Source organism: Cervus elaphus, chromosome 2 (assembly GCF_910594005.1).
Source record: "Cervus elaphus chromosome 2, mCerEla1.1, whole genome shotgun sequence".
NCBI classification, from domain to species: Eukaryota; Metazoa; Chordata; class Mammalia; order Artiodactyla; family Cervidae; genus Cervus; species Cervus elaphus.
Genome location: NC_057816.1, coordinates 12,023,685 through 12,095,773, shown reverse-complemented (window position 1 = coordinate 12,095,773; position 72,089 = coordinate 12,023,685). Strand labels below are relative to the sequence as shown.

The following is a 72,089-nucleotide window of genomic DNA, read 5'->3' as shown; positions in this document are numbered from 1 at the left end:
AGCAGTCCCTTTTGCCCAGGATGAGAAAGAGAGGAGAAGAAAGAGGAGACTGAACCGTGAAAATCAAACTTGTATCCCAAGTCAAGTATGTCTAGTATTGAAGTGACATAAGTCCTGTCAATTTATCTGCTCCCTACTGAGAAGAATTAGAGTAGTAAAAGAGGGAAGGTCCACACTATGCTATCACAAAGTTCTTCTTCTGTCCAGTGAACATTGATTTCTAATGCAATTTCTTTATAAACAAAGCATATACTTTGTATGATGGAAGACTTCTAATTTACTGTCCCATATAAACATTTGGGGTTGTTCTGTGCCCAGGAACATGGGGCCCTGGAGACTGGCAGGCTCTGTTTCATCAACAAAGTGCAGTGTATGGTGATCTGCTGTCATCTGGGCCCTGGGTTATATCTTCATTCTGGGTTCACATCTGAGGGGTTAATTCTAGTTGGCTTTAATTCTATCATCTTGCTCTTTATCTTCAATTTGTCCCATGTTCTTTCTTTCCATTTCTCTTTTTATCCCTGACTTCTTTGTGACTGAGTAGTTTTTGAGATTCCCTTTTATATCCTTTGTCACTTATTAACAATAAATATTTTTTAAATAGTTTTAAGATCCATGGTATGCATCTTTAACTTGCCAGTCTAACATTATTAATTATGATAATTATTAAAATTTATTAAATTATATATTTATTTGTCATTCCTTTGGTTGTGTTGGGTCTTATTCTGGCATGCAGGTCTTCCTTGTGGTAGGGACTCTCTATTTAAGGCGGGGAAGCTCTGTACTTGTAGCATGTAAACTCTATTGAGACATGCAGACTTAGTTACTCAGTGGCATGTGAGATCTCATTTCTCTGGAAAAGGAGCAAACCAGCATCCCCTGCATTGCAAAGCAGTTCCTTAACCAATGGACCACCAAAGAAGTCCCTATATCTACCTTTTAATATATAGTACATGTTTATCATTTTGAGTACTGTTCATTCCCCTGTAGATCCAGATTTCCACTTCCTTTTAAATTCCTTCTGACTAGAGACCTCTTATAAAACATTTATTACATTGGTCTGTTGGTGGTGATGCAGTCTTGTAGTCGTTGTATGTCTGAGAAAGTATTTTATCTTGTTTTGATATGTATTTTTCTTGGGTATAGAATTCTGAGTCAATTATAATTCGCTGAGCACTCTAAGATGTGGTGCCAGTGTCCTCTGGCTAACATTGTTTCCTGTGCCTAATCTGCTATCATTCTCATTTTTCTGTTCTACTGCATCTGTTTTTCCTTCTGGTTACATTTCTTTGGTTGATTGTTTTAAAAACAATGAATTATTATGTGCCTTTGAATGTTTGTCATATTTCTTGTCCTCGAATTAAGTGAGCTTCTGTGTGAATGGGTTTAAAACTTTCATCATATCTGTAAAATTTTCAGCCAGTCATTATGAAGTTCTTTTCTCTATTCTCCTTTCACTTCCTGTGGGATTCCATTTACATATATTTTAGTAATCTTTACATATATTTTACATATATTTAGTTTCAAATCTCTGTGATGGACAATCAATTTGTTCCCACAGTCTTTCCGTTCCTATTTTCCATGTCTTTATTTAACATACTCAATATTCTTCAGCTTCATGAATGTAAGGATTACTGTTCTAGTAAGCATTTTAATGTCTTTCCCTGCTAATGATATAATGTATATTTTAACTGTGTTTTTACTAACTGATTTTCCCCTCATTATGGATATTTTCTTGCTTCTTTGCACATCAGAATTTTTTTTCTTTTTAAATATATTTATTTATCTTAATTAGAGGATAATTACTTTTCAATGTTATGATTGACCTAGGACAAATACTTTCACAATTCATATGGAAATTTTAAATTGGATATTGGATATGGTCATTTCTACCCTTTGCATGCTGAATATTCTTTAATTTTTATAAATTACTCCTGGCACTGTTTGCAAACACTGCTAATTTCTCAGAAACAATTGTACTTTTTTGAAGATTTGCTGTTCAGTTCTTTTTAGCTGAGATGAGACAAGTCTTTAGACCAGGTTTACTATTCCCCACTAGCAAGGCAATGTTGTCGTCAAGACCATACTGGTATCATGGGAATTATGAGTAATTTGCAGGCTGGTGGGTGGGGACACAATTAGACCCAGCTCAATTTGAGACTCAAGGATTGCTCCCTATAATACTGACCAGTACTATCAACTCTCTGCTGAAAACTAGAGGGGTATGCCCTGTACACTGCCACAGATCTCTGTGTGTAGCTCTTTCCTGTGAACTCTAACTATCTAGAGTCTCAAATCTCTCTTCTTGGGGATACCATTTGTCTCTGCTTAGATACCACTTCCACGGATGTGTGGGAAATTATTTCTAGAGTTGGGGCAATTGTGGAACTCACCTTGCTTGCTCCCCAGCTCAGGAATGCATTCTCTGCTGCCTGATGTTTGATGTAAAAAAAAGTGCTCTTTCATTTATCTTGTCTACTTTGGAGTTGTTTGAGACAGGAGGATAAATGTGTCCTTTACTTCTTTATGTTGACAAAATGGAGGTCCCCCTGCAATCAGAACTCACTAAATGCTAGGCACTGACTTCTGTACCTGGGTGCAGACTTGACTGGGGATATGTGTTGGGACCTTGGGGAGACCCAGTCTTGCTGGAGAAACACGCCAATTACAAATAGCATTTTCTATGGGGTGTGTTCAGCTCAGTTCAGTCGCTCAGTCATGTCCGACTCTTTGCAACCCCAGGGACTGCAGCATGCCAGGCCTCCCTGTCCTTCACCAACACCTGGAGCTTGTTCAAACTCATGTGCATTGAGTCGGTGATGCCATCCAACCATCTCATCCTCTGTCGTCCTCTTCTCCTCTGGCCTTCAATCTTTCCCCTTAATAGGGTCTTTCTCAATGAGTAAGTTCTTCACATCAGTTGGCCAAAGTATTTGGGCTTCAACTTCAGCATCAGTCCTTCCAATAAATATTCACGATTGATTTTCTTTAGCATTGACTGGTTGGATCTCCTTGTAGTCCAATGGATTCTCAAGAGTCTTGTCTAACAACAAAGTTCAAAAGTATCAATTCTCCATTGCTCACCATTCTTTATGGTCCAATTGTCAAATCCATAGACGACAACTGGAAAAATCATAGCATTGATTATACAGAAGTTTTCAGCAAAGTAATGTCTCTTCTTTTAAAAATTTTGTCTAGGTTTGTCATAGCTTTTCTTCAAATGAGCAAGCATCTTTTAATTTCATGGCTGCAGGCATCGTCTGCAGTGATTTTGGAGCCCCCCAAAATAAAGTCTCTCACTGTTTCCATTGTTTCCCCATCAATTTGCTATGAAGTGATGTGACCAAATGTGACCAAATCTTCGTTTTCTGAATGTGGAGTTTAAGCCTGATGTTTCACTCTCCTCTTTCACTTTCATCAAGTGACTCTTTAGTTCCTCTTCACTGTGTGCCATTAGGGTCATGTCTTCTGCATATCTGAGGTTATTGATATTTCTCCCAGAAATCATGATTTCAGCTTGTGCTTCATCCACTTGGGCATTTCGCATGATGTATTCAGCATATAATTTAAATAAGCAAAGTGACAATGAAATGCTGTTCCTGAACAATGCAAAAATGTCGGGTTCTTGGCCTCCGGAGGAGAAGAATTCAATTCAGGGCCAGAGATGAGGCTTGTTTGCTTAGAGCTTTTGAGTAATAAAGTTTTGTAAAAATATAAAGGAGATAGAGAAAGCTACAGACATAGGCATCAGAAGGGGGCAGAAAGAGTACCCCTTGCTAGTGTTAGCCTTGGAGTTATATACTCTCTCATTAGTTATTACAGTGAATCAAAAGAATGTCTGAAGGTTGTAAAGACCTCACTAGACCTACTCCCATAAGTTACACCTTAAGATAACAAGATTAACCATAAGGTTTTTTTTTCAGAGACTGTCCTCAAGCAGGATACATTATTGTTACATAATCCTAAGGAATGTAGAAGGACAAAAATGTTTGTCCTTTCTTCCTCTTGAGAATTCCAGACCCCTCTCTCCTTGGGGACCCCTGGACTTCTTATCAATCTGCCTAGGAATTGACTCTCATTTCCCACTTTTCTTTTAGGAGAATTATGTTGCCAAGGGAAAGGGACTTTGTTTTCATTCCATAACTACTTCCTGCTGTTTAGGGGCATGGCCCCTAAATTGTTAAGGCAACATATTCTCCTAACCCTCATATTGATGGTCTCTGATCCAGGAACCCAAATAATAATTGGAGGATTCTGTGGCACTGATAGGAGATTGGACAACCATTTGTAACTTAAAATCCTTCATTCGACTAGAAACAAATACAATTACATAGTTACAGATGCAGGGAACAAGCAGCAAAAATAGAACAACCAGAATTATTGCCATTAAGATAGTTTTCCACCATGGGGAACTAGTTAACATCTCCCAAAGTGAGGCAATTGAGGCTTCAGGAGTCTCCATAGCCCCAATCATCGTGGTCATGCGTTTAGTAAAATGAGTGACATCAGTGCTCATATCAGGTATATAAGTACAGCATTGAGTGTGAATAATGGCACAAGTTCCTCCTTGCACAGCTGGCAGAATAGCTAAAGCTAATCTGTTTTGTAAAACCACCTTTCTAATTTGTGCTTGTTCAGCATTAAGAGCTGAAATAGCTTTTTGAGAATCTTGTAATGCCTGTTGAGTAAAATTAGCCAAAATATCCACTCGTAGCATAACATCTGTAGTTCCCAAAGAGGGAGGAAACATTGCAGCCAAATAATCATACCAGTGAAAGACAGACCTTGCCCACCAGGTGTGGAGTAATTTAGCAGGCTTTTCTGGAAGCTCTGAAAATATAAAGCCATGAGTAAAGGCTAGACTTGGGTGCATCTTCCTATATAACCAGGAGGAAGCCATGCCCATAGGTAAGAGCCACAAATCCAATAAGTTCCGATTGGAGCAAGCCAGCGTGACTGAGATATCCAGTCCCAATCACTGCCTGGACAGACAAAGGTAGGACCTGAATTGGCGTTGGAAAACAAAGGAATGATTATATTGCATATTTCCTGAGGCAAAAATCCCAAGTGTTTCCAATAACTATATTTAATTTGCTGACTAACTTCTGGGGATGGCTCTATTTGTTCCCAGAATATAGGGGCAGTAGATATTAGATGTCCTATTTCAGGAGTTAACCATATAACCTCATTCCACATTTGATAGACATCAGGTAAAAAACCATTAGAGCTAGACCTATTTGCCTTATATGTAGCAAATTCATCATTGAACCGAGACAATATGACAATTAAAACTCACATTATACCCATAGTTAAAGTACAACATGTTGCACCTGTCCATTTTAGGGCTGTTAGATGTCTTCAGATGAAGAAGAGGAATCACATATGATTGCTGTTGAAGGTATTCGCAGACTTGAGAAAATATTTCCTTGAAGTGGAGATGTCCACCATGGGAAGCCTTCCACTGATGAGGAGGGGAGTGCTCCACAGACCCAACTGTTAGACTGATTGTGAAATGCTGCATAGGAGTGAGCCCAGGACAGGAAGGCATTGTCTTGAGGATCAAACGGCCAACTCAAGATTTTTGAATCAGCATAAGTAGGCTCACATAGGTTATCAGACCCATCTGAAAAGTACAATGCCAGAGCATATATATTAAAGACATAAAATGAAGTCACTTAGTTCTGGTCAGAGTGCCACATCTTAACTCGAGTGTGATGTACCCACGAATCAATTCCTGGCACTTTGACAGCTGTGGGAGAAGAAAGAATAACCTGGTAAGGGCTTTCCTGGTGGGGCTCCAGGGATGGGCCCCTAGGCCCCAGTTTTTTTTTATGAGGACCTCTGTTCCTGGCTCAAATAGAGGCTTTCTTGACTCAGAAACTGGGTCAGGAGTCTTCTATGGGAGTTCTGTTAATACCTGTTGAAAAACCGAGAGCTGAGTTACATAGTTAATTCCAAGTCTTCAGGGTCTATAACAATGTCTGTGCATAAGAAAGGCCTTCCATAAATACATTCAAAGGGGGACAGTCCCTCCTTTGGGGGCAGTTCGAGCCCTCATTAAAGCTATGGGTAGGACTTTAATCCAATTGTCCTGGGTCTCTTGAGTTAATTTGTGCAGATGTCTTTTGATAATGTCATTAGCTTTTTCAAACTTTCCTGAGGATTGGGGTCTCCAGGAACAGTATAAGTCATACTCTATTCAAAGAGCTTTAGACACTTAGACACCCCCTGAATTACAGCAGTTTTAAAGGTGGAGTCATTGTCAATCTGAAGGCTCCATGGCAGTCCAAACCTGGGGATAATTTCATGGATTAAAATCTTTATAACCTCCTTAGCTTGTTCACTATGACATGGAAAAGCCTCAATCCGTCCAGTAAATGTATCCACCCAAACTTGTAAGCAAGAATATCCCTTAGCTTTTGGCATATGAGTAAAATCAATTTCCCAGTCCTCTCCAGGATACTTTCCACTTCCTTGTAATCCAGATTTTGCTAGCTTTACAGCCTTTGGGTTATTTTTCTGACATACCTCACACCTTTTGATAATGTTCTTTAAAGTGTTCATTACTTTTTTCCCTTCAAACAAACGAGAAGCTATCTGGTAAGTGCTCTCTTCACCCAAATGAAAACTCTGGTGTAAACCATTAAGAATTTTCCACTGAGCATTTTCATGAATTAGTAATCAACCATTCTCAGATAATAACCATCCTTTATCAATAATCTTTGCTCCTCTTTTCTCATATCTTTCTAATTCTTCCTCAGTATATTGTGGTTTTTCCTGTTCCACAGGACCTGTCCGGATCAAAGGCTTCTGTAGTGAGGGGGATTCATTAGTGCTGCTTTTCTGGCTTGACAGTCGGCAAACTGATTACCTTCAGCTACTTTACTCCCATCTCTGTTGTGTCCTTTGCAATGCATAACAGCTACTTCTTTAGGACAATATATAGCAGTTAAAAGTCTCTCGATCTCTCTGGAATGTTTAATAAGTTTTCCTGTTGCTGTTTTAAACTGTCTTTCTTTCCATATTGCAGCATGAGCATGTAAAATCAAATAAGCATACTTAGAATCAGTGTAGATATTTACCCGCTACCCTTTGCTTTACTCTAGTGCTTGGGTCAGAGACACAGGCTCCGCTAACTGAGCACTGATTCCCTGGGGGATAGATTTTGCTTCTAAAACCTGTTCAGCATTCACCACGGTGTAACCTGCTTTACGCTGTCCATCCCAAACAAGAGAAATGCAATCAGTAAATATTTCTATGTCAGGATTGTCTAACGGCATATCCATTAGATCCTCCCAAGCTGCATAGTTTAACGTTAGAAATTGGGAACAATCGTGGTCAGGTGTTTCATTTTCCTTCTCAGGAAGAAAAGTGGCAGGATTTAAATTTTTACAAACTTTAAGCTTAGTTCCTTGTCCTTCTGACAACAATGACTGATATTTAACAAGCCTACAGTCTGTCATCCAAATATTAACCTTAGAATTTAAGATTCCACTCACATCATGAGAAGTCAATACAGTAAGGTTTCATCCATTAATTATTTTTAAACAGGATAATTATCATTATATAATCCTAAGGAATGTAGAGAGACAAAGAAAGTTTGTCCTTTCTTCCTCCTTGAGAATTCCAGACCCGTCTCTCTTTGGGGACCCCTGGGCTTCTTATCAATCTGCCTAGGAATTAACTCTCTCAACAATATACAGGCTTTACGTACTCCTTTCCTGATTTGAAACCAGTCTGTTGTTCCATGTTCAGTTCTATGTGTTGCTTCGTGACCTGCATACAGATTTCTCAGAAGGAAGATAAGGTGGTCTGGTATTCCAATCTCTGTAAGTTTTCCAGAGTTTGTTGTAATCCACAATCAAAGACTTTTGCATGCTCAATAAAGCACAAGTAGGTGTATTTCTGGAATTCTCTTGCTTTTTTTATGATCCAGTGGATGTTGGCAATTTGATCCCTGGTTCCTCTGCCTTTTCTAAATCCAGCTTGAATATATAGAATTTCACAGTTCATGTACTGTTGAAGACTTGCTTGGGGAAATTACTTTGGTAGCATGTGAGATGAGTGCAACTGTGTGGTAGTTGAACATTCTTTGAAATCGCCTTTCTTTGGGATTGCAATCAAAGCGACCTTTCCAGTCCTGTGTCCACTGCTGAGTTTTCGAAATTTGCTCACATTTTGAGTGCAGCACTTTAACCGCATCATTTTTTGTTTGTTTGTTTGTTTAGGATTTCAAATAGCGCAACTGCAATTCCATCACCTCCACTAGCTTTGCTCCTAGTTTTGCTTCTAAAGGCCCCCTTGACTTTGCATTTCAGGATTTCTTGCCCTAGGTGAGTGATCACACCATCGTGGTTATCTGGGTCATTAATACCCTTTTTGTATAGTACTATATATTCTTTCAACCTCTTTGTAATATATTCTGCTTCTGCTAGATTCATGCCATTTCTGGCTTTCATTGTGCCCTCTGGCATGAAATGTTCCTTCCCTACCTCTTAAGCAGATCTCTGATCTTTCAAATTCTATTGTTTTCCTCTATTTCTTTGCACTGATCACTTAGAAAGGCTTTTTTTTTTTTTTTTTAATCTCTTCTTGCTATACTTTGGAATTCTACATTCACAGGGTATGTCTTTCTTTTCTCTTTTGACTTTTGCTTCTCTTCTTTCTTAAGTTATTTGTAAGGTCCCCTCAGACAACCATTTTGCCTTTTTGTATTTCATTTTCTTGCAGATGTCTTTGATGTGGTATATAGAGATCAAAAAACAAGGATAGTTGCATCCAGTTCCATTACTTCATGGCACATACATGGAGAAACAATGAAAACAGTGACAGACTTTATTTTCCTGGGATCCAAAATCACTGCAGATAGTGACTGCAGCTGTGACAAAAAAGACACTTACTCCTTGGGGGGAGAAAAAAAAAAAAAAACCAAAACTATGAAAAACCTTGACAGCATATGAAAAAGCAGAGACATTCCTTTACCAGTACACCTGTGTATAGTCAAAGCTATGGCTTTTTCCATAAGTAGTGGGTGGATGTGAGAGCTGGGCCATAAAGAAAGCTGAGTACCAAAGAACTGATGCTTTTGAACTGTGGTATTGGGCAAGATTCTTGAGAGTCCCATGAACTGTAAGGAGATCCAACCAGTCCATCCTAAAGGAAATCATTCCTGAATATTTTTTGGAAGGACAAATGCTGAAGCTGAATCTCCAATACTTTGGCCACCTGATGGGAAGAACTGACTCCTTAGAAAAGACCCTGAAGCTGGGAAAGATTAAAGGCAGGAGGCAAAGTTGAAGACAGAAAACGAAATTATTGGGTGGCATCACCAACTTGATGAAAATGAGTTTGAGCAAGCTGTGGGAGTTGGTGCTGGACAGGGAACTCTAGCATGCTGCACCCCATGATAAAGCAAAGAGTTGGACATGACTAAGAAACTGAACTGAACTGATGTACAGAGGACATCAGTGAGCAGGCAGAAGTCTTTGGGGAAGGAGGAAGGAACAATTCCTGGATAGCTGACAATGATGTGTTGGCAGGCCGTTTCAAGCTGGAAGAGCTGTAGTGAAGCAACTCTGTGCCAGGTGAAGAGAATGGTAAGAGAAAGGCAGGGTGGAAGTGCTGGGATTTCCCAGATGACAAGATTCCTGTTCTATTAAACTTTCTCAATGCTCAATTTTGTTGGGTGATTGGAAACATGAGTTTTGTTTTGGATTTGGTAGAGCAATATTCAGTGGAAGGACTGATGTTGAAGATGAAGCCCCAACACTTGCACCATCTGATGTGAATAGCCAGTTCATTGGAAGAGACCCTGATGCTGGGAAAGATTGTATACAGAAGGATAGGGAATAAAGGGATGAGACGGTGTGATGGCATCACCGAATCAGTGGACATGAGTTTGAGGAAACTACACAAAATAGTGAAAGACAGGAAAGTCTGTTCTGTTGCCATACATGTAATCCCAAGGAGTCAGACATGACTTAGCAAATGAATAATACTGATGAGAACAGAGGGTCTCATGAAGCCTCTGGCCCTGGTGGGAGTAGAGAAATATTTAGGTGGCAGGGGAGGCTTCCCATTCTCTCATGCAGGTCCTTGAATCCAAGGCAAGGAGCACAAGATATTGAATGTGTTACCAAACATTGTTTTCTGGAAAAACAAACAAACGAACAAACAAAAAAATGTTTTCTGCAGGAGTAAGAACTTTGACTGAGTTTGTTCTATAGATTTTACTGAGGGATGTGGAAGGAAACTGGAGTGGGCTGAGTCTGCAAAGACCAGGTGACCAGCTGTGGGAGGGCAAGGCATGTGGTAAACATTCTGCACTAGGTGGAAAACGAATCCCGAAAAAGTGTCCCTTCTGGAGTGTACATGTCAACATATCCTTTTGTTGCAAAAGATCACTTCAGTGGTGTTTTGGGGCAAGCGAGAAATGCATGATGGGTGGTTTGCTTTTGTCAATTCCTGTGGCTAGTTAGATGACTCAATGTCTAGTTACTTCACTACATGGTTGGAATCATGCTTGGGAAAGAACACTAGATGAGGTCCACACATATTTCATCCTTAAACAGGAAGCATAGGAAGGTTTCTAAGGCAACTGTAGGTAATTTCAACATGAGGGGCCAAATGGGGGTAGTTTCATTTAACAGGCTGAGATTGGACTGTACAGGTTGCAATAGTTGTTGCTATGACAAGTAGCCAAAACAGCTACTTGTTGCTGTGCTGGAGATGTGGGAAACTGACAAGACACCAAAAGCCTTACAACTCTCTGTGCAGTGCTATTTCAGGTTAGAAGTAGTTGGCAAGGAAAGGCTGACAGGTAAGGCAGGGAAAGGAGTAATCTGAGTCAGTAATCATTAGCTCTTGTTGGAGCCAACAAAACAGAAGCATCGACCCAGTCAGACTTCTGTGTCATGGTTCAGAAATAGAGGTCCTTTGGCATGCATCAATATTTAGCCTTGGGGATGGCAGCCATAACCTCTAAACAGAAGATTCCCTTCTCCCCGGGTGGGAGGATAATTCATATTTGTTCCAGACTCAGGAACCCAGAAAGCCCTCTCAGTGCCACTTGTACTTAGCAGGCATGCATGCAATCTAGAAGGTGGAATTATCATCATGGTGCCCGTTTTCCAGATGAGACAACTGAAGTTAAGGGAGTTGATCAAGTTCACACACCTATACACATGAATGGCCAAGCAAAAGCCCAGGGCAATAGTCCTCAATTTGTGTGTTTTTGCTCCACACCCACTGGGAGTGGTGGATGGTGATCTGACACCAATGCTTAGGCAGAAGCAAGCAATATTCAGGCTTAAACTGAAGAAAGTAAGGAAAACCACTAGAACATTCAGGTATGACCTGAATCAAATCCCTTATGATTATATAGTGGAGATGAAAAATAGATTCAAGGGATTAGGTCTTGTAGCCTGCATAACTTTGGAAGGAAGTTTGTAACATTGTATGGGAGGCAGTCACCAAAACCATCCCCAAGAAAACCAAATATGAGAAGGAAAAGTGGTTGCCTGAGGAGGTCTTAAAAACAGCTGAGAAAATAAGAGAAGTGAAAGGCAAAGGAGAAAGGGCAAGATATACCCAATGGAATGCAGACCTCCAGAGAAAAGCAAGGAGGCATAAGAAAGTCTTCGTAAGTGAACAGTGCCAGAATTAGAGGAAAATAATAGAACTGTAAAGAGAGTAGGACTCTTCAGGAAAATTGGAGTTACCAGAGGAACACTTCACGCAAAGATGGGCACAATAAAGGAGAGCAAAGTCAAAGACCTACCAGAAGAAGACGAGATTAAGAGGAGGTGGCAAGAGTGCCCAGATGAACTGTACAAAGATGGTCATAAATTCAGGATAGGGATGATGCCTTGGTGACTCTTGTAAAGCCAGATATACTGGAGTATGAAGTCAAGTAAGTCTTTGGAAGCATCACTACAAACAATGCTAGTAGAGGTGATGGAATTCCAGCTGAGCTGTTTAAAACATCCTAAGGAATGAGGCTATAAAACTGCTGCAATCAATATATCAGCAATTTGGAAAACTCAGCAGTGGCCACAGTGCAGGAAAAGATCAGTTTTTAACCAATCCAAAAGAAAGGCAATTTCAAACAATGTTCAACCTATCATGCAATTGTGCTCATCTCACTTGCTAGCAAGGTAATGCTAGAAATCCTTCAAGGTAAGCTTCAACAGTACTTGAACTGAGAACTTCCAGATCTACAAACTGGTTTGAAGAAGCAGGGATCATATTACCAACATGCATTGCATCACAGAGAAAGCAAGGGAATCCCAGAAAATAATTTCCCTGTGTTTCACTGACTATGCTAAAGTCTTTCATTGGGTGGACCACAATACACTGTGGAAAATTCCTAAGGAAATATGAGTACCAGATCACCTTACCTGTCTCCTGAAAAGTCTGTATGTAGGTCATAAAGTGGCAGTTAGAATCAGACACAGAACAGCTGAAAGATTTAAAATTGGGAATGGAGCAGGACAAGGTGTACATTGCCACTCTTGTTATTTAACTTCTATGTAGGATACATCATTCGATATGCTGGACTACATAAACCCCAAGCTGGAATCAAATTGCTGGGAGAAGTATTAACATCCACAGATATGAAGATGACACCTCCCTAATGGCAGAAAGAAAAGAACTAAAGAGCCTCTTGATGAGGAGAGGAGATGAAAAAATTGACTTAAAACTCAACATTCAAAAAACTATTCACAAAAAAATACTCAACATTCAAGGCATCCAATCCCACCACTTCAAGGCATATAGATGAGGGAAAGTGGAAACAGTGGCAGAAATTTTTCTTGGGCCCCAAAATCACTATGGACCTTGACTGCAACCACAAAATTAAAAAACATTTGCTCCTTGGAAGGAAGAAAGGCTATGAAACTGGACAGTGTATTAAAAAGCAGAGAGTCACTTTGCTACAGAGGTCTGTAGTGTCAAAGGTATGATTTTTCCACTAATCATGTGTAGATGTGCTATCTGGACCATAAGTAAGGGTGAATGGCAAAAAACTGAGCTTTTGAACTGTGGTGCTTCAGAAGATTCTTGAGAGTCCCTTATACAACAAGGAGATCAAACCAGTCAATCTAAAAGGACATCAACATCTTACCCCTGCTGTCTCAGCTGAGGCATCTACTGAGGGCCTCCAGGTGGAAAGAATGGATGCTTCCACCGCAAAAGTGCCTTACCATGGCAGCTCCAATCAAAGAGTTTGTAGCTCCACCCCTGGAGGAAGCTCAGAAAGGCTGAACACTCTGTGTACACTGGGTCCCCCGGTACATGTGTTACATTCTCCCCAGCAGCATTAGAGGCCAAGGAAGGGGCATTCTGGGCCCTGGAGGAGGGGGATGGCTCAGGGATCCACTGGGGACATCAATTACCAAGTAGGACTGGAAAGAACAGAGCAGGCAAGTGGGACAGAGAGCTGGCGAGTAGAGTGTTGGAACAAGAGGGAACCAGCTCTGCATGAACTAACTCACCAAAACTCCCCTGGAAGAGGAGCCCAGTGATAAGATAATTTGAGATGGGATGAAAAGAGTCTATTTCTTTACCCCTTAGAATTCCTCTGAATGAGGAGGTGGTGGAGTTGGTGGGTCATCACGAACTCTTCCATGACCTAGACCATCCCCCAGTCGCTATCCTTGGGGCTGCCTTTCCCCACCTTCAGTCATGTAGTTCTGGAGGAAACTGAGAATCATGTGTGCTGCTGGGTCAGGGCCAATGACCATGTAAACCCAGTCATAGGACCCCATGGCCCTGCCAGGATGGCTGATGTGGGGCTGTACAGGAGATCTGAGGTGGGTCATTCAGAGAACACCATTGAACTCTGATATCTCGAGCATCTTTCCTTACTAGGTGATGCCCTGGGGATAAAAAACCCTAGGGAAGGTAGCTTGGACTCCCTCACTAGGTGTAGAAGCCTTAAGGAAGAAAGTTGTCAGGCTAAGACCCCCAAAGAAGAGCAAAGGGAAAGAGCGAGGGTGAGAAAGAGAGAACTGATGACTTCTGATTTCTTGTGTCCAGTCACTGAGATCTAAGTATTTGCTATGATTTTTTGTTTCCTGGATTCCCAGAATCAATTCAATGAGTCTCCCATTTCTTTGAAGCCAGTTGGAGTTGGGCTCCTTTCAGTTTCGATTCAGACTTGGTTCTAGATCCTTCACTCCCAGACACAAACAGAGGCACCCATTTATTTCAGCACCATTATGCGTGAAACCCTTTATTCTTTACTGAGAATAGGGTGTGCAGACCACCAAATACAGTTCATCAGCATCCTGGGCAGGAGTGCCCTAAGTGTGAGTGAGTGTGTGTTAGGAGTGGTCTTACTGATTCCTGAATCACTCCCAGCGTTTACACTGCCTGTGCCAGGCCAATCCTGTCATTTCCTCGATCAAAGACCGAGAAATACAGCCTCAGGAAGACGTCACCTAGGACCCAGGTCTCTGTAGACGTACTCTCTTGGTTCTCTCTAAAGCCAATATAGCAGTTGCCACTAGAATCCTGGGGGAGTCAGAGACACACACCAGTCAGCCTGAGCCCTTACATGCAACTCCCACAAATACCCACACCCAGCACACTTCTTCATTTTATTTCCCTCTTCTGGTAAGTATCAAGTAGCTTTATGAGCTTCAGGGCATGTGAGAGTTCATCCAAAGCCAAAAATGGCCCATACATGTGGCTGCCATGAGGAAGGGTGTGGCGAGTGGAGGACTGGGGTTGGGGAAACACTGTAATGATAAAAAGCTAAGTCCTATTGTAGAGAGTAAGGAACTATATTCAATATCCAGTGATAAACTGCATGAAAAAGGATAAGAAAAAGAATATATATTTTTATGTGTATAACTGAGTCACATTGCTGTGCAGCAGAACTTAAGGCGACACTGAAGATCAGCCACACTTCAGTACAATTTTTAGAAAAGAACAAGAGTGTCCCCTGGTTCTCCTCACCACCTGTTTCTTTCCTCCTGACTCCTGCTCCTTGTTTTCTCTACCAAGAGTGCAGGTCCCCCTCTGGCATCACCACAATCCCCACAATCCCTCTGTATTAAAAATCTATTCTTTTATTGCAGTATAGCTGATTAACAATATTCTGGATTTCAGGTGGACAAAAAACTGACTCAATTGTATGTATCTACGTATCCTGGTCCCAAAGTTACCCCTCCCATCCAGGCTGTCATATAACTGAGTGGAGTTCCCTGTGCTACACAGTCACTTGTTGTTGGTTATCCATCTTAAATATAGCAGTGCCCAGAGCACGTTCTTGAAGACTTCACTCAGGAACTGTGGAAAACCTCCTTCGGCCCACACTCACCCTCTTTGGCCACTCCAGGCTTGGTTGGGTAACTTACTCTGGTTCCCCATTCCCACCGGTCAGTCCGTAGCCCTCATCAGCCTTAGTAAGTCCCCAGTGCCCCAGTGCAGAGCACCTCGGGATACCATTTGCATGGAGTCCAGTGCAGCGTTACCTAGAACCAAGCAACCCTCCATACGACTCCATGAGTTTCTGATTTTAGAACTCCTGAGATTCCCTCTGTTCCTCAAAGCCTTCTTTGAGCCCATCAGCCTGCTATGTACTCCCACAGGGGGCTGACATGAAGCCTCCACCCTGTGCCGGGGTGAGCAGTCACTGTGCGCCCTTTATTCACCTTCGTATCCAACCTCTCCAGAGAGGGGTCAGGTGCCCCAGTTCACAAAGGGGACACCTGGCCAGAGCAAGGGGAAGAAGTAACCGAGATCTAGGGTGACCATGTAATTTATCATCCAAACCAGGAAAGCTTTGAAAAGGGATGGGAGACTGTTAATTTATGATGGGACATCACACTGGGATTGTCCCCAGCCATTCACCTCGTAACATGGCCTATTTCAGGGACTGCTAGTGCTGACTTTCATGTTCATGCACCTAAGGGTTCAGATTGAACTGAAGCTCTCTGAGGACTGAGGACCTCAGTGTTCCCCTCGCCTTGTGACTCCCACCATGCCAGCATGGTGTGGCGTGTCCACATTTATTTCAGGATGATCAGTGTCCCAGACGGCCCTTTACTGTCAGGTAGTTGGTTCTGTGGGAGGCACTGGCCCAGCCACAAGGCTCAGAAGCATCTGCAATGGTGTGACACGGCCTGCAGAGGGCGCCCTCCTCCCAGCAGCAGCCCAGGGGATCCTGCAAGCTCCAGTTTGAGAACCAACCCTCAGTATTGTCCCCTCACCTTGATGGTGTAGGCTTGAGCTGGCACTGGGTAGCTGATGCCGTTGATGGTGCAGTTAATAGAGGGCAGGGTGTTGACCGCAGAACATGAAACATAGTGCTATTAGAGAGAGAGGGAGAGAGGTTGGCCCTGGAGATCCTTGATGTGTGTGGAGACTGGGAGTGACCCTGGGGCATGACCTTTCACCTTGGTGGTGCCGAAGAGTCTCAGGATGTTATCGACCAGTCTTCTTGGACCAAGGATCAGTGATGTCCCAGTGTCCACAAAGGCCTCACAGCCACCATTACAAGCAATAACCCGGCTGTTAATGGAGATGCTGAGAGACAGTGGAACAAAGCGAGCATCGAGGTCACTCTGAGTCTCCCCAGAGCTGCCCCCTTCCTGACTGTCTCCTAAACAGCCCTTTGTCTCTTGCCCTGACTCTCTTCATCTGCTCTCGACACGGCACCTCCCTTGACATCCTTGAATGCAGTTCTTGAATACACCAGGATGTTTTGTTCCTTGACACAAGCTGGTCTTCCTTCCTATAAGTCTCCCCTCCCCTTTGACTAGAAAATTTCTTCTCATCTTGCAGATTCCAGCTTAATTGTATTGTTTACAAGGAAGAGTTTCCCCTGGTGTTTATCAGTCTCCTTTCTTGGTCACTCTCTGTAGACCCTTCCGCACATCTTACATGTACCAAAGTCATAATTCACTAAGTGTGTGTGTCATTTCTGTGCATCTGCCTTCTTAAATGTGAAGGCGAGTTTTATTCTCATTGCCTGAGATTCACAGGGGCAGCAGATTCTCATAGTGGAGGGAAAGAGGGGCTCCTCTGGGAGAGGGTGTCTCCCAGCACTGCTCATACAACCAGCTCAGACCCTGAGACCCTGGCCAGGAAATATATGACTAGTCCACGGAAACTCCAAAGGACAGGTCAGCTTTTGTCTGAGCATATCACACAGAATCCTATCAGTTATTGCCTCTTATCCTCAGGTCACTCCTGGATCCCACCTTTCTGATTCTCTCAGTTATAGCCCCTGCCCCACTCTGTGCCCAGGGATGTGAGGAGTCTTTTTTATTTGTTGCTTTAACATCTTAAGACTTCAGCCAACCTCTCTCCACTGCTGGGTAGCTTCTCTACAAGGATACCAGTTTTCCCCATTTGCTCAGGACTTTCCCTGATTTTAAACTGGCATTTATCTGTACTGAGAATTTCCTTGGTACCAGGTAGCCCTGGACATTTGGTCATCATATCATAACTCTGTTCAGGCTGGTAAAACCTTCCCTGTACCTGTCACCACATTATAGAGTCCTTTGACTGTGCTCCCCACCTCACAGGGCAGTGGGTTTAGTGCTCTTCCAGCTGCACAGACCTCTCTGGACCCTGTGAGGACCCTGGTCAGAGCCCTGGTCAGGAGGCCTGGGGATTATGAACCCATGGGCTGTTTGTGTACCTATGTGCTTGTGTGTTTATTTGTATATGTGCTTGTATGTGTCTCTGTGTGTGCTTCTGTGTCTCTGACTAGCTATGCATGTTTATAGGTGTCTATGTGTATGTTTATATGTGTCTGCTTGTTTTTTCCATGTGTCTGTGTGTCTGTCTGTGTCATTGTGGGTGGTGTTTATGTCTCTGTGACTATTTGTCTTAGAATGCATTTGTGTGTGTCTTCCTGTGTCCATGTACAGAATTGGGAGCATCCCTTGGGCTGACTCTCAGAAGGAGAGGCTTACCAGTCCATGTGTACATGCCAGTCGTTCGCTTGAATCAATGGTACCCAGTTGAGCGATCCCTGGTAGTAGGATTTATCCACCCCACCAAACATCACCACACTGCCCTCTGGCTTGCTTCTGTAGAGAGAAGACAACACTGTCTGAGAGATTTGCTTCTCCACCCATCAAGGCCCTAATAAGGTCCTCATTGACAGATGCAGAAATCGAGTCTTGGAGCAATTGAGAACCAGACTGAGGTCAGTTACTGGCTAATGAGTGGCACAGAGGAGGGTAGAACCTGAGTAACCTGGATGGGTTCCACCCACTATATCCTCTGAAGATGCCCTGGACCTCCTGTGACCTGAGTGCTCAGACACCCTCAGAGGACAAAGTGCTGAAGCATTTTGGCTTTCCCCTTGTCCACTTTGTCATTTTTCAGGAGAATCAAGGCCTGGGAGTGCTAAGGGTGTGGGATCAGGTCACCCAGATTTGGCTCCACTGGCCTCTGACCTCTACTGTCCAAAGGGCCCCACACTCAGAAGGGACCCCACCTCTGCTCTCCTGGTCTTGAAATGCCTAATATTTCCTGAACAAGGGGTCTCACACTTTTGTTTTATGTCCCACACTTTCCTTTTTCACTGGCTCTTGCAAATTTGGTAGCTGGTCCTGGGCTCGCAGTGAAATGCTAATGAGGAAGGAAAGATACCCACCATTGTTCTGCTTCCTTATCAAATTCATAAGCAAATCCTAATGCCTTTTCCTTCAACTTGTTTCCTGTTGCCTTCCATTAGTCTCCCTCCTCACTCCTCCCCCTAGACCAAGTTACAGATCTTGAGCATAGGAGCAGGGTTATGTTCCAATAAAACGTTATTTATAAAAGCCAGTGGTGAAGCCAGGTAGAGCCCTGGGGCCATAGTTATCTTGGATTAGATTATCTCTCAGGATACTTTTTATCAAGTGTTCTATAAATTTTCTACAACTGAAAGCAAATTACAGCTAATTTGGAGAAATGGATTGTCCATCTCAGACTTACTTGCTCAGGTAGAAGGCACAAACCGGCTCAGAAGTGGCACCTTGATTCATCAGGTTGTCAAAGATGGGGGTGTCTCCGGTGAAAGATAAGTCGGGGTAGTTCAAGCCCAAGATGCCATCAATAGGCCTTCCCTCAAACCCGGAATGTTCCATGCTTAGACCAAATGCCTGGTCAGTACTTACAAGGTCCCCAATCTGTGTGAGAGAAGAGTGATCCCACTTACAGATACATGAACTGGGGATAGGACTAGGCTGGGGTGCATTGCCATTAGATCCTCAGGGAGGAATTGAGGCTGGGCTGTGTGTTCGGTGGACCTCAGGCAGTTATACCAAGCTGGGAGGGTAATTTGGGTTCCATTTGTGAGAGGCTGTGAATTTTAAAACATCTGCCTCTCTGAAGAACACCACCTGAGTGAGTCAAATTGGCCTCCTCGCTTCTGTACAGGTAGGGCAACCAAAAGCCAGGTCAGGGCCCATCGGTGCCCCCTTGTGGACAAAAGGAGCTGAGAGCAAGTCACCCCTTTCTTTGGCATTACTGTGACCTAATGACAGGAATGGACTGCATTCTTGTAAGGTACTGTGGATTCTGCATCTGTCCAGGAAGACAGAAGCTGAAAACACAATCTTTCTTGCAGGGATCTATGAAATTCCTGCCTGAGTATTCACTTTTGGGTATATGTGTGTCTTTGTGTGAGTGTGTATGAGAGAGAAAGAGAGAGGGGGAAACTACTCAAGTACTTTGGGGGAAGCAGGTCATAAGTTTTGTTGGACTCTCAAAGGCCCCCTAGAGTGAGAACTCATTTATCAGACCCCCTAACTTCTCAGGCCTCCAGTTTCCCAGTCTGGATACCTGAAGCCCTTGACTACCCCAACGGTCCCCAGATCAGTTTTATCCTGTCCCCAAACACCCCACAGCAACTTCAACTTCAGTCCTGAAAAGCCAGTTGAGCTCCACTGTTTACCACATGTGTGTCCTCAGCAAGGCCCTTGCTGTGTGCGCCTCAGTTTTCTCATATGTCTCATTAGCTAATCAGAGTAACTGCTGTGTGGGGTTGTTGCAGGACTAAACCACTTATCACCTGAAAGTGCCTGGAACAGTCTGAAAATATAAAAGTGGGTGCTTGTCTCCCCTCTTCTCACTCCCAGCAAAATGAACCTCGAACTGCTCATGGTCAGGGAAGCTGCAAGTCCCCATCTCAAGCCACTCTCTGGGTTAGCTAACCTGTGTGCTCATGTGTCACCACAGGCACTGCCTCCCCAGGGACAGGATCCTGTGGGTAAGATGGCCAATATCTACAGGAGTTAGGCTAGGATGGGTCCTGCCATAAGGTCCTGCATCTGTTTTGGAAGCAGTGGTCACTCCATGGCCAGTCCTGACTCAGCATTTGTTACAGTCTTACCCGAACGGTGTCATAAACAACAACTCCCCTCATTCTCCCAACACTGTATTCGAGGCTGAATTTCCTGTAGGTAGGGCAGAAGGTGGAAGACTCACGATGTCTGAACAATACCTGTGAAGCTGCAGACAAAAGAGATAAGTGCCATCAGGTGCCAAGTGTGCAAAACAGGGTGGCAGGGCAACGGAATTATGGTCTGGGTATGGGGTGTCTGTACTCACAACAGAATTGGCTGGAGCAAAACATGGAGGGCACCCACAAGTCAGATGAACCTGTGTCAAAGACAACCCGGAATTCCTGAGGGGGTGTTCCAATGGTGATGTTACCCACATACAACATCTGCAGGGAAAAGGAGGTAGTGGGTTAGTGCAGAACTGGCTACCCTCTATTCTCACACTCATGCCTCCCTCTGGAGGTCACATATCTCGTGAGATCACTTTCTAACCACTGTGCAGCTCAGTGGCATTGGTCACAGAGGTGCCTGCATTTGATATATTTTTCCTGTGCTGCATGGTATGCAGGATATTGACTCTATGACCAGGTGTTGAAGTGGTACCTCCTGCTTTGCAAGTGCAGAGGCATAACCACTGGACCTCCAGGACCATTAGACACACAGGGAAGTCCTGGAGCCTTCATCTGAGAAGCTCTGTAGTCTCTTAAACCCAGCCTTAACACCCCCTTCTCCAGGACGCCCTTCTTGATCAACCTCAGCCACTCCCTCTGAACTCAGAACACATCCAATCAACACCACACAGGTGACCCTTACATTTGACATCTATTTACTAATATCCCTATCTCTCAGGCTGGCATGAGCATTCTTGAAGACTAAATAAGCCCTTTTTCTAATCTAAAAACAGTAACCACAGTGTTATATACTTATGGCCTTACACAGAATACGGGTTCAGTAACTTTTTGCAACTGTGGTTCTTGTATCTGTGGAAACTGATTTCCTCTGCCTGGGGATTCACAATTACTTTGCCATTGATTCTACCATTTAATCAGTGACAGTTCCCTCTTCATCTGTAACTGACTGACTCACTTATTTCAGAAGGAACAATCTCCCTCAAACTAATGACACATCTTTGACACAGAAATGGATATTTACCTGCCACCTGGTAATGACCGGGCCCATCACAAAACCAACAGTTGAGGATGAGAGTGCATTTTCCTCTAGGTGGGGTCCCTGTTTTCCAGTGTTTCTGCCTCCTGCAGGAACCCCAACCCCAACCTCCCACCTGGCTCCTCCAGATTAGCCCTGGTGCTAGGCCTAAGCACCAGGGGGCGCTGTGGAGCACTATCCTCTGAAAATACTCACATCCTTGAAGTTTCTCAGGGGGTGAGTAGTTATATTTGAGCCAGAAGAAGAAGTTAGGTACAGTCTGTAAGCATGTTTCTTCAGGAAATTGTTCAGCATGTTTTTTTCACTGCGGGATTTTCTCACGATCTGCACTCTCGTTAGAGGTATTCTTTACGGAGTATTTGACAAAGAAAACAAAGAAGAAGCTACAATTGGCTGTCAGTGTTCAGGTAAAACTGTCGTTGTAATTGCCCTGTGTATTTTCTAATCATTTTTATGAGGCACATTATTATCAAATTTTATGCATATACCATGGCAAGGACATAGGTTTGATTAAAGGTTCTGTCCTACAATCCAGGATAAGCCACATGACCATGTGGTGTCTCAGTTTCCCCCTCGGTAAAATGGTGGAATATAGCAATACAAACCCTCCAAATAGAATATCTTGGGGATAAGTGAAGTGTTGGATATAAGGTACCTGATAAATAGGAAGTCTCAACAATGACAGCCATTAATATTACTGTTGCCATCCCACTGTATCCTTCTCACAGAACCTCAAGGAGGGAGTTAGAAGGGGGACTCTTATGCTCTTTTACAAGGGAGCAATTTGAAATGCAAGAGGTTACTGAGTTGGCTGTGGTCACAATGCTTGTCAGATATAAAACTGTATATCACAGTGTATCTTTCTCCAAGTTGAAAGAGAAGAGGGAGTTGAAAGAAGAATCCAGGAGATAGGGAATAAGTAAGGGAAATTAGGAGGCTCAAGAAGGAAGGATGAGTCACATTAAAAATTGACAGAAAACAACACAGAGAGAAATACACTCACAGAGAATTCCAAAGAGATGGCGAGGAAAATGATAATGATAGAGAGATGCAGACATAGTCATATACACACTGAAGTAGACAGGGAACAAAGAGGACATGTTAAATAAAATGTAGAAAAGTGCTATTCCACAGGACCACACCTACATCTGCATAGACTGTACACTGAACAGTTGTAAGGAGTTGCATTTTCAATAGGTCATGACTGGACCCCAAGAGTTGTGCAACCATGCAAATCTACACCAAAAACCTTGGGCTCCACAGTTCCTAAAGCAAGGTACTTATCAATAAGTAAGGGTTGAACTTGGTAAGACTGTCAGGGAAATAGTCCATTCCCATCTAAACCTGATGGGTGGAAGAATAATCAGATGAAAAGAAAAATCCGACACAGGAAGATGATGCAGCTTATAGTCCCCATACTTACTTGACTATGCACGCTGAGAAGGCCACCAGCCCAAGGAGCACAATCAACTTCATGCTTCTTTCCTGGCTCCAAGTACTCAGGGAAGTTCGGGTTTGTAGCATGTAGTGGTGACCGGGAGCCCCTAGTTATATATGCTCTGACCTACCCTTGTTTTCCCCTTTATGCCACTAATAGATCTGATAAAAACACAAAGCTTTTGATAAAATCTTTACCTTCATCAGTGTCCTTAGCAAGTGGACTTTGAAGCTTCTCAGAACACAAACAATTGAACTGTAATCTCTTACTTGAAACTTGGCTGGAAAATCTAACTGATCCGCATGGATATCTAAGGAGATGGAGAACCTTGCCTACTTCTAGAGAAAACTGATAAGAACATCAGGAAAATGGTAATTAGGGGCCATAATGAACATTCATGGTTTCATATCATCTTCCTAGACACTTCATGAGATGTGCATTGCTGCTTCTTTGGAGAGGAGATTGCTAGGAGGATAAGTGGTCAAATGGCAAAGTGAAGACTTCAAGGACAGCCCAGGGACATACAACTAGCCTTAGGTAGTGGGTCAAATGGCAGAGATCAGGGGCATCTGTGATGTCAGTCTGCATCAAATATTTAGGGCAGAGCAGTACTTCAATTGCGTGGGTTTCAGTATTGGAAAAAATGTCATATTCATCCACAAAATATTTTATATCATCCAACAAACATACAAGGAAGAAATGTGTGCTGGGTTCTGGGTTAAAGGCTTCAAAGTCAAAGTTGATCAAGACAAAAGTAGTCTTTATCTTAAGAGAGCCACAGTCTAGTTCTCACAAACTCATGGACCCAGGAGGCAAGAGAAATGATAATAGGACTAGGTGGCCATGCTGGACCCTGACCCCTGGGAGAAGTCTTTCATCCATTTCAACCATGCTGGAAAGCAGGCCAGTTGGCCATGTTTCAAGTGAATCAGAAATTTGGATATTTGTGTACCATCTACTGATTTTAACGTTAGCAACTAATTTTTTTTCCCAAAAACAAAACAAAACAAACAAACAAACAAAAACAGTGGGAATGAAATCTCCACAACGATGTGCTGGAATCAGCCTTCAGTCTCTGCAGGTTTTTATTTCTAGCCTAGACCTGGAAGTGCAGTGGGGACAGAGAGGAATGTAATTCAAGTTGGTTGATTTAAAAAGAGACTAAATGCATACTGCACAAGTTTGTTTCCTTTCTATTTATAAAGAAAGATCATCGGGGACATGCGAACCAGCAAATTTAACTGCTGAAGATAAATGTATATATTTCTGATATAATTTCCCCCATAAGGCCTATACCATGAAAAATTTTGCCTGCCAAAGCAAACACACAAAAAAATTATTTTGAAAGGTCTTCCCAATCAAAGAAGACAAAACACCCATGGCAGCCAAAGTACAGACAGTGGTGTTTAATGACTCATCCAGGACTCCCAGGGCCTCTTCAGCATGAGATCTATCCAGGTCTGTCCCTTGAATACAACAGGAGCCTCTCCTGTCGCCAGGTGTATGTAGGTGGGGCACTGTGTCTTAATCCTCATTTTTACATATTGTTTAAATTCAGTTTTGGTGGTTAAATCCCAACAGGGGGAATATGACATCACTGACAAATGACACACATATATGCACTTTGAACTATGGCCTTGGAGAAGACTTTTTTTTCCATTTATTTTTATTAGTTGGAGGTTAATTAGTTTACAAGATTGTAGTGGTTTTGCCATACATTGACATGAATCAGCCAGGTATTTACATGTGCTCCCCTTACCGATCCCCCTTCCCGCCTCCCTCTCCATCCCATCTCTCTGGGTCTTCCCAGGGCACCAGCCCTGAGCACTTGTCTCATGTATCCAACCTGGGCTGGTGATCTGTTTCACCCTTGATAATATACTTGTTTCAATGCTATTCTCTCAGAACATCCCACCCTTGCCTTCTCTCACAGAGTCCAAATGTCTGTTCTATACAACTGTGTCTCTTTTTCTGTTTTGCATATAGGGTTATCATTACCATCTTTTTCAATTCCATATATATGTGTTAGTACACTGTATTGGTGTTTATCTTTCTGGCTTACTTCACTCTGTATAATGGGCTCCAGTTGTATCCATCTCATTAGAACTGATTCAAATGAATTAGTTTTAATGGCCCTGTAATATTCCATAGTGTATATGTACCATGGTTTCCTTATCCATTCGTCTGCTGATGGACATCTAGGTTGCTTCCATGTCCTGGCAATTATAAACAGTGCTGCAATGAACATTGGGGTGCACAAGTCTCTTTCAGATCTGGTTTCCTCCGTGTGTATGCCCAGGAGTGGGATTGCTGCATCATATGGCATTTCTATTTCCAGTTTTTAAGGAATTGCCACACTGTTCTCTATAAGGGCTGTACTAGTTTTCATTCCCACCAACAGTGTAAGAGGATTCCCTTTTCTCCACACCCTCTCCAGCATTTATTGCTTGCAGACTTTTGGATAGCAGCCATCCTGACTGGCGTGTAATGGCACCTCATTGTGGTTTTGATTTGCATTTCTCTGATAACAAGTGATGTTGAGCATCTTTTCATGTGTTTGTTAGCAATCGGTATGCCATCTTTGGAGACATGTCTGTTTAGTCCTTTGGCCCATTTTTAGATTAGGTCATTTATTTTTCTGGAATTGAGCTGCAGGAGTTGCTTGTATATTTTTGAGATTAATCCTTTGTTGCTTCGTTTGCTATTATTTTCTCCCAATCTGAAGGCTGTCTTTTCACCTTGCTTATAGTTTCCTTTGTTGTGCAAAAGCTTCTAAGTTTCACTAGGTCCCATTTGTTTATTTTTGCTTTTATTTCCAATATTCTGGGTCATAGAGGATCCTGCTGTGATTTATGTTGGAGAGTGTTTTGCCTATGTTCTCCTCTAGGAGTTTTATAGTTTCTGGTCTGACATTTAGATCTTTAATCCATTTTGAGTTTATTTTTGTGTATGGTGTTAGAAAGTGTTCTAGTTTCATTATTTTACAAGTGGTTGACCAATTCTCCCAGCACCACTTGTTAAAGAGTTTGTCTTTTTTCCGTTGTATATCCTTGCCTCCTTTGTTGAAAATAAGGTGTCCATAGGTATGTGGATTTATCTCTGGGCTTTCTATTCTGTTCCATTGATCTATATTTCTGTCTTTGTGCCAGTACCATACTGTCTTGATGGCTGTTGCTTTGTAGCAGTGCCTGACATCAGGCAGGTTGATTCCTCCAGTTCCATTCTTCTTTCTCAAGATTGCTTGGGCTATTCGAGGTTTTTTGTATTTCCATACAAATTGTATAATTATTTGGTCTAGTTCTGTGAAGAATACCATTGGTAGCTTGATAGGGATTGCATTGAATCTATAGGTTGCTTTGGGTAGTATAGTCATTTTCACAATCTTGATTCTTCCAATCCATGAACACGGTATATTTCTCCATCTGTTTGTGTCCTCTTTGATTTTTTTCATCAGTGTTTTATAGTTTTCTCTGTATAGGTCTTTTGTTTCTTTAGGTAGATATACTCCTAAGTATTTTATTCTTTTAGTTGCAATGGTGAATGGTACTGTATCCTTAATTTCTCTTTCTGTTTTCTCATTGTTTGTGTATAGGAATGCAAAGGATTTCTGTGTGTTAATTTTATATCCTGCAACTTTACTATATTCATTGATTAGCTCTAGTTTTCTGGTAGAGTCTTTAGGGTTTTCTATATAGAGGATCATGTCATCTGCAAACAGTGAGAGTTTTATTTCTTCTTTTCCTATCTGCATTACTTTTACTTCTTTTTCTGCTCTGATTGCTGTGGTCAATACTTCCAAAACTATGTTGAATAGTAGTGGTGAGAGTGGGCACCCGTGTCTTGTTCCTGACTTTAGGGGAAGTGATTTCAGTTTTTCATCATTGAGGATAATGTTTGCTGTGTGTTTTTCATATAGAGCTTTTATTATGTTGAGGTATGTTCTTTCTATTCCTTCTATCTGGAGAGTTTTTTTCATAAATGGATGTTGAATTTTGTCAAAGGTTTTTTCTGCATCTATTGAGATAATCACATGGGTTTTACCTTTCAGTTTGTTAATGTGATTTATTACATTGATTGATTTGCTGATGTTAAAGAATCCTTGCATTCCTTCAATAAAGCCCACTTTGTCATGATGTATGATCTTTTTAATATGCTGTTGGATTCTGTTTGCTAGAATTGTGTTAAGGATTTTTCTTCTATGTTCATCAGTGATATTGGCCTGTAGTTTTCTTTTTTGTGGCATCTTTGTATGGCTTTGGTATTAGTGTGATGGTGGCCTCATAGAATGAGTTTGGAAGTTTGCCTTCTTCTGCAACTTTCTGGAAGAGTTTGAGTAAGATAGGTGTTAGCTCGGTTCTAAATTTTTGGTAGAATTTAGCTGTGAAGCCATCTGGTTCTGGGCTTTTGTTTGCTGGTCGATTTCTGATTACAGTTTCAGTTTCTGTGCTTGTGATGGGTCTGTTAAGATCTTCTATTTCTTCCTCGTTCGGGTTTTGAAAATTATACTTTTCTAAGAATTTGTCCATTTCTTCCAAGTTGTTCATTTTATTGGCATATAGCTGCCGGTAGTATTCTCTTATGACCCTTTGTATTTCAGTGTTGTCTGTTGTGATCTCTCCATTTTCATTTCTAATTTTGTTGAATTGTTTCTTCTCCCTTTGTTTCTTGATGGCTAATGGTTTGTCCATTTTATTTACCTTTTCAAAAAACCAGCTTTTAGCTTTGTTGATTTTTGCTATGGTCCCTTTTATTTCTTTTGCATTTATTTCTGCCATAATTTTCAAGTTTTGTTTCCTTCTACTAACCCTGGGGGGTCTTCATTTCTTCCTTCTCTAATTTCTTTAGGTGTAGAGTTAGGTTATTTATTTGACTTTTTCGTGTTTCTTGAGGTAAGCCTATATTGCTATCACCCTTCCTCTTAGCACTGCTTTTACATTGTCCTGTAGGTTTTGGGTTGTTGTGTTTTCATTTTCATTTGTTTCTATGCATATTTTTATTTCTTTTTTGATTTCTCCTTTGATTTGTTTGTTATTCAGAAGCGTGTTATTTGGCCTCTGTATGTTGGAATTTTTAATAATTTTTTCCCTGTAATTGAGGTCTAATGTTACTGCATTGTTGTCAGAAAAGATGACTGGAATATTTCAATTTTTTTGTATTTACCAAGGTTAGATTTATGGCGCAGGATGTGACGTATTCTGGAGAAGCTTCTGTGTGCACTTGAGAAAAAGGTGAAACTGATCATTTTGGGGTGAATTATCCTATAGATATCAATTAGGTCTAGCTGGACCATTGTGTCATTTAAAGTTTGTGTTCCTTGTTAATTTTCTGTTTAGTTGATCTATCCATAGTTGAGAGTGGAGTATTAAAGTCTCCCCCTAATATTGTACTATTGTTAATTTCCCCTTTCATTCTTGTTAGCATTTGACTTACATATTGTGGTGTTCCTATGTTGGATGCATATTTATTTATAACTGTTATAACTTCTTCTTGGATTGATCCTTTGATCATTATGTAGTGTCCTTCTTTGTCTCTTTTCACAGCCTTTATTTTAATTAAAGTCAATTTTATCTGATATGAGTATTGTCACTCCTGCTTTCTTTTGGTCTCCATTTGTGTGAAATGTTTTTTCCAGCCCTTCAATTTCAGTTTGTATGTGTCCCTTGTTTTGAGGTAGGTCTCTTGTAGACAACATATATAGGGGTCGTGCTTTTGTATCCATCCAGCCAGTCTTTGTCTTTTGGTTGGGGCATTCAACCCATCTACATTTAAGGTAATTGTTGATAAGAATGTCCCATTGCCATTTGCTTTGTTGTTTTGGGTTCACCTTCATACAGCCTTTCTGTGTTTCCTGTCTAGAGAAGATCCTTTAGCATTTGTTGAAGAGCTGGCTTGTTGGTGCTGAATTCTCTCAACTTTTGCTTGCCTGTAAAGCTTTTGAATTCTCCTTCATATCTGAATGAGATCTTGCTGGGTACAGTGATCTGGGTTGTAGGTTATTCTGTTTCATTATTTTAATTATGTCCTGCCTTTTCCTTCTGGCCTGAAGAGTTTCTATTGAAGGTTCAGCTGTTATCCTTATGGGAATCCCCTTGTGTATTATTTGTTGTTTCTCCCTTGCTGCTTTTAATATTTGTTCTTTGTGTTTGATCTTTGTTAATTTGATTAATATGTGTCTTGGGGTGTTTCACCTTGGGTTTATCCTGTTTGGGACTCTCTGGGTTTCTTGGACTTATGTCACTATTTCCTTCCCCATTTTGGGGAAGTTTTCAGCTATTATCTCGAGTATTTTCTCATGGCCTTTCTTTCTGTCTTCTTCTTCTGGGACTCCTATGATTGGAATGTTGGGGGTGTTTCACATTATCCCAGAGGTCCCTGAGGTTGTCTTCATTTTTTTTTTAATTCTTTTTACTTTTTTCCTCTATGCCTCATTTATTTCCACCATTTTAACTTCTGCCTCACTTATCCTATCTTCTGCCTTTGTTATTCTACTTTTGGTTCCCTCCAGAGTGTTTTTGATCTCTTTTATCAGATTATTCATTTTTAATTGATTCTTTTTTATTTGCACTAACTCCTTGTTAAACATTTCTTACATCTCAATCCTTGCCTCCAGGCTATTTATCTATAACTCTATTTTGTTTTCAAGATTTTGAATCATTTTTATTATCATTATCTGAAATGATTTTTCAGGTAGATTCCCCTTCTCCTCTTCTTTTGTTTGGCTTGGTGGGCATTTTTCATGTTCCTTTATCTGCTGGGTATTTCTCTGGCTTTTCATCTTATTTAGATTGCTGTGTTTAGGATGGCCTTTCTGTATTCTGGTAGTCTGTGGTTCCTTTTTATTGTGGAGAGCATGATGAGTGCACTCTCCCCGGGTGCAGTGCCCCTTATTCCCTCCACGGTCCCAGTCTCATTTTCTGGGCCAGCTTGTCAGTTGCACCTTGTGTCTCTTCTGGGGAGCTGATTCTGGCTGTGACCCTCCCAGCGGATGTCAATCATGCAGAATCTCAGGAAGTTTTTGGTTAGAGACCGGAAGCCTGTTTGCAGTTTGGTAGGGCCAAATGGGGCCGAGTTTGCCCCTTCCCCTCCCTCTTGCCTCCTGCCTCCAGTGGGGGATGGGCTGGCCCGCAGCTGGCTAGCTCTTCTCTGGTATTCACACAGTCCTTTGTTCTAGGAATGGGCGGGTAGTGCCTAAGTTTAGGGCTTTTCTCGGGTTAATTCTCTCTCTCTTGCTATCCCACAGTTTAAGTTGCTATCTCTTGTTAGCTCCCTCAGATTGCCCTTAGGGCTTTCAGGCCTGGTCCTTACCCTAGGCAAGGCCGCCACCTGCTCCTCTCCACTCAACCCACACTTGCTGGTGGTGGATGTGAGCATCTGGGCTGCTTTTCTGCTGGGAATTGTTTTTAGTCATGTAATCTGTGGGTTTTATTTATTTTTCCTCCCAGTTAGGTTGCCCTCTGAGATTCGAAAACTTACCCCAGACCCGCCAGTGAGAGGGTTTCCTGGTGTTTGGAAACTACCTCTATTAAGACTCCTGACCCAGGACGGAACTCCGTCCCTACTCTATTGTCTCTCTTTCTACTTTTTCTATTTTGTCCTACTTCCTTTCGAAGACAATGGGCTGCTTTTCTGGGTGTCTGATGTCATCTGCTAGAGATCAGAATTTGTTTTGAGGAGTTTGCTCAGTATTCAAATGATCTTTTGATGAATTTGTGGGGGAGAAAATGGTCTCCCTGTCCTATTCCTGCGCCATCTTAGCTCCTCCCTCTAGAGAAGACTCTTGAGAGTCCCTTAGACTGCAAGGAAATCAAATAAGTTCATCCTAAAGGAAATCAGTCCAGAATATTCACTGGAAGGACTAATGCTGAAGTTGAAGCTCCAATTATTTGCCCACCTGTTGGGAAGAACTGACTCATTGGAAAAGACCCTGATGTAAGGAAAGACTGAAAGCAGGAGGAAAAGGGGAAGACAGAGGATGAGATGCTTGGATGGCATCACCAACTCGATGGACATGAGCTTGAGAAAGCTCCAGAGGTTGGTGATGGATAGGGAAGTCTGGCATGCTGCAGTCCATGGCGTTGCAAACAGACGGACACGACTAAGGACTGAAGTGAACTGAACAAATTGAGAACAAAGTTTAATAAATCTAATTGCATCAAGTTGGTGACTAGCTACATATAACAACACATTACTTAAGTGGCTTTAAAATTCAGGCTTATGACTACATTCAGAATGGAATATCTTCTAAGGAAAAACAAAATACTTCCCATCAAAAACAAAACCAAAGAAAACAAAAAGAAACAAAGGAAAGAAATATGAAACTATATTCAACAACTTCTGTTCAGTTCAGTCGCTCAGTCGCGTCCAACTATTTGTGAGCCTATTAACGGCAGCTCGCCAGAACTCCCTGTCCATCACCAACTTGTGGAGTCCACACAAACTCATGTCCATTGAGTCGGTGATGCCATCCAACCATCTCATCCCTTATCATCCCCTTTTCTTCCTGCCCTCAAACTTTCCCAGCCTCAAGGTCTTTTCAAATGAGTCAGCTCTTTGCATCAGGTGGCCAAAGCATTGGAGTTTCAGCCTCAGCACCAGTCCTTCCAGTGAACATTCAGGACTGACTTCTTTTAGGATCTGGCTGGATCTCCTTGCAGTCCAAGGAACGCTCAAGTGTCTTCTCCAGCACCACGGTTCAAAAGCATCAATTCTTCGGGTCTCAGCTTTCTTTATAGTCCAGCTCTCACATCCATGCATGACCACTGGAAAAACCATAGCCTTGACTAGATGGACGTTTGTTGACATAGAAATTTCTCTGCTTTTCAATATGCTGTCTAGGTTGGTCACAACTTTCCTTCCAAAGTGTAACAATCTTTTAATTTAATGGCTACAATCACTATCTGCACTCAGATTGGAGCCCATGAAAATAAAGTCAACCACTGTCTCCACTGTTTTCCCATCTATTTGCCATGAAGTGATGTGACCAAATCACTTCTAAATATTGAGCTTTAAGCCAACTTTTTCACTCTCCTCTTTCACCTTCATCAAGAGGTTCTATAGTTCTTCCTCACTTTCTGCCAAAAGGTTTGTGTCATCTGCATGTGTGAGGTTATTGATATTTCTCTTGGCAATCTTGATTCCAGCCTGTGCTTCTTCCAGCCTGGCGTTTTCATGATGTACTTTGCATATAAATTAAATAAGCAGGGTGACAATATACAGCCTTGACATACTCCTTTCTTATTTGGAACCAGGCTGTTGTACCATGTCCAGTTCTAACTGTTGCTTCCTGACATGCATACAGGATTCTCAAGAGGCAGGTCAGGTGGTCTGCTATTCCCATCTCTAGAAGAATTTCCCACATTTTATTGTGATCCACATGGTCAAAGACTTTGGCATAGGCAGTAAAGCAGAAGTATGTGGGTTTGTTTTTTTTGTTGTTGTTGTTTGTTTGTTTAATTATCTTGCTTTTTCGATGATCCATTGGATGTTGGCAATATGATCTCTGGTTCCTCTGCCTTTTCTAAAACCAGCTTGAACATCTGGAAGTTCACGGTTCACGTATTGCTGAAGCCTGGCTTAGAGAATTCTAAGGAATATTTTACTGGTGTGTGAGATGAGTGCAATTCTGCAGTAGTTTGAGCATTCTTTGGGATTGTCTTTCTTTGGGATTGGAATGAAACTGGACTTTTTCTAGTCCTGTGGCCACTGCTGAGTTTTCCAAATTTGCTGGCATATTGAGTGCAGCACTATGACAGCATCATTTTTCAGGATTTCAAATAGCTCCACTGGAATTCCATCACCTCCCCTAGTTTTGTTCATAGTGATGCTTCCTAAGGCCCATTTGACTTCATATTCCAGGATGTCTGGCTGTAGGTGAGTGATCACACCATCGTGATTATCTTGGCCATGAAGATCTTTTCTTGTACAGTTCTTCTGTGTATACTTGACACCTCTTCTTAATATCTTCTGCTTCTGTTAGGGTCATATCATTTCTGTCCTTTATTGAGTTCATCTTTCGTGAAATATTCCTTTGGCATCTCTAATTTTCTTGAAAAGATCTCTAGTCTTTCCCATTCTATTGCTTTCCTCTATTGCTTTGCATTGATCACTAAGGAAGGCTTTCTTATCTTTCCTTGTTGTTCTTTGGAACTCTGCATTCAAATGGATATCTCTTTCCTTTTCTCCTTTGCTAATTGCTTCCCTTCCTTTCACAGCTATCTGTGAGGCCTCCTCGGACAGCCATTTTGCTTTTTTGCATTTCTTTTTCTTGGGGGTGATCTTGATTCCTGTCTCCTGTACAATGTCATGAACCTCTGTCTGTAGTTTATCAGGCACTCTATCTGTTAGATATAGTCCCTTAAATCTATTTCTCACTTTCACTGTAAAGTCATAAGGGATTTGATTTAGGTCATACCTGAATGGTCTACTGGATTTGCCACTTTCTTGAATTTTAGTCTGAATTTGGCAATAAGGAGTTCATGATCTGAGCCACAGTCAGCTCCAGGTCTTGTTTTTGCTGACTGCATAGAGCATCTCCATCTTTGGCTGCAAAGAATATAATCCATCTGATTTCGGTGTCAACCATCTGGTGATGTCCATGTGTAGAGTCTTCTGTTGTGTTGCTGGAAGAGGGTATTTGCTATGGCCAGTGTGTTCTCTTGGCAGAACTCTATTAGTTTTTGCCCTGCTTCATTCTGTACTCCAAGGCCAAATTTGTGTGTTACTCCAGGTGTTTCTTCACGTCCTACTTTTGCATTCCAGCCCCCTATAATGAAAAGAAAATCTTTTTTGGTTTTAGTACTACAAGGTCTTCTAGGGCTTCATAGAACTGTTCAGCTTCTTCAACGTTACTGGTCGGGGCGTAGACTTGGATTGCTGTAATATTGAGTGATTTTCCTTAGAAACAAACAGAGATCATTCTGTCACTTTTGAGAATGCATCCAAGTACCGCATTTTGGACTCTTGTTGATTATGATGCCTATTCCATTTCTTCTAAGGGATTCTTGCCCGCAGTAGTAGATATAGTGGTCATCTGAGTGAAATTCACCCATTCCAGTCCATCCTAGTTTGCTGATTTCTAAAATGTCAATGTTCACTCTTGTCATCTCCTATTTCACCGCTTCCAATTTGCCTTTATTCATGGACCTAACATATCCAGTTTCCTATGCAATATTGCTCTCTACAGTATCAAATCTTTCTTCTATCATCAATTCCATCTACAACTGGGTGTTGTCTTTGCTTTGGCTCCATTCCTTCATTCTTTCTGGAGTTATGTCTCCACTGATCTCCAGATGCTTATTGGGCACCAACCAACCTGGGGAGTTCATCTTTCACTATCCTTTCTTTTGCCCTTATCATACTGTTCATGGGGTTCTCAAGGCAAGAATACTGAAGAGGTTTGCCATTCCCTTCTCCAGTGGACCACATTCTGTCAAACCTCTCCACCATGACCCATCTGTCTTGCATGGCCCCAAAAGGCATGGCTTAATTTCATTGAGTTAGACCAGGCTGTGGTAGGTGTGACAGACTGGCTAGTTGTCTGTGATTGTGGTTTCAGTCTGTCTGCCTTCTGATGCCCTCTCTCGGTGCCTACCGTCTTACTTGGGTTTCTCTTACTTGGACATGGGGTCTCTATTCACAGCTGCTCCAGGAAAGTGCAGCCGCTGCCCCTTGTCTTAGAAGTAGGGTAGCTCCTCTCGGCTGCCACTCCTGATCTTGGACATGGTGAAGCTCCTCTCCAACATGCTTCTGCACCGCCATAGCAGCTGTGGCTAGCAATAGTTCAAGAACTTTTTCTTCCTGATATTGTGTCTGTTATTGTGACAGAATCATATGTATGTTAATAGCTAAAAGCAAGACAATAATTAAAACTAATGTTCTGATGTAAGCCTTTCAGTGGCTAAAAAAAGAGGTTCACACATAACAAATAATTTTAATTAAAACCCTGCTGTCTTAAATCTTGAGCTGAAAGCATGAGTTTGTTCCAACTAATTATATTCTGTTTTATTTTATTTTCTAAGGAAAATGTATACTTCCTCCTGTGACCACTGTAAAGCCTAGAAACAAGACAACCTGATAACAGTGACTGTTCTGAGGTCTAACATGTAGCTTCTAAATACATTTCCCATCAGACGATCTTAAAGAGATGGTTGATTTCAGCACTGGCTCAAGAAATGCACAAAACAATCTTGGGAATCTTGAATGACAGGGACCTGAGGGACTTCAAAAACCAGTGGGGACTGGAGAGAAAGTTTAGGAATCCAAATGAAAAGGCCAAACATCTACCAGTTTGTAGGGCAGAATGATATTTCTTTTTCTCAATACACTGTTTATGTTTGCCAAAGCTTTCCTGCCAAGAAGCAAACTTCCGATTTCATGGCTGCAGTCACCATCCACAGTGGTTTTAGAAGATACGATGAAGAAATCTGTCACTGCTTCCATCTTTTCTCCTTCTATTTGCCTTGAAGGATGGGGCTGGATCCCATGATCAGAGTTTTCTAATATTTAATTTTAAGCTGGTCGAATGTGTCCAAATGTTAATAGGCAACATCTTATTTGTCTCTGCGATAGACTGCTAGGGCACCAACTCACCATTCTGAGCACTGAGAAAGGAAATAATCAATACGTATGCCATTTTTGTTTCTATTAAGCATATGTTATGTAACTACAAACAGTTCCAGGAAAACAATCTAGACTGTCCCTTCTGGAGGTAATGGGAGAGTGACAGGGAGCAGCTATAATATAGATGAAGCCTCACTCACTGGTCTGTAGCTCACCTCCTGCTGTGGAGGTCTGGTTCCTAGTAGACCAAGAACTGGTACTGGTCCTGGCCCACTGTGCTGGTATTGTGGACTCCTGCTCTAAACCCAATAGTGGGACATTCTGTAAGACAAACCACCCTGCTTCCTTCCAGTTTCTGAACAATTAAATGGCCTTAAAACTGTGAGAGGAGCAGTTATTTTGTCTTACAGGAGAACAACCAAGTGCAACAAATGAGTACATTCTGTCAATAAACTGTGAAAAGACAGCTGTTTTCTGAGAATCGGGGAAATTTGCGTATGGACTGGAAATAAGATGTTCAAATTATTGGGAACATAAGAGCAATTTTTTTCACATCCTATCATTCTATCCCAAATACTCTTTATGTACATTTTGTGAAATGTTCATCTCATCCCTAAAATACTTCAGAAAAAATGAATACGGAGTAAAGGAGAGAAAGAAATGAGGGCCTGTCTTGACTTAGAAACAGATCTGCATAGCTGCTATGGATTGAATTTTGTCCACCCTTGACTCCCAATGTGATGGAATTAGGAAGTAGGGTCTTTGGGAGATATGAAAGTTGACATGGGGTTTTGATGGTGGTCACTCATGATGGGATTAGCCTCTCCCTCTTTTTCTTTCTTATTTCCCCTCTTCCTCCTAACCTTCCCCCACCACATGTGTGAACATAACAAGAAGAGAAAGACCTGATGCAAGTCAAGAATATCTTTACTGGGAACTCAACTGTCCACCACCTTGATGTTGCATAGTCTCCAGTCTATGACAACCTGTGGGACTAAGAGTTTGTTCTGTTGTTGTAGAATGATGAAAATGATGAAATATAAGGTTCATGACAATCGTCCTACTTATATTTGTTATGTTTGAAATTGTTTAGTAATAAGAAGTTTATAGAAAGTCCACACTGAAGATTCTGTCTTAGTGTACCCTGAGGAGACAAAGATAACAGATCCAGGCAGCTTCCCAATGAATGAGTGATTGGAGGACCAGATGCTCCTTTCTCCAACTCATCTCTTGTCATCGGAAAACTGTCCCCCACACCTGACAAACTTACCGCCCTCCCCCCACCCCCTCCCAACCATCTGCATCTCCATTTCCCTGCTAAGCTGAGTCATCTAGCTGGAGATGTTGATGCAGGACAGGGTCTGGAAGCAGAAGGAATGTGGACATTTTTAGAAAGAATGAACTGGTCAGACCCCTCCTTGGTTTTCCCGTCTTTAGTGCCATCATCAGGTAAGAGATTGGGCCTGGGTAGGGAGTGAGCCACAAGTGGGACTGCATAGACATCTGCAAATGAAGGGAGGAGGAATTCAGAACACAGGAACCAGCAGGTGGGCAGCTTGCACAGGACCCAGGAGGGAAGAAAGAAGCACTGGGAAAAGAATAGTGCCTAACAGAGGGACAGACCTAAGGGGGTCTTCTGGTTAAACTTGGAAGTCACTTCCTTCCTGCTGTAATTCTTACTCCAGATGTGCAGCAGATAGAGCTGTACTCACTGCCAAGGAGTCATGGGGAGACGGACAGCCTCCCCCAGGGGCCCTTTGATTCCACTCTAACTGTGGGTATCCTCCCAAGCCAGAAAGCAAGTGGCAGGTCATCCAAAAGATGACCTACTTGAAATAGTGTTTAAAATACTACAAAATTTGACTAAGAGTCCTGGCATATCTTGTTCCCAGAGTTTTTTAGGACAGAGAATTCTTCACCCTAATTTGGGCTTCCGCTGAAGAATCTACAAGTGTCCGCATTGATAACTTCTGACTTATAACGACCCGATCTCATCCCACAGAACCCAAGTGATGGTATGTTTCAGTGGGCAAGGCCTCTAAGGTCCTCGGTGTCACAGCAGCTGTGTGCCAAGTGGTCTACCACTCCCAGACCTGAGCAAAGGACCCAGGATCATCACCAGTTACAGCCCCTGGCCCACCAGAGGCAGCCTCAGAATCCTCAGCAACACGCACCTCTGAGCCACTTGTGCACTGATTGGCACTGAGCTTCAGTCTGGAACAAGTGTTCTGGAGGAAGTCCAGTCTCTCTCATTCAAGAGATGGGAAACTGAACCCTGGGGAGTATGACTCAGCTTAAGGCTGCAGGTAAGTTAGTGAAGACTTTGGACCCAGGAACTCTGGTTCCCAGGCTAGGAGACTTCCAGGAAGGGCAACATTAGGGAGGCTTAATTGTATCCACTGCTGGGGAGCTCTCAGATGTCTGCAAGCACCAGAGTGGAAGTTCCTTTCCTGTTGCCCCTCAAGTCTGGATCCGACTTTATCAGCAGACCTGCCTCCATGTAGCAGCAGGAAAGCAACATTCAGGGCTGTTTCTTCTGTGTTCAAGGCACAGTGGGGAAACCACAGCTGTAGTGACCCCAGGAGGGAGTCATGCAGGTGGTGACTGACTCACTCCCAACTCAGAATCCAAAGAGCACCTGTTCCTCATTCACAAAACATAGACCCTTGGCTGCTGGGTAACATGAACCTGCATTCACAGCAAGAAGCATTCTCTTCTCAGCCTTCTGGCAATTTAGATAAGTGTCTTATGTTTCCTCAGGGAACCACTGACTGAGTGAATTTGGGGTTTGAGACTAGCCTGGATAAAGGGGATGTGTTCCCTCTTTGATGCTCCAAGAGTCCTTGGAGCTTCAAAGGCCTTGAGGAGGTTACAATCACCTTTATGTTTTTCAGGGATGTTGCTTTATGAATCTGGATGGAGACAAAGGACAGAAACACAGGACAAGGCTGGACATCTCTAGGTCCCAGCTGATTGTGAGTTGAGTTTCAGCCACCAGGCTTCAGAATCAGGGGCTGATGTTATTTTCAAGCCACCTTTGAAGAAGGAATAAAGGAAAGAGTTTTGGGGCAGAGAGCAGAGTGGTCAAAGGGCCGTGGGAATCACAGAGGGCAAGATGAAGCAAGAGTGATTACTTGTCTCTTTGCTCTATCAGTTCCTTGGAGTTTCTACACCTGAGAACAAGTACATGGAGATAGTCAAGGCATTGGTGGTGCCCCTGGCATCTGATGCTCCTGGTGATAATCAGTTTGTGTACACGTCCCTGAGTCCAGAGCCGACTCAGCCTTGTGATAGCGCCAGGTTCTTCCTTCTTGGGAAAGTTGATATGTCTCATTGTTGCTAACTCACAACTGATTTATGGGATGAGGCCATTGTGGTTGGCCTGTAGGCCAAGTTCCAAGCATGGAAGGTTGGTTGACAGTGGAAGGGTAGCCATTTATTAAGCTTGATTACCTTGATTCTTAGCAGTGGCTACTTCCCATATCTAGAATGCTTTTCTCCCAGCTTTTTGCAAGGCCGGGTCCTTCTCAACATTTAACATCATCTCAAATGAGTGCCTCTCAGGTTTGCTTTCCCTGGCCACTGCACTCTCACAAGCATAGACTCTGATCCAAAAATTGCCTAGACAGTTCCCTCGGTCAAAACAATAATTATAGTTACTACATTGGCAAGGTGTTAGAGGGACAAACTGGGAGTTTGAGATAATATATGTATACTACTATATTTACTAGATAATCAGCAAGACCTACTGTACATCACAGAAATTCTGCTCAGTAGTCTGTAATATCCTGTATTGGAAACGAATCTAAGAAAGAATGGATACATGTGTATGTATAAGGGAATTAATTTCCCATACAACTATTATTTATACAATATGGTAAATACACTATACTCCTATATAAATTAAAAGTTGAGTTTAGATAAGAAAGGTTACCTGTAGAAACCCATGGGGTTCTTTAGACACGCAGGATTCCAGATATGATGCTGGAGATGGCAGAGTGTTCTAGACACTAGACACTAGACATGACATCTAGACATGATCTGATGTTTAGACATGATCTGATGTGCAGACATCTAGACATGATCTGATGTTTCATTTTCCGGAGCTTTGGTGTCTTTTGCTTCTAGTGTCACCTTTTATTTGTCTTTGGAGGATCTAATAAAGGGGCTCGGGAACACCAGCTGGGTGTAGTTGCAGCATGAGTGGGAGGTGATAGTAGGAGAGTGAAATCCCCGCTCTCTAGCCTTGGTTTGGGACACATTTGTGGCACAACTTATGTCCCAAGTTCCCTGTGAGACCAGACTGTAGCTTACCTCTCCACGACTTGCATGAAATCAGACCCAGACTGGTTTCAACCTTTGTCATGTCCTGCTTCCCCTGAGACCACACTGGTTTCTCCACGAGAATTTTTTTTTTTTTCTTTAATTTTGGCTGTGCAAGGTCTTCATTGCTGCTCAGGAATTCTCTACCTGCAGCAAGCAGCAGCTACTTTGTGGTTGCAGCACACGGATTTTCAATCCTGTGCTTCTCTTGAGCAGATAAAAGGTCTAGTGTACTCAGGCTCAGTAGCTGTGGCCCACTGGCTTAGTTGCTCTGGGGCATTTGCAGTCTTCCCAAACCAGGTCTCAAACACATATCTTAAACACTGTATCAAAAGGGAAAACACTCTGGAAGGAATTAGAAATGCATCACTTTTACATGAAACTTATCACCATGGCCTGTTCATGAGGAGACTGATAGAGGATTGTCCCCTGCTTCAAACAACCTCCTGAGACCAGGACTGGTTTAGGTTCCCCTCCCAAGTGTTCCTACAGCATCTTGACTGTCCTGCCATCTGGTTTTGTTCTTGCCTGAGTTTCTGAAACCCACACTAGACCGCAGCTTCCAGAGGGCAGGGTTGTCACTTGACTCACTTGTAAGTATACATCAGTAGATTTTGTCACATTCAGACTCTAATGTCAAGACAAGGCCAACACAAAGATCAGTTATTCTAAGTGTTAGGTTACAGGTTCAACTACTGTAATCAAACCCTAAATAACATTGTCTTAAATAGAATACAATTTCAATTCTACTTCATATAATGCTAATACAGGTCTCTCCAGAGAGATGGGGACCCACTTTTTTCTTGTCACATCTTCCACCTGTGCTACTTACCTCTGATCTAAAATGGATACTCCAGCTCCTGTCATTACATCTGCATCCCAGCTCCTGGGACAGAAAATACTACTTCCATTTGGAAGTGACTTATCAATTCTATTCAAATTCCACTGGCCAAAGTATCTTCCATGGTCATGCAAACCTGGGGGTGGTGGGTCCACAGAAGAGCAGGGGAATGTGATCCAACTACAGAACATTCATGATGAGTCACAAGGGCCACCATCCTTCATTCGTGTCCCCGTAATTCATTCTTCTTTGGTTCTCCCCACACAGCTCTCAGTCTGTTTTGGCCTGCAGATATGGATATGGATGAGGTTATACGAGAGAACATGGCCAAGGGTGTACAAATATGGAGGAAATAAGAAAGGAAAGAAGATAAGAAAGTACAAAAATGCAAAATCTATAGGAAAGCATGCTTGTAATCATAATCTTGCATTTATACAATTTAGGTATACCTGGGGTTTATAAATCAATTTATAAAATAAAAAATGAGAGAAATGTAAAATAGAAATATATTCACTAGACCCAACAAAATAATAAGGCTATATCATATTAAACACATAGTAGTAACAAGATTAAGTTTGGATGTACATTGCAAAAAACTAGAACAACCATAACTTTAGCAAGATAAAGTTGATTTTTCTTTCCCACTGAAACAGAGCTGGAGGTGGGCCAGTCAGAGCTTGGGTATAATCCATCTCCAATGTTACATGATTGTCCAATACAACTGCAAGAGTTTCAGCCATCACAGCTAAAATCCAGGCAGCAGTTAGGAAGCAGGTAGGGAAGGGAAGAGACTCATCTCTCAGCTAAATCAGCTAAATCAGCTAAATCAAAAGGGTGTTCAAATATCCCAATTTCTTCATAAGTTCTGCAAAGTTACTTAGGTAGCCAACTAAGAAATTTGCCTATGTATTAGTTTAAAATAGTAGTTTAATAGCTTTATGATATTTTGACACAAATAATACATAACAAACAAACACAAACAATAAAACAAACATTTTTAATCTTGCAGTACCTGGATAGGGCATGGCAACCCACCCCACTATTTTTGTCTGGAGAATACCCATGGCAAGAGGAGCCTGGCGGACTACAGTCTGTATCTTGCCAAAGTTGGACACAGCTGAGCAACTAAGCACACCTTTAAGAGTAGAGTAGTAGTACCATCTACATCACCACTGCATTTATGCTTCCGTTCAGACAGTGTAGGCTTGAAATAAAACACTGCACTATTGTCCTCCATACACTTCTGTACAATAAAGTACACAAAGCACACCCACTTCTCTGGGATGTGCCCACGACAATGTGTGTCAGATCTGTGAATTAACTGATGTGATTGCCCTTGCAAATAGACTTTTACATGTTTGAAAGTTTTCAACTTGAAGGTTTGTATGTAACAGACTTGCCACACAGGCTTTCAGTGAATATATGTAGTTAAGGAACAAAAGAGGAAAGTAAGGAGCTGCCTGTTCTTTCCCTTTTTACACGTATTACAGCCACTCTAAATAGCAATTTCATTGGGTATAATTGAGGCCCAGTGTATGGGAACATGGCTGTAAGTGACAGAGGACAAGGATCCCAGGAGGTAGGACAAGAGCCATGGTAGGTTGAAAAGAGCCAAGAGGCTGAAATAGGAGGAAACAAGTTTTCACTGGTATATGTGAAAGACTTGGCAAATATAATCCAGATTTGTTTGTAGTAATTGAGCAGTGGTTTAGAGGATCAGTCCCTGTCACCCAGAATGTGCAAGAGCGGAGAAGAGAGAGGAGACTGAAAAGTGAAAATCAAACATGTATCCCAGGTCAAGTATGTCTAGTATTGAAGAGACATAAGTCCTGTCAATTTACCTGCTCCCTCCTGAGAAGAATTAGAGTAGTAAAAGAGGGAAGGTCCACACTATGCTATCACCTAGTTCTTCTTCTGTCCAGTGAACATTGATTTCCAATGTAATTTCTTTATAAACAGAGCATATACTTTGTATGATGGAAGACATCTAACTTACTGCCCCATATAAACCTTTGAGGCTGTTCTGTGCACAGGCAGATGGTGCCCTGGTGACTGGCAGGCTCTGTTTTGGCTTCAGAGTGCTGTGTATGGGGATCTGCTATCTTCTGGGGCCTGGGTTATATCTTCAGTATGGGTTCACATCAGAGGGGTTAACTCTAGCTGGGTTTAATTCTATCATCTTGCTCTTTATCTTCAATTTGTCCCATGTTCTTTCCACATCTCTTTCTATCCCTGACTTCTTTGTGACTGAGTAGTTTTTGTGATTCCCTTTTATATCCTTTGTCACTTTATTAACTTTAACCATTTTTGAAGTAGTTTTAAGATCCATGGTATGCATCTTTAACTTGCCAGTCTGTCATTATTAATTATGATAATTATTAATAATTATTAAATTATTTACTTATTTATCTTTTCTTTGACTGAGTTGGTTCTTAGTGTGGAATGCAGGTCTTCCTGTGGTAGGGATTCTCTATTTCAGGAGGGCATGCTAAGTACTTGCAGCATGTAAACTCTATTTGAGATATGCAGGCTTAGTTACTCAGTGGCATGTGGGATCTTAGTTCTCTGGCAAAGGAACAAACCAACATCCCCTGCAATGCAAAGCAGTTCCTTAACCATTGGACCACCAAGGGAGTCCCTATATTTACCTTTTAATACATATTACATGTTAATCATTTTGGTTACTGTTCATTCCCCTGGAAATCCAGATTTCCTCTTCGTTTTAAATTCATTCTAACTTGAGACCTTTTAAAAAACATTTATTACATTGTTGTGTTGGTGGTGATGCAGTCTTGTAGTTTTTGTATGTCTGAGAAAGTATTTTATCTTGTTTTTGATATGTATTTTTCTTGGGTGTAGAATTCTGAGTCAATTATATTTCTCTCAGCATTTTAAGATGTGGTGCCAGTGTACTCTGGCTAACATAGTTTCATATTCCTAATGTGCTGTCATTCCTATTTTTGTTCTATTATTTCTGTTTTTCTTTCTGGTTACATTTCTTTGGTTGATTGTTTTAAACAATGAATTATAATATGCCTTTTTTTAGTTGTCATATTTCTTGTCCTTGAATTAATTGAGCTTCTGTGCTAACGGGTTTAAAGCTTTCATCATATCTGCAAATTTTTCAGCCAATAATTATGAAGTTCTTTCCTCTATTCTCCTGTCTTTCACTTCCTGTAGGATTCCATTTACATATATTTTAGCATTGTTAGAGCTCTTTCTAAGCTCTCTGATGCACAATTAATTTCCTCCCACAGTCTTTCCATTTCTATTTTACATGTCTCTATTTAACATACTCAATATTCATTGGCTTCATGAATGTAAGGATTATTGATGCAGCAAGCATTTCAATGTCCTTCCTTGCTAATTATGTAACGTATATTTTACCTGTGTTTTTACTAATTGATTTTTCACTCATAATAGATATTTTCTTGCTTCTTTACACATTTGGATTTTTTTTCTTTTTAAGTTTATTTATTTATCTTAATCAGAGGACAATTACTTTAAAATATTGAGATGAAACTAGGACAAATACTTTCACAATTTATATGGAAATTGTAAATTGGATTGTAGATGTGATCACTTTTATCCTTTGGATGCTGGATATTCTTTAATTTTTATAAATCATTCCTTTCACTGTTTGCAAACACTGTTAATTTCTTGGAAAAAAATAGATTTTTTGAAGGCTTACTGTTCTTCACCATCTCCTGAAGACTGGCCAACTCATGTCCATCAAGTCAGTGATGCCATCCAACCATCTCATCCTCTGTTGTCCTCTTCTCCTTCTGCCTTCACTCTTTCCCAGTAACAGGGTCTTTCTAATGAGTCAGTTCTTCACATCTATTGGCCAAAGTATTGGAGGTTCAATTTCAGCATCAGTCCTTCCAATGAATATTCAGGATGGATTTCCTTTAGGATTGACTGGTTGGGTCTCCTTGCAGTCCAAGGGACTCTCACAAGTCTTGTCCAACACCACAGTTCAAAACCATCAATTCCTCATCATTCACCATTTTTATGGTCCAACGGTCAAATCTATACATGATAACTGAAAAAATCATAGCTTTGATTATACTGAACTTTTTTCAGCAAAGTAATGTCTCTGCCTTTAGAAAATTTGTATAGATTTGTCATAGATTTTTTCAAATGAGCAAGCCTCTTTTAATTTCATTGCTGAGGTCATCATCTGCAGTGATTTTGGAGCCCCCCAAAATAAATCTCTATCTGTTTCCATTGTTTTGCCATCTATTTCCCATGAAGTGATGGGACCAAATGTCATGATCTTCATTTTCTGAATGTGGAGTTTAAACCAAATATTTCACCTTGCTCTTTCACTTTCTTCAAGAGGTTCTTTAGTTCCTCTTCAATTTCTGCCATGAGGGTAGTGTCTTCTGCATATCTGAGGTTGTTGATATTTCTCCCAGCAATCTTGATTCCAGGTTGTGCTTCATCCAGTTGGCATGATGTACTCTGCATATAAGTTAAATAAGCAAGGTGACAATATACAGCCTTTACCTACTTATTTCCTGATTTAGAACCAGTCCATTGTTCCATGTTCAGTTCTAACTATTGCTTCTTGACCTGTATACAGATTTCTCAGAAGGCAGGTAAGATGGTCTGGTATTCCCATCTCTATAAGTTTTCCACAGTGTGTTGTGATCCACACAGTCAAAGGCTTTTGCATGGTCAATAAAGCAGAAGTAGGTGTTTTTCTAGAATTCTCTTGTTTTTTCCATGATCCAACGGATGCTGGCAATTTGATCTCTGGTTCCTCTGCCTTTTCTAAATGCATCTTGAACATATGGAATTTCACAGTTTATGTACTGCTAAAGACTTTCTTGGAGATATTCCTTTGGTAGCATGTGAGATGAGGGCAACTGTGTGGTAGCTGAACATTCTTTGAAATCACCTTTCTTTGGGATTACAATGAAAACGACCTTTCCAGTCCTGTGGCCACTGCTGAGTTTTCCAAATTTGCTGGCATATTGAGTGCAGCACTTTCACAGCATCATCTTTTAGGATCTGATACGGTGCTACTGCAATTCCATCCCCTCCACTACCTTTGCTCATAATGATGCTTCTGAAGGCACATTTGACTTAGCATTTCAGGATGTCTAGCTCTAGGTGAGTGATTACACCATCATACTAATTGGCATCATTAATATCTTTTTTGTACAGTTCTTCTGTGTATTCTTTCAGCCTCTTCTTAATATATTCTGCTGCTGTTAGATCCATATCATTTCTATCTTTTATTGTGGCCATCTTTGCCTGAAAAGTTCCCTCCCTATCTCTAATTTTCTTGAAGAGATCTCTGGTATTTACCATTCTAATGTTTTCCTCTATTTCTTTGCATTGATCACTTAGGAAGGATTTTTTCTCTTTAATCTCTTCTTGCTATTCTTTGGAACTCTCCATTCATATGGATATGTCTTTCTTTTCTCCATTGCCTTTTCCTTCTTTTCTTTTCTAAGTTATTTGTATGGCCTCCTCAGACACCCATTTTGCCTTTTTGCATTTATTTTTCTGGGGATGGACTTGATGTGGCATGTACAAATCAAAAACAAAGATCACGACATCCAGTTCTATCACTTCATGACAAAAACATGGAAAAACAATGAAAACAGTGACAGCCTTTATTTTCCTGGGCTCCAAAATCACTGTAGATAGTGACTACAGCTGTGAAAAAAGAGACGCTTGCTCCTTGGAGAAAAGCTATGAAAACCTGACAGCATACTAAAAACCATAGACATTACTTTACCAGCAAAGGTCTGTATAGTCAAAGCTATGGTTTTGCCAGAAGTCGTGATTGGATGTGAGAATTGGACCATAAAGAAAGCTGAGCACCAAAGAATTGATGCTTTTAAACTGTGGTGTTGGACCAGACTCTTGAGAATTCCTTGGACTGCAAGGAGTTCCAACCAGTCAATCCTAAATGAAATCTGTCCTGAATATTCTTTGGAAGGACAATTGCTGAAGCTGAAACTCCAATAACGTTGGCCAACTGATGAGAAGAACTAACTCATTAGAAAAGACACTGTTCCTGGGAAACATTAAAGGCAGGAGGCAAAGGGGAAGACAGAAGAGGAAATTGTTGGGTGGCATCACCGACTTGATGAACATGAGTTTGAGCAAGCTACGGGAGTTGGTGATGGACAGGGAAACCTGGCATGCTGCACCACATGATATAGCAATGAGTTGGGCATGACTGAGAGACTGAACTGAACTGATGTACAGAGGACATCAGGGATCAGGAAAAAGTCTTTGGGGAAGGTGGAAGGATCAGTTCCTGGATAGCTGAAAATGATGGGTCAGCAGGCCTTTTAAAGCTGGAGAAGCTGTAGGGAAGAAATTCTATGCCAGGTGAAGAGAATGGTAAGAGAAAGGCAGGGTGGCAGTGCTGGGATTTCCCAGAGGACAAGATCCCTGTTCGATTAAACTTTACCAATGCTCAATATTGTTCAGTGATTGGAAACATGAGTTTTGTTTTGGAAGTGGTAGAGCAATAATCAATGGAAGGACTGATGTTGAAGATGAAGCTCCAACACTTAGGTCACCTGATGTGAAGAGCCAGCTCATTGGAAGAGACCTTGATGCTGGGAAAGATTGTGGGCAGCAGGAGAGGGGTCAAAAGGATGAAATGGTGATTTGGCATCACTGACACAATGGACATGAGTTTGAGGAAACTCTGCAAAACAGCAAAAGCCAGTGAAGCCTGTTCTGTTTCCGTACATGTAAACACAAAGAGTCAGACGGGACTTAGCAACTGAATAATACTGTGGCCCTCCTGGGGGTGGTGAAAGATTTAGGTGGAAGGGGAGAATTCCCATCCTCTGGTGCAGGTCCTTGAATCCAAGACAAGGAGCACAAGATTTTGAATGTGTTACCAAATATGGTTTTCTGAAAAAAAAAAAAAATATTTTGTGCAGGAGTGAGAACTTTGATTGAGTTTGTTCTATAGACTTTATTGAGGGATGTGGAAGGGATATGGAGTGGGCTGAGTCTGCAAAAACCAGGTGACCAGCTGCTGGAGGGGGAGGCATGTTGTAAACATTCTGTACTAGATGGAAAAGGAATCCAGAAAAAAGTGTTCATTCTGGAATGTACATACCAATGTATCAGATTGTTTCAGCAGATCACTTCAGTTTTGTTTGGGGGCAAGCAAGAAATGCACGATGGGTCGTTTTCTTTTGTCAATTCCTGTGGGTAGTTAGATGACTCAGTGTCTGGTTACTTCATTGCATGGTTGGAAACATGCTTGGGAAAGAAAACTAGATGAGGTCCACACATATTTTGTGACTAAACAGCAAGCACAGGAAGGTTTCTGAGGCAACTGTAGGTAATTTAACCATGAGGGGCCAAATGGGGGCAGTTTCATTTAACAGGCTGAGATTGGACTGTACAGTTTGCCATAGTTGATGCTATGACAAGTAGCCATAACAGCTACTTGTTGCTATGCTGGAGATGTGGGAAACTGACAAGAGACCAAGAGCCTGTTTGGCTTTCCTTTCAGTGTGATTTCAGGGGAGAAGTAGTTGACAAGGAAAGGCTGACTGGTAAGGCTTAGGAAGGGAGTAATCTGAGCCAGTAATCATTAGCTCTTGTGGGAACCCAGAAAACAGAAGCATCGACTCAGTCAGACTTCTGTGTCATGGTTGAGAAATAGAGGTCATTTGACTTAAATCTATATTTAGCCTTGGAAATGGCAGTCATAACCTCTAAACAGAAAATTTTTTTCTCCCCAGGTGGCAGAATAATTCACATTTCTTCCAGACTCAGACACCCAGAAAGCTCTCTCAGTGCCACTTGTTTTTTGCAGGCACACATGCAATCTAAATGGCGGAATTATCATCAAGGTGCCCGTTTTCCAGATGAGACAACTGAGGTTAAGAGACTTGATCAAGGTCACACAACTAAGTATGTGAAAATCCAAGCACAAACCCAGGGGAACAGTTCTCAAATGTTGTGTTTTTGCTCCACACCCACTGGGAGTGGTGGGTAGTGATCTGGCACCAATGCTTAGGCAGAAGCAAGCACTATTCAGGCTTAAATTGAAGAAAGTAAGGAAAACCACTAGAACATTCAGCTATGACCAGAATCAAATCCCTAATGATTATATAGTGGAGATGAAAAATAAATTTAATGGATTCGGTCTAGTAGCCTGAAAAACTATGGATGGAGGTTCATAACACTGTAAGGGAGGTGGTCACCAAAACCATCCTCAAGAAAAACAAATGCAAGAAGGCAAAGTGGTTTCCTGAAAAGCCCTTAAAAACAGCTGAGAAAATAAGAGAATTGAGCAGCAAAGGAGAAATGGAAAGATATACCCAATGAAATGCAGACTTCCAGTGAATAGCAAGGAGAGATAAGAAAAGTCTTCGTAAGTGAACAGTGCAAGAATTACTGGAAAACAACAGAATTGTAAAGAGTATAGGTCTCTTCAAGAAAATTGGAGAAACCAGAGGAACATGTCATGCAAACTTGGGCACAATAAAGGACAGAAAACTCAATGACCTAACAGAAGCAGATAGATTAAGAAGAGGTGGCAAGAATGCACAGAAGAACTATACAAACATGGTCATAATGACCGGGATAGGGACGATGCTGGGGTCACTCACCTAAAGCCAGATATACTAAAGCATAAAGTCAAGTGGGCCTTAGGAAACATCACTACAAGCAAAGCTAGGGAAGGTCATGTAATTCCAGCTGAGGTGTTTAAAAATCCTATAGAATGAGGCTGTAAAAGTGCTGCATTCAATATGTCAGCAAATTTGGAAAACTCAGCCATGGCCACAGTGCTGGAAAATGTCAGTTTTCATTCCAATCCAAAAGAAAGGAAATTTCAAAGAATGTTCAACCTATCATGCAATTGCACTCATCTCACTTGCTAACAAGGTAATGCTCAAAATTCTTCAAGCTAAACTTCAACAGTAGATGAACTGAGAACTTCCAGATGTACAAACTTGTTTGAGGAACCAGAGATCAAATTGCCAACATCCATTTGATCATAGAGAAAGCAAGGGAATCTCAGAAAAACATTTTCATCTGCTTCACTGACTATGTAAAGACTTTCACTGTATGGACCACAACTGTGGAAAATTCTTGAAGAAATGGGAGTACTAAATCACATTAACTTTCTCCTAAAATGTCTGTATGTAGATAAAAAAGCAGCAGTTAGAATCAGACACGGAACAACTGAAAGATTTAAAATTGGGAAAGGAACATGACAAGGTATAGATTGTCACTCTGGTTATTTAAGTTATATGTAGGATGCATCGATATGCTAGTCTGGATAATTCACAAGCTGGAATCAAGATTGCTGTGAGAAGTATCAACATCCACAGATATGAATATGACACCAATCTGATAGCAGAAAGCAAAGAACTAAAGAGCCTCTTGATGAGGAGAGGAGATGAAAAAACTGGCTTAAAATTCAACATTCAAAAAACTATTCACAAAAAATACTCACCATTCATGGCATCCAGTCCCACAACTTCATGGCATATAGATGAAGGAAAAGTGGAAACAGTGGCAGATTTTATTTTCTTAGGCTCCAAAATCACTATGGGCTTTAACTGCACCAACAAAATTAAAACACACTTGCTCCTTAGAAGGAAGAAAGACTATGAAAAACCTGGACAGTGTATTAAAAAACAGAGACTCACTTTGCTACAGAGGTCATGTAGTGTACATGATTTTTCCAGTAATCATGTACAGATGTGAGATCTGGACCATAAGAATGGGTGAATGCCAAAGAATTGAGCTTGTGAATTGTGGTGCTTGAGAAGATTCTTGAGAGTCCCTTATACAACAAGGGGATCAAACCAGTCAATCTGAAAACTTCTGACCCCTGCGGTATCAGCTGAAGCATCTATTGAGGGCCTCCAAGTGGAAAAAACAGATGCTTCCACTGCAAAAGTGCCTAACCATGGCAAGTCCAAGCAAAGTGTTTGTAGCTCCACCCCTGGAGGAAGCTCAGAAAGGCTGAAGGCTCTGTGTACCCTGGGTCACTTGATACATGTGTTGCATTCTCCCCAGCAGCACTGGGGGCTAAGGAAGGTGCATTTTGGGTTCTGGAGGAGAGAAATGGGTCAGGGATCCACTGGGCCCACCACTTAACAAGAAGGACTGGAAAGGACAGAGCAGGCATATGTGGTAGAGAGCTGGTGACTGGGGTGTGGTCACAAAAGGGAACCAGCTCTGCATGAAGTACCTCACCCAAACTCCCCTGGAGGAGAAGCCCAGTGATAAGTTCATCTGAGATGGCATGAAAACAGTCTATATCTTTACCCCTTAGAATTCCTCTGAATGAAGAGGTGGTGGGGTTGGTGGGTCATCATGAACTCTTCCATGGCCTAGACCATCCCCCAGTCACTATCCTTGGGGCTGCCTCTCCCCAGCTTCAGTCATGTAGTTCTGGAGGAAACTGAGAATCATGTGTGTCCTCTGGGTCAGGGCCAATGATCATGTAAAGCCAATCATAGGACCCCATGACCCTGCCAGGACGCCTGATCTGGGGCTGTACATGTGATCTGAGGTGGGTCATTCAGAGAACACACTTGAACTCTGATGTCTGCAATCTTTTTCCTTATTGGAGATTCCTTCAGGATATAAAACCCTAGGGCAGGTAGCTTGGACTCCCTCATTAGGTGTAGAAGCCTTAAGGAAGAAAGTTGTCAGGATAAGACCCCCAAAGAAGAGCAAAGGGAAAGAGTGAGGGTGAGAAAGAGAGAATGGATGACTTCTGATTTCTTGGGTCCAGTCACTGAGATCTTTATATTTGCTCTGAGTCTTGTGTCCTGGATTCCCAGAATCATTTCAATGAGTCTCCCCATTCTTCGAAGCCAGTTGCAGTTGTCTCCTCTCAACTGTAATTCAGACCTTGTTATAGATCCTTCCTAATCATTGTACACCTCCCAGCCACTAACATAGACACCCATTTGTTTCAGCACCATTATGAGTGAAACCTTTATTCTTTACTGAGAATAGGGTGTGCAGACCACCAAATACAGTTCACCAGCATCTTGGGCAGGAGTGCCCTAAGTGTGAGTGAGTGTTTGTTAGGAGCATCCATACTGATTCTTCAACACCTCCAAGCATTTACACTGTCTGTGCCAGGGCCAATCCTGTCATTTCCTTGATCAAAGACTGAGAAATGCAGTCTCAGGAAGACGTCACCCAGGATCCAGGTCTCTGTAAAGGTACTCACTGTGTTCTCTTTAAATGTGGTATAGCAGTGGCCTCTAAAATCCTGGGGGAGTCAGAGACACACACCCGTCATCCTGAGCCCTTATGTGCAACTCCCACAAGTATCCAGACACAGCACAATTCTTGGTTTTATTTCCCTCCTTTGGTAAGTATCAAGGGATTTTCTCATTAGCAGGTTATATATGAGAGTTTATAAAAAACCAAAAAGGGCCCATACATGCATTTGCCTGAGGAAGGGTGTGGGGGAGGGAAGAACTGGGAGTTGGGGAAACAGTGGAATGATAAACAACAAAGTCCTACTGTAGAGAGTAAGGAACTATATTCAATATCCAGTGACAAACCACATGAAAGAGAATACAAAAAAGAATATATATTTTTTATGTGTATAACTGAGTCATATTGCTGGGCAGCAGAACTTAAGGTGACACTGAAGATCAGCCACACTTCAATACAATTTTTAGAAAAGAACAAGAGTGTCCCCTGGTTCTCCTCGCTCCCTGTTTCTTTCCTTCTGACTCCTGCTCCTTGTTAGCTCTCCAGAGAATGCCGGTTCTCCTCCTGCATCCCCACAATCCGTACTTCATTAAAAAACTTTATTTTGTATTGCAGTATAGCTCATTAACAATATTCTGGGTTTCAGGTGGACAATAAACCGACTCAATTGTATGTATCTATGTATCCTGGTCCCAAAGTTACCCCTCCCATCCAGGCTGTCACATAACTGAGCAGAGTTCCCTGTGCTACACAGTAACTCATTGTTGGTTATCCAACTTAAATATAGCAGTGCCCACAACACGTTCTTGAAGACTTAACTCAGGAACTCTAGGAAGCCTCCTTCGGCCCACACTCACCCTCTTTGGCCACTCCAGGTCTGGTTGGGTGACGTGCTCTGGTACCCCATTCCCACCAGTCAGTCACTAACCCTCATCACCCCTAGTAAGTTCCCAGTGCCCCAATGCAGAGCACCTTGGGATGCCATTTGCATGGAATCCAGCGCAGATCTGCCTAGAACCAAGCAACCCTCCATATGGCTTCATGAGTTTGTGGTTTTAGAATTCCTGAAATTCCCTCCTTTCCTTAAAGCCTGCTTTGAGCCCATCAGCCAGTTTGGAACTCCCATAGGGAGCTAACATGAAGCATCCTCCCTGTGCTGGGGCTGAGAAGTCACTGTGCACCTTTATTCACTTTAGCATCCATGCTCCCCACATAGGGGTCGAGTACCCTAACCCCAACTCACAAAGGGGACACCTGGCCAGAGCAAGGGGAATATGGCAGTCGAGAACTAGGCTGACTATGTAATTTATCATCCAAACCAGGAAAACTGTGAGAAGGGGAGGGTGTTAATCCCTATGGTGGGACAGCACACTGGGACTGTCCCCAGCCATTCTCCTTGTCACATGGCCTATTTCAGGGACTGCTAGCGCTGACTTCCCGGGTTCATTCATCTGAGGTTTCATTTTGAACTGAAGCTCCTTGAACACTGAGGACCTCAGTGTTCCTCTCTCGTTGTGACTCCCACCATGCCAGCATGGTTTGGCGTCTCCACATTTATTTCAGGATGATCAGTGTCCCAGACAGGCCTTTACTCTCAATTGGTTGGTGTTGTGGGAGGTTCTGGCCCAGCCACAGGGCTCAGCAGCATCTGCAATAGTGCGAGATGGCCTGCAGAAGACGGCCTCCTCCCAGCAGCAGCCTAAGGGTTATTTCGAGTTCCTATTTGAGAACCGCCCTCAGGATCCTCCCCTCACCTTCAGGATGTAGGCTTGAGCTGGCACTGGGTAGTTGATACCATTGATGGTGAGGATAATAGAGGGCAGGTTATTGACTGTAAAACATGAAATGCAGTGCTATTAGAGAGAGAGGGAGAGAGGTTGGCCCTGGAGATCCTTGTTGTGTGTGGAGACTGTGTGTGACCCTGGGGCATGACCCTTCACCTCGGAACCCCGTGGCGTGGCACTGATGAGCTTCTGGATGTTATTGACGAGTCTTCTTGGGCCAAGGATCAGTGATGTCCTGGTGTCAACAAGAGTCTCGCAGCTGCCAGAACAAGCAATAACCTGTCCTTTCATGGAGATGCTGAGAGACAGTGGAACAAAGCAGGCATCAAGGTCACTCTGAGTCTCCCCAGAGCTGCCCCCTTCCCTACTGTCTCCTAAAAAGCCCTTTGTCTCTTGCCCTGAATCTTTTCCCTTGCTCTTGACATGGCACCTTCCTTGACATCCTTGAATGCACTACTTGAATACACCAAGATCTTTTGTGCCTTGACAAACCTGGTATTCCTTCTTAGAAGAGTCCCCTCCCCTTTGACTAGCAAATTTCTTCTCATCTTCAAGATTCCAGGTTAATTGTCATGGTTTCAGGGAAGACTTTCCTCTGGAGTTTATCAGTCTCCTCTCTTGGTCACTGTCTGTAGACCCTTCCTCACGTCTAGCATGTACCAAAGTCACAATTCACTAAGTGTGTGTGTCATTTCTGTGCTTCTGCCTTCTTAAATGTGAGGGCGAGTTTTATTCTCATTGCCTCCCTAAAGTGCCTGGCACACAGTGGATGGACAACACTTGTCTGTTTAGTGAGTGAATGAAGACTGTGAAAATAATGAATGAGAAACCTCCAGAGAGCTGTATCTGGGGCTCCTCTGTGAGAGGGTGTCTTCCAGCAGTGCTCCTATAACCAGCTCAGACCCTGAGACCCTGGCCAGGAAATCCATGACTACCCCACAGAAACTCCAAAGGACAGGTCAGCTTTTGTCTGAGGGTATCACACAGAATCCTATCTGTTATTGCCTCTGGTCCTCAGGTCATTCCTGGATCCCACCTTTCTGATTTTCTGTTATAGCCCCTGCCACATGGGATGTCTTTTTTATTAGTTGCTTTCATGTCTTAAGACTGCAGCCAACGTCTCTCCTTGTTGGGTAGCTGCTCCCTAAGGAGACAAGTTTTCCCCATTTGCTCAGGATGTTTCCTGTTTGTAAACTGACATTTATCTGTACTGAGAACTTGCTTGTTCCCAGGTAGCCTTGGACAGTTGGTCATCTTATCATAACTCTGTCCAGGCTGGTGAAATCCTCCATGATCCTGTTCACCATACTGCAGAGTCCTCTGACCGTGCTCCCTGCCTCACTGGGCAGCGAGTGCAGTACTCTTCCAGCTGCACAGACCTCTCTGGACCCGGTGAGGACCCTGGTCAGAGCCCTGGTCAGGAGGCCTGGGGATTATGAACCCATGGGTTGTTTGTGTATATATGTGCTTGTGTGTTTGTGTCTATGTGTGTTTTTATGTGTCTTTGTGTGTGCTTCTGTGTCTCTGACCAGCTATGCATGTTTATATGTGTCTCTGTGTATGTTTATATGTGTCTGCTTGTGTGTTTCCATGTGTCTGTGTGTCTGTCTGTGTCATTGTGGATGGTGTATATGTTTGTGTGACTATGTGTCTGAGAATCCATTTGTGTGTGTCTACCTGTGTCCATATACAGTAGTGACAGCATCCCTTGGGCTGACCCTCAAAGGGAGAGGCTTACTGGTCCATGTGGACACGCCAGTTGCCCATTTGGATCAATGGTAAGCAGGTGAGCTCTCCCTGGTAGTAGCAGTGGTCCACCCGCCAAACATCACCACACTGCCTTTCGCCCTGCATGTGTAGAGAGAAGAGAGGAGGGGATCTTTGGAGGACAGTAGCAACAGCACTGTCTGAGAACTTTGCTTCTCCACCCATCAAGACCCTAATAAGGTCCCCATCTACAGATGCAGAAAAGAGGCTAGGAGCAATTGAGAACCAGACTGAGGTCGGTTCCTGGCTAATGAGTGGCACAGAGGAGGTTAGAAGCTGAGTCAGCTGGCTGGGCTCCATCCACTATATCTTCTGAAGATGCCCTGGACCTCCTGTGACCTTAGTGCTCAGAAACCCTCAGAGGACAGGGTGCTGATGCATTTTGGCTCTCTCCTTGTCCAGCTGGTCTTTTTTCAGGAAAATCAAGGCCTGGGAGTGCTAAGGGTGTGGGTTCAGGTTACCCAGAGTTGTCTGGAACAGTCTGAGAATATAAAAGTGGTTTTTTTGTTTTTTTTTTTTCCTTCTTCTCGCTCTGAGCAAAATGAACCTTGAACTGCTCATGGGCAGAGAAGCCCATTAGTTGGAGGATAATTACTTTACAATATTGTAGTGGTTTTTGCCATACATTGACATGAACCAGCCATGGATTTGCATGTGTTCCCCATCCTGATCCCCCCTCCCACTCCCCTCCTCAACCCTATCCCTCTGGATGTTCCCAGTGTACCAGTTCTGAGCACTTGTCTCATGCATCCAACCTGGGCTGGTGATCTGTTTCACCCTTGATAATATACATGTTTTGATGCTGTTCTCTCAAAACATCCCACCCTTGCCTTCTCCCACAGAGTCCAAACATCTGTTCTGTACATCTGTGTCTCTTTTTCTGTTTTGCATATAGGTTTATCATTACCATCTTTCTAAATTCCATATATATGCATTAGTATACTGTATTGGTCTTTGTCTTTATGGCTTACTTCACTCTGTATAATGGGCTCCAGTTTTATCCATCTCATTAGAACTGATTCAAATGAATTCTTTTCAATGGCTGAGTAGTATTCCATGGTGTATATGTACCACAGCTTCCTTATCCATTCGTCTGCTGATGGGCATCTAGATTGCTTCCATGTCCTGTCTAATATAAACAGTCCTGCGATGAACATTGGTGTGCACCTGTCTCTTTCAGATCTGGTTTCCTCGGGGTGTATGTCCAGAAGTGGGATTGCTGGGTCATATTGCAGTTCTATTTCAAGTTTTTTGAGAAGTCTCCACACTGTTCTCCATAGCGGCTGTACTAGTTTGCATATTTTAACATGTATTTACTCTTTGCCTATCTCTCAGGCCAGCATGGGCATTCTTGAAGACAAAATAAGTCTTTATTCTAATCTAAAAACAGTAACCAATGTGTTAGCTTCTTATGGCCTTACACAGAATACGGGCTCAGTAACTTTTTATGGCTGTTGTTCTTGCATCTGTGGGAACTGAATTCCTCTGCCTGGGGATTCACAATTGCTTTGCAGTGTGTTCTACCTTCCGATCAGAGATGGTTCACTCCTCATCTGTAACTGAGTGACTCACTTAGTTCAGAAGGAACTGCTGCTGTTGCTGCTGCTGCTGCTGCTGCTAAGTCGCTTCAGTTGTGTCCGAGTCTGTGCAACCCCATAGACAGCAGCCCACCAGGCTCCCCCTTCCCTGGGATTCTCCAGGCAAGAACAATGGAGTGGGCTGCCATTTCCTTCACCAATTCAGGAAAGTGAAAAATGAAAGTGAAGTCGCTCAGTCATGTCTGACTCTTAGCGACCCCATGGACTGCAGCCTACCAGACTCCGCCATCCTTGGGATTTTCCAGGCAAGTGTACTATAGTGGGTCACCATTGCCTTCTCCTCAGAAGGAACAATCTCCCTCAAACTAAAGACACATCTTTGACACAGAAATGGATATTTACCTGCCATCTGTTAATTTCTGGGCCCAGTCACCAAGACCAGGAGTTGAGGATGAGAATACCTTCTTCTCTGGGTGGGGATCCTATGCCCAAGATTTCCACCTCCTGCAGGAGCCCCAGCTCCAACATCCAAAGTGGCATCTCCAAATGAGCCCCAGTGCTAGGCTAGAGCACCAGGGGCGCTGTGGAGCACCATCCTCCTAAAGCACTCACTTCCATGATGTTCCTCAGGGGGTAAATTGTTATATTTGAGCCACAAGAAGAAATCTGAGATAGTCTATAAGCACATTCCTTCAGGAAATTGTTCAGTATGTTTTCTCACTGAGGGTATTTCTCATGGTCTTCACTTTCGTTAGAGGTATTCTTTACAGGTCATTTGACAAAGAAAACAAAGAAGAAGCTACAATTAGCTCTCAGTGTTAAGGTATAAATGTCATTGTAATGGCACTGTGTATTTCCCAATCATTTTTATGAGGCATCTTATTATCAGAATGTTATGCATATACCATGCCAAAGACATAGGTTTGATTACAGGTTCTGTTCTGTAATGTTAGGTAAGCCATATGACCCCGTGGGGTCTCAGTCTCCCCTCAGTAAAAAGGTGGAATGTGATGATTCAAACCCTCCAAAGAGAATATTTGGGGGATAAGTGAAGTGATGTATATAAGGTACCTAATAAATAGGAAGTCTCAACAATGACAGCCGTTGGTATTGCTGTTACCATCCCACTGTATCCTTCTCATAGAACCTCAGGGAAGGAGGTAGAAGGGTAATTTCTATCCTCTTTTACAAGGGAGGTATTTGAAATGCAAGAGTTTGCAAATTGGCTGTGGTCACACTGCTTGTCAGATATAAAACAGTGTATAAGTAGCTCTTCCAATCTTTCTCCAAGTTGAAAGAGAAGAGAGAGTTGAAAGAAAAATCCAGGAGATAGGGAACAATTTAGGGAAATGTAGAAGCTCAAGAAGGAAGGATGAATCAAATTAAAAATTAAAAGAAAACAACCCAGAGACAAATACACTCACAGAGACTTCCAAAGAGATGGGGAGATAAATTATAGTGATACAGAGAATCAGACATAGACATATACACACTGAAGTAGAGAGGGAACAGAGAGGGCATGTTAAATAAAAGGTAGAAAAGTGCTATTCCACAGGACCACACCTACCTCTGCATTGACTCTGCACTGAACAATTGCAAGGAGTTCCAATTTCCACAGGTCATGACATGACTGGACCCCAAGAGTTGTGCAACTCTGCAAATCTACACCAAACCTTGGGACCCACAGTTGCTATACCAAGGGACTTATCAATAAGTAAGAGTTGAACTTTAGCACTGTCAGGGAAATATGCCATTCCACTCTAAACCTGATGGGTGGAAGAATAATCAGATGAAAAGAAAAGCCACAGAAAGAAATATGATGTGGCTTACAGTCCCCATACTTACGTGACTCTGCAATCTGAGGACACCAGCCCAAAGAGCACAAGCCACTTCATGCTTCTTTCCTGGCTCAGGGAAGTTCATGTTCTTAGCATGTAGTGGTGACCCGGAGCCCCTAGGTATATATGCTCTGATATGCCCTAGTTTAGTCCTTTAGGCCACTAGTAGATCTGAAAAATCACAAAGGTCTTGATAAAATCTGTACCTTCATCAGTGTCCTTGGTGAGTGGAGTTTGAAGCTTCTTAGAATACAGACAATTGAACTGTAATCTATTCCTTGATGCTTGTCTGGAAAATCAAACTGATCTGCATGGACATCTAAGAAGATGGAGAACCTTGCCTACTTAGAGGAAAAAAAAAAAAAAAAAACTGCTAAGAACATCATGAAAATGGTATCTAAGGACCATACTCAACATTCATGGTTTCATGTCATCTTAGTAGCCACTTCATGAGATATGCATTGCTGTCTTCAATGGAGAGGAGATTGCTAGGAGATTAAGTTGTCAAATGGCTAAGTGAAGACTTCAGGGGCACCCCAGGGACATACAACTGGCTTTAGGTAGTGGGTCTAATGGCAGAGATCAGGGGCACCTATGATGCCAGTCTGCATCAAAGATTTAGGGCAGAACAGTACTTCAATTACATGGTTTCAGTATTAGAAGAAATTTCATATGCATCCACAAGATATCTTATATCATCCAACAAACATACAAGGAAGTACTGTGTGTTGGGTTCTGGGTTAAAGGCTTCAAAGGCAAAGTCAATCAAGACAAAATTAGTTTTTATCTTAAGAGAGCCAGAAGTCTAGTTTTCACAAACTCTTGGCCCCACGAGGCAAGAGAAATGATAGTAGGACTAGGCGGCCATGCTGGACCCTGGGCAGCACAGGCCTGACCACTGGGAGCAGCCTTTCCTCCACTTCAACCATGCTGGAAAGCAGGCCAGTTGACCACGTTTTCAAGGGAATCAGAAGTTTGGGTATTTATGTACAATCTACTGATTTTAATGATAGCAACTAATTTTTTTTCCCAAAAAAACAGTGGAAATGCAATCTCCACAACGATGTGCTGGAATCAGCTTTCAGTCTCTGCAGGTTTTTATTTCTGGTCTAGACTTGGGAGTGCAGTGGGGACACAGAGGAATTTAATTCAAGTTGGTTGATTTACAAAGAGACTGAATGCATACTAAACATGTTTGTTTCCTTTCTATTTATAAAGAAAGATCATCAGGGACATACAAACCAATGAATTTCACTGCTGAAGATAAATGGGTATATTTCTGATATAATTTCCCCATAGGGTCTATGTCATGAAAAATTTTGTCTGCCAAAGCAAACATACAAAAAAAAATAATTTTGAAATGTCTTCACAATCAAAGAAGACCAAACAGCTGTGGCAGCCAAAGTAAAGACTATCGTGTTTAATGACCCAGGACTCCCAGGGCCTATTCCTGCATGAGATCTATCCAGGCCTGTCCTTGAATACAACAGAAGCCTCTTCTGTTGCCAGATGTGTTTAGATGGGGCACTGTGACTTAAACCTCATTTTTGCATATTGTTTAAACTCAGTATTGGTGGTTAAATCCCAAAAGGGGAATATGACATCATTGACAAATGACACACGTATATGTCCTTTGAACTATGGTGTTGGAGAAGACTCTTGAGAGTCACTTGGACTGCAAGGAGATCAATCAAGTCCATCCTAAAGGAAATCAGTCCTGAATATTCATTGGAAGGACGGATGCTGAAGCTGAAGCTCCAATTATTTTCCCACCTGATGGGAAAAACTAGCTCAATGGAGAAGAACCAGATGTTAGGACAGATTGAAGGCAAGAGGAGAAGGGTAAGACAGAACATGAGCTGGTTGGATGGCATCACCAACTTGATGGACATGAACTTTAGCAAGGTCTGGGAGTTGGTGATTGATAGGTAAGCCTGGCATCCTGCAGTTGAAGTCGTTGCCAACAGGACACAACTGAGCGACTGAACTGAATGTGTACTTCCTAGTCTGACCAATGTAAAGCTTATAAACAATGACAACTTGATAACAGTGACTATTCTGAGGACTAACATGTAGCTTCTAAATACATTTTCCATCAGACGATCCAAGGATTCTTAAAGAGATGGCTGACTTCAGGACTGAGTCAAGAAATGCACAAAATATTCTTGGGAATCATGAAGGACCAGAAAGCTGAGGGACTTCAAAGACCAGTGGGGGCTGGAGAGAAAGTTTAGGAATCCAAATGAAAAGGCCAAACGTCTACCAGTTTGTTGGCCAGAATGATGGTTCTGCTTCTCAACCAACTCTTTGTTTGTCATAGCTTTCCTGCCAAGAAGCAAACACCTTCTGATTTCATGGCTGCAGTCATCATCAACAGTGGTTTTAAAGGGTAAGATGAAGAAATCTGTCCTGCTTTGACCTTTTCTCCTTCTATTTGCCATGAAGGATGGGGCTAGATCCCATGATCAGAGTTTTTTAATGTTTAATTTTAAGCTGGCCAAATGTGTCCAAATGTTAATAGGTAACATCAAATTTGTCACTGTGATAGATTGATAGGACACCAACTCTCCATTCTAAGTACTGAGAAAGGAAAATAATCATCAATATGTAGGCTATTTTTGTTTCTATTAAACATATGTTATGTAACTACAAACAGTTCCAGGAAAACAAGCTGAACTGTCCCTTCTAGGGGTGATGAGAGAGTGACAGGGAGCAGCTATAATACAGATGAAGCCTCACTCACTGGCCTGCAGCTAACCTCTGGCTGTGGAGGTCGGATTCCTAATAGACCAAGGACTGGTACTGGTCCTGGCCTACTGTGCTGGTACTGTGGACTCCTGTTCTAAATCCAATAGTGGGACATTCTGTAAGACAAACCACCCTGCTTACTCCCAGTTTCTGAACAAATAAATGGCATTAAAATTGGGAGAGAACAGTTACTGCGTCCTAAAGGAGAACAACCAAGTGCAACATACAACTACATTCTTTCAATAAACTGTGAAAACTGCTTTTTGTGAATCAAGGAAATTTGTACATGGTCTGGATATTAGATGTTAATTTTATTGGGGACAAAAGACCATGTTTTTTCCACATCCTATCATTTTACCCCAAATACTCATTATGTACATTTTGTGAAATATTCATTTCGTCCTTAAAATACTTCAGGAAAAATGAATAAAGAGTAAAAAAGAGATGAAATGAGGGTCTGTCTTGATTTAAAAACAGATCTGCATAGCTGCTATGGATTGAACTGTGTCCACCCTTGACTGTCAGTATGATGGTAGGGCCTTTGGGAGATACACAAGTTGACATGTGGTTTTGATGGTGGTCCCTCATAATGAAATTAGCCTCTCCCTTTTTTTCTTATTTTCCCTCTTCCTCCTTCCCTTCCCCCACCAAAGTGAGAACATAGCAAGAAGAGAAAGTCCTGATACAACCAAGAATGTCTTCACTGGGAACACAATTGTCCACCATCTGGACAGTCTATGACAAACTGTGGGACTGAGAAATTAGTTTTGTAATATTGCTGCTGGATGATGAAATATAGGGCTCATGACACTCTTCTTTCTTATATGTGTTATGTTTGAAATCATTTTGTAGTAAGAAGTTTATAGAATGAAATTTCTCACTTAGTGATACCCTGAGGGGCCCAAGATAGCAGATTCAGGCAGGTCTCTGATGAGTGAGTGCTTGGATAACCACTGCTCTTTACTCCAACTCTTCTCTTGTCATCTGAAAACCATCCCCCCTCACCTGACAACCTTACCTCCAACCCTATCTGCATCTCCACTCTCTTGCTAAGCTACTGAGTCATCTAGCTGTAGGTCTTGATGATTCGGGAGAGGGTCTGGTAGCAGAAGGAATGTGGACATTTTTAGAAAGGATGAACTGGGCAAACCCCTCCTTGGTTTTCCCTTCTTTAGTGCCATCTTCAGGTGAGTGATTGGGCCTGGGTAGGTAGTGAGCCACAAGTGGGACTTCGTAGATATCTGCAAGTGAAGGGAGGAGGAATTCAGAACCACATCCCTGAGTCCAGAGCTGATTCAGCCTTGTGATAGCCCCAGGTTCTCCCTTCTTGGGAAGGCTGTAATGCCTCACTGCTGGTAAGTCACAACTGAAGTATGGGATGAGGTCATGGTGGTTGACCTGTCGGCCAAGTTCCAAGTATGGAAAGCAGGTTTGCAGTGGAATGGTAGCCATTTATTAGGCTTGGTTACCTTGGTTCTTAGCAGTGGCTACTTCCCACATCTAGAAGGCTTTTCTCCCAGTTTTTTGCATGGCCAGGTCCTTCTGAATATTTAGCATCATCTCAAATGTGTCTCTCTAAGACTTGCTTTCCCTGGCCACTGCACTCTCAGCAGCAAAGACCCTGATCCAAAAAATGCCTATAGACACTTCCCTTTGTCAAAACAATAATTCTAGTTACCAAAGTGGAAAGGTGGAAGAGGATAAATTGAGATTTTGAGATTAATATCTGTATACTACTTGATTTAATAGAGAATCAGCAAAAATCTTCTGTACAGCACAGGAATTCTGCTCAATAGTCTGTAATGTCCTGTATGGGAAAAGAACCTAAGAAAAAATGAGTACATGTGTAAGTGTAAGGGAATTAATTTCCTGTATAACTAATACTAATGTAATACTGTAAATTAACTATACTCCTATATAAATTAGAAGCTGAATTTTTAAAAACGCCTATGTCTAGAGACCCATGAAGTTGTTTAGACTTGCAGGATTCCAGATATGATGCTGAACATTGCAAAGTGGGGGGAGAAATCTAGACATTATCTGAGGTTGCATTTTCCTGAGCTTTGGTGTCTTTTGCTTCTAGTGTCACCTTTAATTTGTCTTTGGAGGATCTAATACAAAGGCTCGGAGACAGCAGCTGGATGTTAGTTGAAGGATGAGAGGGAGGTGCTAGTGGGAGAGTGAAATCCCAGCTCCCTAGCCTTGAAACCTGTATGCAGGTCAGGAAGCAACAGTTAGAACTAGACATGAAACAACTGACTGATTCCCAGTAGGAAAAGGAGTAACTCAAGGCTATATATTGTCACCCTGCTTATTTAAATTATATGCAGAGTACATCATGAGAAACGCTGGGTTTGGAGAAGCACAATCTGGATTCAAGATGGCCAGGAGAAATATCAAAAACCTCAGATATGCAGATGACACCACTCTTATAGAAGAAAGTGAAGATGAACTAAAAAGCCTCTTGATGAAAGTGAAATGGGAGAGTGAAAAAGTTGGCTTAAAGCTTAACATTCAGAAAACTAAGATCATGGAATCTGGTCCCATCACTTCATGGGAAACAGATGGGGAGACAGTGGAAACAGTGTCAGAATTTAATTTTGGGGGCTCCAAAATCACTGCAGCTGGTGATGGCAGCCATGAAATTAAGAGACGCATACTCCTTGGAAGGAAAGTTATGACCAACCTAGATAGCATATTAAAAAGCAGAGACATTACTTTGCCAACAAAGGTCCATCTGGTCAAGGCTATCGTTTTTCCTGTGGTCATGTATGGATGTGAGAGTTGGACTGTGAAGAAAGCTGAGCTCAGAAAAATTGATGCTTTTGAACTATGGAGTTGGAGAAGACTCTTGAGAGTCCCTTGGACTGCAAGGAGATGCAACCAGCTCATCCTAAAGGAGATCAGTCCTGGGTGTTCATTGGAAGGACTGAGGCTGAGGCCGAAACTCAATACTTTGGCCACCTCATGCAAATAGTTGACTCGTTGGAAAAGACACTGATGCTGGGACGGATTGGGGGCAGGAGGAGAAGGGGACGACAGAGAATGAGATTGTTGGATGGCATCATTGACTTAATGGACATGCGTTTGAGTAAACTCTGGGAGTTTGTGATGGACAGGAAAGCCTGGTGTGCTGCTATTCATGGGGTCACAAAGAGTCGGACACGACTGAGCGACTGAACTGAATGACTGACTGACTGACTGACTGAGACCTGGATTGGGGCACAACTTATGTCCCAAGTTTCCTGTGAAAACAGGCTGTAGCTTCCCTCTCCATGACTTGCATGAAATCAGACCCTGACTGGTTTCATCCTTTTTCATGTCCTGCTTCCCCTGAGACCTCACTGATTTCTCTGGGAGAATACTTTTTTTTTTTTAAATATAGATTCATTTATTTTAATTGGAGGCTAATTACTTTACAATACTGTAGTGGTTTTGCCATGCATGGACATGAATCTGCGTCAGGTATACATTTGTTCCCCATCCTTAACCCCCCTCCCACCTCCCTTCCCATCCCATCCTTCTGGGTGATCCCAGCACAGCATCCCCAAACACCCTATCTCGAATATCAAACCTGGACTGGCAATCCATTTCATATATGATAATATACATGTTTCAATGTGATTCTCTGAAATCATCCCACCCTCGACCTCTCCTACAGAGTCCAAAAAACTGTTCGTCACATCTGTGTCTCTTTTGCTGTCTCGCATGTAGGGTTATCATTACCATCTTTCTAAATTCCATATATATGCATTAGTATACTGTACTGGTGTTTTTCTGTCTAGCTTATTTCACTCTGTACAATAGCCTTCACTTTCATCCACCTCATTAGAGCTGATTCAAATGTATTCTTTTTAATGGCTGAGTAGTATTCCATTGTGTATATGTACTACAGCTTTCTTATCCATTCATCTGCTGATGGACATCTACATTGCTTCCATGTCCTGGCTCTTATAAACAGTGCTGCGATGAACTTTGGGATACACGTGTCTCTTTCAGATCTGGTTTCCTCAGTGTGTATGCCCAGAAGTGGGATTGCTGGGTCATATTGAGAGGGTAACAGGCAGGAAGACCAGGGGTCTCCAAACGTTGGAAATAGGCTGCAAGTGCCAGACATTTTTCTCTCTCTTAAGCGGCAGGAGGAAACAAACTAGCGATATTTTTTTCTTCTCTATACAAATTTAAAAGGAGGTTTCTCTTAAAATGCTGTGTTGCCATGACACCTGGCTTCACCTGAATCTAACTACTGTCAAACCTTGAGTTAACCAATACACGTATTTTTCTTATGGAAATGTTGTCTTAAGCTATGTTAATGTACCCGAGACTCTATCTTCAAGTTGGTTCCACCAAACGGCCTAAGCTACTTACTCAGATATTGTTCCCTAATCTATGTAAATGAAACTATTTGTTGGTAATCTGCCCTTCTACAAGATTCAAGTCAATTGTTTTATGGCCAGGGATGAATTATCTGGTGCCATTCTAAATTCTAAGACATTCCTTTCTTTTCATTAACAGACTGTGAGTGACTATATAACTTACAGCTAAAGACTGGGGGAGGAAGGTACTCTTTCCGCCCCCTTCTGATGCCTATGTCAGAAGCTTTCTCTATGTCTTTTATACTTTAATAAAACTTTATTACACAAAAGCTCTGAGTGATCCAGCCTCGTCTCTGGCCCCGGATTGAATTTGTCTCCTCCGGAGGCCAAGAATCCCGACGTCTTATTGTTCAGCAACAACCTTTCATCTTGGGGGCTCGTCCAGGATCCTTCAGGACAAGGTAAGGATGCTTGGATCTCTAGTTCTTTGTTCTCCTAGCGAACGTGTTTTCTGCTGTACTTTACTAACTCTACGGTGTGCTTGTGTGAATGGATGAAACACCCTGCGTGAAGCAAGTGAGGAGCCCTGCTCTGCGGTTCCACGGTGACCTCATAAGGCTTATGGCAGAAACCTGTCGGGGTTTATACCAACCTGCCAACGCCAAGAGGAACCCAGTGTCTCCTTTGGGAACTGGCCAGAAACGGGCAAAGTGTGTGGACTGAACTTTCCTTTCTTGGTCAAACTTTTCAGTCTCTTTGACCATTTCATAACTCCTTGGGAATTAGAAGTACTAACCTAATCTATCAGATCATAGGCTTTCAAGGGGCTTGTGATCTACATTGCTACTCTACTGTGGTCTAGGTCTCAAACTGGGATTGCTAGTCAGGACGTGCCTAGCCTCGCTATGACTCGAAGGCTCGGAAGCTAGATGGAGCTCTAACTCCCAGGGCATCTCTGGGGTTAAAGGTTACTCGGATTGGAACTGCAATTTTTTTTTTTTTTCCTTTGGTAACACTGGCTCTTAGTGGACCAGAGGAAGCTCTTATACTGGTGTGGTGACTCTTGGAAGGTACATCTCAGTTTAAAGTTCGTGCAAGTCTTATTGTGGTCAGGAATATACTGAGGGTCATGCACAGGCACTCAGGTGATGAATGTTTCCCCAAGAGGTCTTAACTTGGGAAGCATTCCGAGAGGTTACTCTGATTGCACCCCGGGTGGCATCAGAGGCAAGCGAGGTGAAGAGATGGACGTCAGTCAGGGATGCCATCAGGTCTACCCCTGATGCATCTCCACACCATCTCGGTGGTAGAACTGGGAGGGACGAGTGTGATGCCTGCGTCGGTAAGGGAAAGATTACTTCCGATCGGGAAGGAAAAGCTTTTGGTGTAAAGTCTGTCTACACCCCCATCTAGAGCAGGGAGGGAAGCCTCTGGTAGAAAAAATGGTGCTGGTCGCTTTTTTTCTCTCTTACAGATGGGCGCTAACAATTCAAGCCTCACTCCTTTAAACTCTTTCCTGAAAAACTGGGATAGATTTGATCCCCAGGGCTTAAAGAAGACACACTTGGTCTTCTATGTGATACTGCATGGCCACGGTACCCACTGGAGGACGGCAAATGGTGGCCAGTTGGAGGGTCTCTTAAGTATAACACTGTTTTACAATTAGACCGGTTCTGTAAAAGACAAGGGAAATGGGTAGAAGTAGCATATGCGTTGCCCTTTTTATCTCTGCGAAATATGCCAGACTTATGTCCTAAGGGTATAGATTTGGGTGTGAAACCTTCAGCTCCCCTCTGTCCTACTTTGCCCCCATATCCGGGGCTCCAAGCTGAGGTTCAAACTGCCTTGGTCTCAGTGGAAATACAAACTGAGACTCAAACTGCTTTGGTCTCAGTAAAAACACAAACTGAGATTCAAACTGCCTCAGTCTCAGTGGGAACCCAAATTGAGATTCGAACTGCTCATGTAGAGGTCCAAACAACTCCCATCTCAGTACGACTTCAGACTACTCTGGTTTCAGTAGAAACTCAGACCATCGAAGTAAGAGATGAGATGGAGGACAGGAGGCAAAGAGATAAAGAAAAGCAGGTTTCTCCAATCTACCCCTGGGATATGTGCAGAGCAGCCAGAGAGACTGAGGGACAGCCACTCATGTTGTTGCCTTTTCATGAAGTACTCACCGAGAGAAATTATCAGTCTATGAGAGTTAATAAGCCTTTTTCTTATCAAGAGATACAAAGAATTAAAGAGGATCTGGGAGACTACTTAGAGGACCCAGAAAAATATATTAAAGCTTTTAAAGGTGTTACTCTGCATTATGACCTTACTTGGAAGGATGTGATGTATATCTTGGGACAAACGTTGACTCCCGACTCAAAAGCTCGAGTTTTGGGAAAAGCGGTTGCTTATGGAGATAAATGACTTGATAATGAATCAGTAGGAAAGAGGGAAGACGAGATAACTGCCCTCCCCACTGGGAGTCAGGCGGTCCCAGCTACAGAACCAGACTGGGACTATAACACTGCTAAAGGAAGATAGGATCAGTGGCATTTTGTCAGATGTATTCTTGCAGGACTCAATCAGGTGCGTTCTAAGCCTTTAAACTATGGCAAACTGGCAGACATAGAACAGGAGGAGAAGGAAGCTCCTGGTAAATTCCTAGATAGACTGAGAGAAGCTCTTCGCAGATTCACTGAGATTGATCCTGAAAGTGAAGAGGGAAAAGTGATCTTAAAGGATAGATTTCTCACTCAGTCGGCTCCAGATATTCGCCGTAAGTTATAAAAACAGGCATATGAACTATATCAGTCTTTAGATAATCTGTTACAACTGGCTCAGACAGTCTATTATGGTAGGGAATATGAGGAAAAGAAAGGCAGAGGAAGACGAAGGAAAAGGCGGAAACCCTCTCAATGGCTATGAAAACAGTTCTTAAAAAGCCTGAGAAAAATGCCCAGAGGGACCCAGGTGAAAAGGGATGGGCTTGCTATTGCTGTGGAAAGGAGGGTCATCTCAAGTGGGATTGCCCTCAGGCATCTAAGCCGGCCCCGGCTCCATGTCCGGTCTGCAAGGGACCACACTGGAGGAGAGACTGCCCCCAGAGGTGTAGGTCTCTGGGTCTGACTCTCAAGACAATCAGGACTGAAGGTGCCTGGGGGTCCCCACACAAGCTCCCGTCCTAATTACACCTGAGGAATCTGGGTATTGATAATGGTGGGAGGCCAACCCATCAATTTCCTTTTAGATACTGGGGCAACTTACTCCATGCTTACTGAAGCCCCTGGCCCACTTTCTTCCCGATCTGCTTCCATAATGGGACTGCCTGGAAAAGCCAAAAGGTATTATTTCAGTTATTCTCTATCTTGCAGCTGGGATTCTGTGCTATTTCCACACGAGTTTCTTATTGTGCCAGAATCACCCAAAAAGGGTGAGGGATATACTGAGCAAGGTCCATGCCTCTGTTTTCATGAATATGGAGCCCTCCCTTTCTCTCCCTTTAGTTGAACAAAATGCAAATCCTAGAGTATGGACTGATGGAAAATCTGTGGGTCGAGCACAAAATGCTATTCCTGTAGTTGTCAAGTTCAAAGACCCACACTTATTTCCACATAAGAAGCAGTATCCACTGAAACCTGAGGTTAAGGAAGGGTTAAAACCCATCATTGAGAATTTAAAAGAGCAGGGACTATTAGTTCCCTGTAACAGTCCATGCAACACTCCTATTTTGGATATAAAGAAGTCAAATGGTAAATGGAGACTATTTGAAGATTTATGAATAATAAATGAGGCTGTGGTTCCTTTACACCCCGTGATGCCTAATCATTATACTCTATTGTCTGAAATTCTTGAACAAGCCCAGTATTTCTCAGTAATTGATTTGAAAGATGCCTTCTATTCAGTGCCCTTGGTGGCGGAAAGTCATTTTCTATTTGCCTTTGAAGACCCTACTCAGCCAGCTTCTCAGTTAACCTGGTCAGTTTTGCCCCAGGGATTTTGTGACAGCCCTCACTTATTTGGACAAAGTTTGTCACGGGATCTACAAAACTTTAATAGCTCTGAAGCAGTAGTATTACAATACATAGATGATATTTTGCTCTTTGCTGAGACAGGGGAAGCATGTTCAGGAGCCTCAGAAGACTTCTTAAACTTTCTGGCAGGCTGCAGTTATAAGGCATCAAGAGGAATGGCTCAGCTTTTTCAACAATCTATCAGATATCTGGGCCTAATCATATCAGAAGGGACTAGGGCCATAGACTCTGAGAGAATTAAACCTATACTAAACCATCCCCTACCTATGACTTTAAGACAATTGAGAGGATTTTTGGGAATCACAGGCTACTGTTGTATTTGGATTCCGGGCTATGAGGAACTTGCCCGGCCTTTATATAAACTTATAGCTGAAACTCAACAGGCCAAATCCGACCAACTGGTTTGGTCTCCAGATACACAAAAGGCTTTTAAGGTTCTTCAGACAGCTCTCCTGCAAGCTCCCACTTTGAGTTTGCCCACAGGGTCAGAATTTAACTTGTTTGTCTCTGAAAGAAAAGCTATGGCCTTGGGAGTTTTGACACAACCCTGAGGGCCTCACCAGCAACCTATTGCTTATCTAAGCAAAGAATTAGATGTAATTGCACATGGGTGGCCCCACTGCCTAAGAGTAATTGGGGACATGGCTTTATTAGCACCTGAAGTTTTACAAAAAATTAATGGACGGTATTTTACTGTACTGACGTCTCATGATGTGAGTGGAATCTTAAATTCTAAGGTTAATATTTGGATGACAGACAGTAGACTTCTTAAATATTAGTCATTGTTCTTAGAAGGACCAGTAACTAAGCTTAAATTTTGTAGAAATTTAAATCCTGCCACTTTCCTTCCTGAGAAGGAAAATGAAACACCTGATCAAGATTGTTCCCAATTCCTAACTTTAAACTATGCAGCTTGGGAGGATCTAATGGATACCCCATTAGACAATCCTGACATGGAAATATTTACAGATGGCAGTTCTTTTGTTCAGGATGGAAAATGGTGACTGCTGACGAGGTTTTAGAAGCAAAATTTCTCCCCCCAGGAAACCAGTGCCCAGTTAGCGGAGCTTGTGGCTATGACCCGAGCTCTAGAGTTAAGCAAAGGGCAGTGAGTAAATATCTACACTGATTCTAAGTATGCTTATTTACCTTTACATGCTCATGCTGCAATATAGAAAGAAGACAATTTAAAACAGCAACAGGAGAACCTATTAAGCATTTCAGAGAGATTGAGAGACTTTTAACTGCTATATATTGTCCTAAAGAAGTAGCTGTTGTGCATTACAAAGGGCACAGCAGGGATGGGAGTAAAATAGCCTCCAGAAACCTGTTAGCTGACTCTCAAGCCAAAAATGGGGCACTTTACGAAACGCCCTCCCTACAGACGCCTTTGATCTGGACAGGTCCTGTGGAACAGGAAAAACCACAATATACTGAGGAAGAATTTGAAAGATATGAGAAAAGAGGAGCAAAGATTACTGATAAAGGATGGCTACAGTCCGAGGATGGATGATTAATAATTCCTGAAAGTGCTCAATGGAAAATTCTTAAGGGTTTACATCAGAGTTTTCATTTGGGTGTAGAAAGTACTTACCAGATGACTTCTCGTTTGTTTGAAGATAAAAATGTAATGAAAACTTTAAAGAACATTATCAAATGGTGGGAGGTTTGTAAGAAAAATAACCCAAAGACTGAAAAACTAGCCAAATCTGGATTACAACAAAGGGGAAATTATCCTGGAGAGGACTGAGAAATTAATTTTACTCATATGCCAAAAGCTAATAGATATTCTTGCTTACAAGTTTGGGTGGATACTTTTACTGGATGGATTGAGTCTTTCCCCTGTCGTAGTGAACAAGCTAAGGAGGTTATAAAGATTTTAATCCATGAAATTATCCCCAGGTTTGGGCTGCCACAGAGCCTTCAGAGTGACAATGGCTCTGCCTTTAAAGTTGCCGTAACTCAGGGGGTGTCTAAAGCTCTAGGAATAGAGTATTACTTACACTGTTCCTGGTAGCCCCAATCCTCAGGAAAGGTTGAAAAAGCTAATTAAATTATCAAAAGACATCTGCTCAAATTAACTCAAGAAATGCAGGACAACTGAATTAAAGTCCTACCCATAGCTTTAATGAGGGCTTGAACTGCCCCCAAAAAGGAGGGGCTGTCCCCCTTTGAATGTATTTATGAAAGGCCTTTCTTATGCACAGACATTGTTATAGATCCTGAAGCCCTGGAGTTAACTAATTATGTAACTCA

The 72,089-nt window shown here is 42.3% G+C and overlaps 2 protein-coding genes across 2 annotated transcripts; both read right to left on the bottom strand.

The window, feature by feature from the left end:
* Nucleotides 1-14,364: 14,364 nt before the first annotated feature.
* LOC122674315 (pregnancy-associated glycoprotein 1-like) lies at nt 14,365-22,982 on the bottom strand. Its single transcript, XM_043872544.1, has 9 exons — nt 22,882-22,982; nt 21,654-21,804; nt 20,560-20,677; nt 20,342-20,460; nt 18,943-19,136; nt 17,931-18,047; nt 16,404-16,533; nt 16,218-16,316; nt 14,365-14,514 (listed from the first exon to the last, which is right to left on the bottom strand). Exons 1-9 carry the CDS (start codon nt 22,980-22,982, stop codon nt 14,365-14,367), a joined length of 1,179 nt encoding a protein of 392 aa, XP_043728479.1.
* A 28,713-nt stretch (nt 22,983-51,695) lies between these two features.
* LOC122706208 (pregnancy-associated glycoprotein 1-like) lies at nt 51,696-55,452 on the bottom strand. Its single transcript, XM_043921261.1, has 4 exons — nt 55,337-55,452; nt 53,755-53,896; nt 53,569-53,667; nt 51,696-51,863 (listed from the first exon to the last, which is right to left on the bottom strand). Exons 1-4 carry the CDS (start codon nt 55,450-55,452, stop codon nt 51,696-51,698), a joined length of 525 nt encoding a protein of 174 aa, XP_043777196.1.
* Nucleotides 55,453-72,089: the final 16,637 nt, after the last annotated feature.

Bases quoted from the DNA above. Each gene is read 5' to 3' on its own strand.
- LOC122674315 (XM_043872544.1), bottom strand. From the start codon at position 22,982: ATGCTACAAACCCGAACTTCCCTGAGTACTTGGAGCCAGGAAAGAAGC. The intron at 20,461-20,559 runs GTGAGTACAGAC...TTTTGTCTGCAG, and splicing joins TTGCTCCAGCCAATTCTGTT to CTTCACAGGTATTGTTCAGA. The intron at 19,137-20,341 runs GTAAGACTGTAA...TCTCTCACACAG, and splicing joins TTGTTTATGACACCGTTCGG to ATTGGGGACCTTGTAAGTAC.
- LOC122706208 (XM_043921261.1), bottom strand. From the start codon at position 55,452: ATGCAGGGCGAAAGGCAGTGTGGTGATGTTTGGCGGGTGGACCACTGC. The intron at 53,668-53,754 runs GTGAAGGGTCAT...TCTCTCTAATAG, and splicing joins CCACGCCACGGGGTTCCGAG to CACTGCATTTCATGTTTTAC. The intron at 51,864-53,568 runs GTGAGGGGAGGA...TGACTCCCCCAG, and splicing joins CTCAAGCCTACATCCTGAAG to GATTTTAGAGGCCACTGCTA.